Source organism: Mustelus asterias, chromosome 19, assembly GCF_964213995.1.
Source record: "Mustelus asterias chromosome 19, sMusAst1.hap1.1, whole genome shotgun sequence".
In the NCBI taxonomy this organism is placed as follows: domain Eukaryota; kingdom Metazoa; phylum Chordata; class Chondrichthyes; order Carcharhiniformes; family Triakidae; genus Mustelus; species Mustelus asterias.
In genome coordinates, this window is record NC_135819.1 from 23,719,710 (window position 1) to 23,791,463 (window position 71,754).

The 71,754-nt window shown below is 49.4% G+C and overlaps 2 protein-coding genes across 4 annotated transcripts in view; both read right to left on the reverse strand.

Moving 5' to 3' along the window:
- Positions 1-24,798: 24,798 nt before the first annotated feature.
- On the reverse strand, positions 24,799-57,452 carry LOC144507814 (volume-regulated anion channel subunit LRRC8D-like). Of its 2 annotated transcripts, XM_078235140.1 has the most exons (3): positions 57,028-57,406; positions 36,846-36,918; positions 24,799-29,363 (listed from the first exon to the last, which is right to left on the reverse strand). In XM_078235140.1, exon 3 carries the CDS (start codon positions 29,359-29,361, stop codon positions 26,851-26,853), a length of 2,511 nt encoding a protein of 836 aa, XP_078091266.1. In that variant the 5' UTR covers positions 29,362-29,363; positions 36,846-36,918; positions 57,028-57,406; the 3' UTR covers positions 24,799-26,850. The 2 variants fall into 2 exon arrangements, with proteins under 2 accessions (XP_078091266.1, XP_078091265.1); XM_078235139.1 differs by lacking the exon at positions 36,846-36,918 and having other exon boundaries at positions 57,028-57,452.
- Positions 57,453-66,122: 8,670 nt separating this feature from the next.
- The window catches only part of LOC144507815 (volume-regulated anion channel subunit LRRC8C-like), a 55,243-nt gene continuing 49,611 nt past the window's right edge, over positions 66,123-71,754 (reverse strand). Inside the window, exons 3-4 of one of the 2 annotated variants that reach the window (XM_078235142.1) lie at positions 66,889-69,170; positions 66,123-66,603 (exon numbers count right to left, since the gene is read on the reverse strand). In XM_078235142.1, coding sequence (XP_078091268.1) covers positions 66,909-69,170 — 2,262 coding nt within the window. In that variant the 3' untranslated portion in view covers positions 66,123-66,603; positions 66,889-66,908. Of the gene's footprint in view, positions 69,171-71,754 lie in introns of both variants that reach the window. The other variant, XM_078235141.1, reaches the window with a different exon arrangement.

Genomic DNA, 71,754 nt, shown 5'->3' on the forward strand with positions numbered 1-71,754 from the left:
GTTTAGATTCTCAGTGGGAGAGTCAATGCAGACTCGATGGGCCAAATGGCCTTCTTTTGCAGTGTAGGGATTCTATGATCATTGAATATGAAAAGCCATTAGGCAGATTCAGGCCCACGACTGGTGGTCATTCCACCACATTCCCGTCGGAGTTTCTCTCGGAAGTTGGGAATCTGAAGTAATCCTGGATTGCTCTAGATGAACATGTTTCAGTCGATGCCCTTTGGAATCACAGGATGACCCATAGTGCTTCATGACCAGTGAGTGCATCATCACAGTTGCAAAGCTGGGAGCATGGAAGTCACTATGTACACAGCAAGATCCCACAAAGCGAATGAGGTAATGATCAGATAATCTGTTTTTCGTAAAGTTCACTGAAGGATGAATATTGACTAGGATCCCAAGGGAAACCCCCTCCCTGCCCGATCTTCTTCAAAAGGGTGGCACGGTGGCACAGTGGTTAGCACTGCTGCCTCACAGCACCAGGCACCCGGGTTCGATTCCAGCCTTGGGTCACTCTCTGTGGCGGAGTTTGCACATTCTCCTCATGTCTGCATGGGTTTCTGCCGGTTGCTCCAGTTTCCTCTCACAGTTCAAAGATGTGCAGGTTAGGTGGATTGGCCATGCCAAATTGACCCTAGTGTCAGGGGAATTAGCAGTGTAAATATGTGGGGTTATGGAAATAGGGCCTGGGTGGGATTGTGGTTGGTGCGGACTGGATGAGCCAAATGGCCTCCTTCTGCACTGTAGGGATTCTCTGGGATTCTATGAAAAGATTGCCGGGGGTTCTTCTACGTCCACCTGAGAGGGAAGGCACAGGAACTTTGTTTCTCTCCTCGGGGAAAGACAGCACCGCTGACACTGCAGCATTCCCTAACTAAGGCTGTCAGCCTAGATTAAGGCCTCAAGCTTCTGGAGTGGGACCTGGATACATGGCCTCCCATCCCAGAGAGGAAAGGAACGTTATTCCTGTTTCCTGTGCCAGAATCCGCCTTGCGAATGTTGAACGATGCGAATCCAAAGACGCATATCTGCAGCATATTCCAGCGCTGCCAACTTCTGTCTGGAGAATTCTCATGGCTTGACATAACCAACGTCGTTCCTGACATTTGGAACATAAATAAACACGCCAGCTATCTGCAAATTATTGATACCTGACACTTTGAGGAGTGCTCAGATTCTCGTCCAGTCCATGTCTGCTGCACAAAGGATAGATCGAGATGATCTTGGCTGAACCTTTGAAAGGTGAGAGGTGAAAGGTGAGCATGTACGCCATTGCATCTAGACCAGGGTGAAGCATTGAGACTACTCAGAGAAGGCCTACAGCCTGCTTGCCTTCATCGGGCAGGGCTTGGAGTATAAAAATTGGCACATCATTTGCAGCTGCATAGAACTTAAAATTTTTTAAAATTTACTTATTAGTGTCACAAGTCGGCTTACATTAACACTGCAATGAAGTTACTGTGAAAATCCCCAGTCGCCACATTCCGGCGTCTGTTGGGGTACACTGAGGGAGAATTTAGCACGGCCAATGCACCAAACCAGAATGTCTTTCAGATATGGGAGGAAACCGGAGCACCCGGCATTCAGCATGTTTGGTTTCATCGGTCAGAACATTGAATACAGGAGTTGGGACGTCTTGTTGAAGTTGTACAAGACATTGGTAAGGCCACACTTAGAATACTGTGTACAGTTCTCGTCACCCTATTACAGAAAGGATATTATTAAACTAGAAAGAGTGCAGAAAAGATTTACTGGGATGCTACTGGGACTTGATGGTTTGAGTTAGAAGGAGAGGTTGGATAGACTGGGAATTTTTTCTCTGGAGCGTAGAAGGCTGAAGGGTGATCTTTTAGAGGTCTATAAAATAATGAAGGGCACAGATCAGCTAGATAGTCAATATCTTTTCCCAAAGGTAGGGGAGTCTAAAACTAGAGGGCATAGGTTTAAGGTAAGAGGGGAGAGATAAAAAAGTGTCCAGAGGGGCAATTTTTTCACACAGAGGGTGGTGAGTGTTTGGAGCAAGTTGCCAGAGGTAGTAGTAGAGGCGGGTACAATTTTGTTTTTTAAAAAGCATTTAGATAGTTACATGGGTAAAAGAGGTATAGAGGGAACTGGGCCAAATGCGGGCAATTGGGACTAGCTTCGGGGTTTAAAAAAAAGGACAGCATGGACAAGTTGGGCCGATGGGCCTGTTTCCATGCTGTAAACCTCTATGATTCTATGACCCGGAGGAAACTCACACAGACACAGGGAGAACGTGCAAACTCCACACAGACAGTGACCCAAGCCAGGAATTGAACCTGGATCCCTGGAGCTGTTAGCAGTGCTAACCACTGTGCCACCGTGCCGCCCCAATGTGGCCTTTAGTTAGGCCACATTTTGTGTGTAATTCCGGTCGCCACAATACATGAAGGATGTGAAGATTTTGGATAGGGTACAGAAAAGGTTTACCAGGATATTGGAGGGTATTAGCTATGAGGAGATATTGGACAAACTTGGTTTGTTCTCACTTACACGTGGGAGGTTGAGGGGCGACCTGATAGAGTTTATAAAATAATGAGAGGCAGGGATAAAATGGATTTTTGATTTGATTTGTTATTGTCACATTTGGCTAATGTACTCCTTATATACGTATGACTCTGTGGCTAACTTCCCCTCCAATTCGATTTTTAAGTTTGCTGACGACACCACCATAGTGGGTCGGATCTCAAACAATGATGAGACAGGGTATAGGAATGAGATAGAGAATCTGGTGAACTGGTGCGGCAACAATAATCTCTCCCTCAAAGTCAACAAAACGAAGGAGATTGTCATCAACTTCAGGAAGTGTAAAGGAGAACATGCCCCTGTCTACATCAATGGGGACAAAGTAGAAGTGGATGAGAGCTTCAAGTTCTTAGGTGTCCAAATCACCAACAACTTGTCCCGGTCCCCCCCATGCCGACACTATAGTTAAGAAAGCTCCACCAAAGCCTCTACTTTCTCAGAAGACTAAGGAAATTTGGCATGTCAGCTACAACTCTCACCAACTTTTACAGATGCCCCATAGAAAGCATTCTTTCTGGTTTTATCACAGCTTGGTATGGCTCCTGCTCTGCCCAAGACCACAAGGAACTACAAAAGATCATGAATGTAGCCCAATCCATCACGCAAACCAGCCTCCCATCCATTGACTCTGTCTACACTTCCCGCTGCCTCAGCAAAGCAGCCAGCATAATTAAGGACCCCACACACCCCGGACATTCTCTCTTCCACCTTCTTCCATCGGGAAAAAGATATAAAAGTCTGAGGTCACGTACCAACCGACTCAAGAACAGCTTCTTCCCTGCTGCCATCAGATTTTTGAATGGACCTACCTTGCATTAAGTTGATCTTTCTCGACACCCTAGCTATGACTGTAACACTACATTCTGCACTCTCTCCTTTCCTTTTCTATGAACGGTATGCTCTGTCTGTATAGCGCGCAAGGAACAATACTTTTCACTGTATGCTAATATATGTGACAATAATAAGTTGAATCAAATCAAAAACAATCCACAACAACACAAACAATTTTATATATTAGTGGATTTATTGGAGGTTTTGGGGGAGTATTAGGGGATTTCAGGAGGGTTGGGGGTGTATTAGGGGATTTATGGGAGAGCTTATATTAAGGGACAAAAGCAAATTACTGCGGATGCTGGAATCTGAAACCTAAAGAGAAAATGCTGGAAAATCTCAGCAGGTCTGGCAGCATCTGGAAGGAGAGAAAAGAGCTGACGTTTCGAGTCCAGATGACCCTTTGTCAAAACTAAAAGGCAGAGAAAGTGGGAGATATTTATACTGCAGGGGGAGGGAATGAAAGATGAATCACAGCCACAGAAACCAGGGAAACCAGTTAATCGCTGTCCACAGAGAGAATAAAGGGTGTGAATGGCCAAGTGGCAGAGAAGCTAAAATGAAGATGTTGCGGGAGGAGGAGGGGGAGGAAAATAGATGGGACAGCGGTAAGATTTAGAAAAGGAGAAGCAAAGGGGGAGAAAAGGTAAAGGAATGGGCGTAAAGTTGGGGAAAAGAGTGGGAAGAAAAATGAAGAAAGACCATAAAAAAAAAAGGTAAAATAAATAAACAGTAAAAAATTAAATAAAATAGAATGAAAACAAAGGGGTGGAGGTGGGGTAGAGCGAATCATCTGAAGTTGTTGAATTTGATGTTGAGACCGAAAGGTTGTAAAGTGCCAAGCCGGAAGATGAGATGCTGTTCCTCCAGTTTGCGTTGAGCTTCACTGGAACATTGCAGCAGGGCCAAGGACAGACATGTGGGCATGGGAGCGGGATCGTGTGTTAAAATTGCAAGCAACCGGAAGGTCAGTGTCCTGACTGCGCACAGACCGAAGGTGCTCAGCAAAGCGATCACCCAGTCTATGCTTGGTCTCTCCGATATAGAGGAGACCACATTGGGAGCAGCGAATGTAATGGACCAAATTGAAAGAGGTGCAAGTGAAACGCTGCTTAGCCTGGAATGAGTGTTTTGGGCCTTGGATGGTGGACATGGAAGAGGTAAAGGGGCAGGTGCGATTGCATGGGAAGGTGCCATGGGTGACGGGAGAGGTGTTGGGTATAGTGGAGGAGTGGTCTGGAGGGAACGGTCTCTGTGGAATGCTGACAGAGGGAGCGAAGGGAAGATGTGTTTGGTGGTGACATCACGCTGGAGTTGGTGAAAATGGCGGAGGTTTGTGCTTTGCATGCGGAGGCTGGTGGGGTGAAATGTGAGAACAAGGGGGACTCTATCCTTGTTCTGGGAGGGAGGGGAGGAGGTGAGGGTCGTGGCACATGACTTGGGCTGCACGCTGTTGAGGGCCCTGTCAACAACTGTAGATGGGAAGCCATGGTTAAGGAAAAAGGAGCACATATTAGAAGCACCACTTTGGAAGGTGACACCATTGGAACAAATGCAATGAAGGTGAAGGAGCTGAGAGAAAGGGATGGAGTCCTGACAGGATGTGGGGTGTGAAGAGCTGTAGTCCAGATAGCTGTGGGAGTCAGTGGGCTTGTAGTGGATATTGGTAGATAGTCTATTGCCAGAAATGGAGACAGGAAGGTCAAAGAAGGGAAGGGAAGTGTCTGAGATGGACCAGGTGAAGGCAATGGAGGAAACTGGAAGCGAAGTTGATGAATTTTTCGAGGTCTGGACGAGAGCATGAAGCGGCACCAAAATAGCCATAGGAAGTATTAAAGGAATTGCAGGAGGGTTTGTGGTAGTATTAGGGGATTTACAGGAGGGTTTGCGGTGTATCAGCGGATTTACACAAGGATTGGGGGCAGTATTCGGGGATTTCCCAGAGGGTTTTGGGGAATATTAGTGGATTTATGGAAAGATTTGGGGGAGCATTAGAGGAATAATGGGAGTGTTTGTGGGGAGTATTAGGGGATTTATAGGAGGTTTTGGGGTAGCATTAGGGAATTTGCAGGAGGATTTCGTGTTGCATTAGGTGACTTATGGAGGGTTTTTAGGAGTATGAAGGGATTTACAGGAGGGTTTGGGAAGTATGAGGGGATTTATGGGAGTATTTGTGGGTAGTTTTAGGGGATTTATGGGAAGGTTTGGGGGAGTATTAGGGGATTTATGGGAGGGTTTGGGGGCGTATTAGGAGTTTTACAGGAAGGTTGGGGGGAGTTTTAGGGGAGCTATGGAAGGATTTGGGGAGTATTAGAGGATTTACGGGATGGTTTGGGGGGAGGATTAATGGATTTATGGGAGCGTTTGGGGGAGTATTAGAGGATTTACGGGAAGGTTTATAGAAGTATTAGGGATTTACGGGAGGGTTTGGGGAGTATTAGTGAATTTACGTGAGGGTTTGTGGGAGTAATAGGGGATTTATGGGAAAGTTTGGGGGAGTAATAGGGGATTTACAGTAGGGTTTGTTGGAGTAATAGGGAATTTACGGGAGGGTTTGTAGGAGTAATAGGGGATTTACGGGAGGGTTGTAGGAGTAATAGGCGATTTATGGGAGGGCTTGTGGGAGTAATAGGGGATTTACGGGAGGGTTTGTAGGAGTAATAGGGGATTTATGGGAGGGTTTGTGGGAGTAATAGGGGATTTACGGGAGGGTTTGTAGGAGTAATAGGGGATTTATGGGAGAGTTTGAGAGAGTATTCATGGATAAATGGAAGGGAAAGGGAGTATTAGGGGATTTACGGGAGGGAAGGGGCTATATTGTTCGAGATTCTCTGGTCAATATCTGGCTACCCGGGAGGGTCAGTCTGTCAAAGGGTGTTGGGAGTGTAGGCGGGCATAAATTTTGTGGGTATTAGGATTAGAATATTTCTTAAACTATAACTCGATAAATGAAGCAAAACAGGACAGCATTCAGCCAGAAAGGTGTGAGTAAGGCAAGCAGGCATCTTTTAAACACAGAAACCAGGTTGACAAAGACTCAGGAACTCGCATCAATATGCTATTCAGAAAATATCTTGAGACCTGGAAAACTTCCTGACATCCCATCAAACACCCATTGTCCAAAGGAATTCAGAGACATAAAGCAATTATCACACTCTTAAACCAAACTTTACATATTAAAACTCTAGACCAGAAAACCCATTAACGGGATAACTATAAAAGAAAACCATTTACACATCAAACTCCACACCCACAAACCTATTGAAACAGGATGATTATATCAGGAAACCACTCACAAACCATTTACATATCAAAACAGATCGTTACTATAACTATACTCCGTTTTGGCAGGCAGGCAGAGTACTTTGCGGGACTGTCTTGTCTGTGTCCTGATTGTACCTCCGTCGACGTAAAAAACTATAATAAACTGTGCTGTTATCGATCTTGGCTCTGGGTGCGAGTGGTGTGGTATCTGTTCACTCGCGCTAACAATTGGGGGCTCGTCCGGGATGGTGACCGCCGCTGGAACATCGCCTCTCAAACACTGGGTGAGTATCTTTACTCATTTAAAGTCCGCGGGAATTCCCAGTGCCAGCGGTGTTCCACGGCTGCCGCGATCTGAACTTGTGAACAGAGCCCGATCGAGAGCTGCACAGCGGGGTAGGTTCTTCTTTGGGCGGGTGAGCGGGGTCGCGAATTGTAATTGATTGTGTACTGTTGCATTCCGTGTATCCCTGACAGCGGACCCGACCAGACATTAGCTGACCCAAAAGGTACCTAAGGAAGACAAGGGTTAAGTGGCCGGGAGGCCGGGAGGACGTCCAGGGTTAGGGCCAATGAACGCGGACTCACGAAGTTCGGTTTAAGTCCGGGCGCTGCAAGTCGGGTAGGACCTCTGCAGGCGCGAAAGTCTGGGCCACTGGAAACAGATCCGCGAGGAGTCTGCTACATGTCCGGGCGCTACTAAGTCTGGAGCCTCTGTGAGTGCTTCGGGCACTACAAGCAGGAGACCTCTGGTAGCGCGAAAGAACGGCTACACGCCGGGGGAACTCCTACCTGCGGTCAATCCCACGCTTGTCCGCACCCAGGTCAGGGTGATTCCCGGGGAGATAGGGAAACGGCGAGCCTCTGTGGATTGATTTAGCGGTAGGATTTGGTCAGGAAAGAGTGGCCCCCGGCCCCTGTAGTCGTGGTCAGAGCCCCCCCCCCTGTCTCTGTGAGCGGTGATCTCCCCGTTACATGCAGGACGGGCTCTGCGTGTTACTGCTGAAGGTTTAAAGGTACTGACAGTGGAAACACCAAACCAGGAACCCCAGGGATACCTACACAAGTATCTGTGGGAAGCACCAAACCAGGATTAGTACACCACTGATCTTAGCTAAGAGATTCGACATGGATAGCATTGAGACCATTTTTGAATGGGGGCCGGAAGGGTCCCTCACCCGCTATCTAGCAGATAAAAACAAGAACCTAATTAAAAGCATGATTAAAACAGGGTGGAAACCCCAAGACCCCCTTGAGAGCCAACGGGAATGGTGGGCAACGGAAAAGAGGAACAAGGATGATAAGGCTTGGATCCTCATACTGAAGGCACACCTCACCCTAGCAGGGCGAGTCCATAAATACGTTCAGGATAAACAAGAAAAGGCTGAACAGAAAAAGCATGCTGCTGTGATGGCTATTAACCCCGTGTTGCCGGCACTGACCGACTTCTCCCGTGAAGCCCCATACGAGGAATGTCCCGATTGGGAGTGCTTAATAGACGAGACAAGTCCTCGGTGCCCAACAGGGGGGAGTCCCCCGGTAACCACCGATCCCCCAAACGCCAAAGCAGCACCTCTTAAGATCGAATGTATCCCAGGGGGACAAGGGAGAGACGGGCGAGGAAGGCAGGCCCAAATTAAAATGACTTATGTGTCACTCTCGCCAGGGGACACTATGAAATTACTAGAAAAGCTCCCAACCCTGCAGCCCAGGCACAGTAACGCAATTTTTTGGCAAAAGATGAAAGAGATGCAACTGTGCCACAACTTACACAACCGAGATATAGCAGGGTTAGTAAGAGCCAAGATGCCCGAGAATCACTGGGCTCGGCTCCGGGCAGAACACCAGAATGGGACTTGGTGTGCAGACCTAGACGGGAGCCGCCGGGAGCAGGAACAGGCTCTGACAGGCTTTAAAAACGATATCATCCTGACCATGGGGGAGGTCCCCGTGAGTTGGAGTGTAATAGTAGGAGTAACGCAGAAAAAGGAGGAAGGGGCTCAGGAATACGGGCGACGAAAATTCGATGCCTTTGTAGCCCACGGAGGAATGCCAGATGCAGATAGACAGAACCCGGCATTCCTCCAGTTATATAGGGATGGGCTGAGCCCAGCACACCAAGCTATCCTAAAGACAGGATTGGTAAACTTTAACACCTTCGATGAATTAGAAAACTGGGCTGTCACTGTAGACAACCAGCAAAGGAAAACACAGGGCGCCAGAGCAGGGATATCAGCGGTAGGAACTGAAGGAGGAAATTGCTACAGGTGCGGGGAATTAGGCCATTTCAAAAGGGAATGCCGAGCTATAATCCCGCACCCTCCTAATACATGTAATAAGTGCGGCAGAATCGGACACACCGAATCTACCTGCAAAGACAGAAGGATCCCAAGGAGAAAGGGAGCGCCCCCGAAGAGACTGGAGAAAACCCCGGCAAGCGCCCCAGATATAAGGGAGAATGAGGTGGTTTCGGACCCAGCGCACCTCAGCCACCAGCAGCTGCTGGACATTATACAAACCTTGGCGGCACAAAAATCTGCATGAGTGGCATCGGCCCCCGCCCCGGGAACGGACCCCCGTATCTGGGTGAATGCATCGTTAGGGGGCCGGCGATGCAAAATATTAATAGATACGGGGGCTTCGATATCCCTCACCAACATGGCACTACCCACCACCCACCGTTCCATAGTAGTAGTAGGAATAGGGGGGGATAGGACTATAGCATATCAGAGCGAAGCAGTGTTACTTGAGGTAGAGGGGATCATACTCCCCGTACACTTCTGGGTGGGCCCAAATGAAGAAGGGACAATTTTGGGAATAGACCTCCTGGGAGAGTTAGGAGCAGTGGTGGACGCTTTCAATAAGCGCCTGCTGTGGACGGCAAGGAAAGAACACAAGAGCGGGATCCAAGGATACTGGGTCCCTAATAAGAACGTAGCAGCCATAGGCATGGGGGCTCCGGCTCCGACGGCCCGAGACTGGAAGAAGGAGGGACTAGTGGGACTCTTATGTCAAGCACTACCCCGGGTCTGGGCTACAGGCAAGCAAGACTGTGGTCTCGTCACAATCCTTCCTTTACAAATACAAGGACCAGCCCATGCCCCTCATAAACAATATCCCATAAAACCCGAGGCGTTACAGGCAACCGAAACAATCGTCCAGGCTTTGGTTAAACGGGGCATCCTGAGACCCACCGTGTCCCACACAAATTCCCCGATGTGGCCCGTCCGTAAGCCAGACGGGAACTACCGACTAACCATCGACTATACCGCCCTGAATAAGGTCACCCCAAAGGAACACCCTATCGTTGCGAGCCCGGCCACTATATTTAACGGACTGCGACCTGAATATTGTATCTTCTCCGTGCTAGACATAGCAAACGGATTCTGGTCAATTCCACTCCACCCAGACTCCCAGGAGAAGTTTGCCTTCACCTGTGGAGGTAGACAGTACACCTGGACCCGTCTCCCCCAGGGATTCCACAATAGCCCCAACATATTCCACCGGGTTATGAGCAAAGCCCTCGAAAATTGTAACTTATCCCCCTATGAGAGCGCTTTTCTCCAATATGTGGATGACATCTTGATCGCCTCCACTAACCCGACGGGGCATTTGGGAGCCCTGTCAGTAATCCTGCGGGGCTTACAAACAGCAGGATTTAAGGTTAACCCAACCAAAGCACAACTCGCAAAACCAGAGGTCCGATATCTGGGGCATTACATAAGTCAGGGAAAGAAAACCCTTCCCACGGACCGAAAAACAGCAATTGCCAACATGACCCGTCCGAACACAGTTAGGGGGGTGCGTAGGGTAATGGGACTCTTTAATTACTGTCGGAATTTCATCGATCAGTTTGCATCCATAGCAGAACCTATCCAGCGATTGGTAAAAGGGGGGAGGCCGGGGGCAGAAATCATTGAATGGGGACCCGAACAAGAAACAGCATACTCCCACCTGAAATCAGAATTATTAGCGGCCCCAGCCTTATGCCTGCCCAACATAGCGAAACCGTTCCATCTTTTTTATAATGCGGAGGACGGATTCTATAGCTCCGTTGTGACTCAAGAAAGTGGGGGCACCATGAGACCTGTAGCATATTATTCGGTGCGGCAGTCCCCGATAGCCAAAGGACTACACAAATGTGTGGCAGCCCTGGACTGTGCCGCATGGGCAGTCAGGGTGTGCGAACCCATTACTATGTTAGGACAGATCATCCTGCACACAAAACATACAATAGTAGAATTATTAAACACAGGTCGACTCCGAACTGTTTCAGATGCTCGAAGGGCAACTTGGGAGGCAGTGCTCCTTCCTCAGGACCAATCTATTAAAATCGTACGAGATACCGGAAGAAACCCAGCAGAGGGGTTCCTTCCAGACGGCAGTCCACATCACTGTCCGATTAACCCAGACATGGATACAGAGGATGGGATTAGTGATCAGCCACTGGAGAACCCCGATATAATACTATACGTAGACGGGTCCCGAAGGCAGGTGGAGGGACAGTACCGCACAGGATGGGCAGTGGTAGATCAGGAAGGAACACTAATAGCAAAGGGCACCATGGGGGGGGAGACCTCTGCTCAAGTGGCCGAGCTTATAGCATTAACAAAGGCCCTTAGCGCAGGAAGGGACAAAAGGGTAAACATATACACGGACAGTCAATATGCGTTCGGGGTGGTTCACGACTATATGATAGCATGGAATAGGCGCGGATTCATTACCGCAGCGGGGGGACACATAAAACATGAAAATATAATTCGAGACCTGGCCACAGCATCCAGACTACCCTCAGAAGCAGCCGTAATTAAAATAAAAGCCCATCAAAAGACAAGGACTGTAGAGCAGAAGGGGAACCAACTAGCAGATGCCGCTGCTAAAGCTGCAGCAGGGGAAGCCCTCCCACAGGTAGCTGCCATCACCTCTTCCCCCATGGAAGAGATGGATGTTCATAAACTACAGGGTAGCGCTGACCCAGACGAGGTGGCGCGGTGGAAACAGACCGGGGCGTCTTTAGACGAAGATGGTATATGGAGGAAAGGACATCAAGTAGTCGCCCCCTCATTCATACAGGCGGAACTACTTCGACTCCACCACGAACCAAACCACTCCGGACGGGATGGGACCCTAGCTCGTTTATCAGGAGATTGGTGGTGGCCAGGGATGGGGCGGGATGTAGCTAAGCACTGCCAAAGATGCATCATATGCGCACAGCATAACCCTGGCCGGCCCCTGAAGGTTAAACTAGCAAACCAACCCAGGCCAAAGGGACCTTGGGAAAACCTCCAAATTGACTTCATCGGCCCTCTACCCACCAGTCGTGGGAAGAAGTACTGCCTGGTCCTCATTGACCAGTTCACCCGATGGGTAGAAGCCTTCCCAACCCGGGATTGCGGGGCAACCACTGTAGCCCACATCTTAGCATATGAGATAATACCCAGATGGGGAGTCCCGTTACAACTGGACTCCGACCAGGGGACACACTTCACAGGCAAGGTAATGAAACACGCATGTAAAACCTTAGGGATCCGACAGCGGTTCCATATACCATACCACCCCCAGAGTGCTGGAATGGTAGAGAGAATGAATCGCACCCTCAAGAACACGATAGCAAAAACTATCGCAGAAACAGGTCAGGGGTGGGTAGATGTCCTTCCCTGTATCCTGATGCGCCTACGGGCCACCCCAGGTCGAACCATAGGGCTCACCCCGTTCGAACTAATGACCGGGAGAGCAATGCGACTCCCCGAAAACATCGCCGTGGGAGGGGAAGAAATGACACCCCTCCGGGACAAGCTCAAACGATATGTGCAACACTTAGATTCACAACTCCGAGACCTGCACCACACAGCCAGGGACCAGCAAGCCATTAGAGACCAGGCTAAAAAGGAAAATGTCAGTCATACCCCCACCCTCCCTCGAGTAGGGGATAGGGTTTTGATTCGGATTGCCCCAGACCGACCCGGGTTTGCACCGAAATGGATGGGACCCCACGAGGTTATCCTTACCAGCGATACATGTGCGTGTGTCGATGTGAAAGGAAAAGGCCGATGGAAACATTGGTCGCAATTAAAATCCTATCACCACGGGGAAAGAGGACAGAGCAGACTGACTGAAAGGACAGAGGATGCTCCGTCCACTCCACGTATTGGCCCTTAACCATCTTTGTCCTTACAGCGGAAATCGAAATAACAACCTTTATTTTCCAACACTAAAGGAACTATATGCCAACCGAGGCATGAATGTATATATGTAGATAGAAATAAGAATAAGATAAGTAAGACAAGTTCATCACCTAATATGAACCTAACGACTGGCGGCCACCAGGTTTTATATATCCTCCCCCAACCCCTCTCCAGAACCATGTGGACCACTTGGAGGATGATCCTCGCGGTGACCTTCCTGACGAGTGTGGCACCCGAAGAACACCCCATCTACCCGCGATTCCACGGGATAGCCTTCAACACATCCGAGGCACTATGTGTGCCAGCTGGACCGGACCCTATGAACAGTAGAACTTATCTTAACGCATGGCTACAAGTTTACCCGGGTATCAACGAGATCTGCTTCACTTGCACTTTAGAAGGACTCCGAACATGCATTCAACAGCGGGACCTCCAGAACAGAGACCAGTGCGTTTTTGGGACTCTCTGCGCCCTCCCCGACAACCCACAAGAGGCCCGACCACAGGACACTTTGAATTCAAACATGGACATTTGCGGCTATTACGGACTTGTTGAGGCTCCCGCAGTCTCATTGTATGTATGTTTTGCACCGCTTCCAACGCGGGCCCCCACGACCACAAGGCCCGAAATCTTACCCTGTCCCTTGCAAAGCAGGGGACCGGAGGGAGGACTGGTGTTGTGGAACGAGGGGGAAATTGTGTACGACAACGTAAAACATGAGGTGGTACCTGTCCTGATCGACATTTCAGGAATCCAGGTACCCAGGCATTGCTCAGAACAGGTACAGAACTTGTATCAGATGTTAGAGAGAGAGACCATAAAACGGGCCATTGACGCAATGGGGGCCACACACTACAGGGGAAACATAAACACCAACACATACCGAAGCAAACGGGGTATTATCAATGATATGCTCACAGGGCTGAATACAGGAGACACAATGATTAACTCCATTGACATCCAGGGCCTCAACAGTAAAATTGAACAGCTGAAAGGGGTAATGAAAAACATATTACAGCGGTCATTAGACCAGCAGGCGGAACAAGCATTCTTAGGGGAAGCGGGCGCCCATATCCAACTAGATGGGATTGCAGTGTTAGAAGCACATGCCCGAACTATCAATCGCCTCATAGACAGGGAAAGGGAAGACACTGCCCGGGTACAACAGGGACAGTTATGCCATGCATATGGTCAGTGGATGGTGGCACAAATACGACACAATTTGGACCAGGTACACAGGGGGGAAGTGCCCGATTGGATCGACAGCGCCCAACTAGCGCAACTCGCAGATCAGAAGGGGGTGCTGGATGACCGGACCCTGAAGGGGATGACACGAGTATATCCAGTAATCCCCGACTGCGAGGTTAGTGAGGGCACCGGGATAGGAATGGTTCTGCTAATTCCAACGGTCACACAGGACGCTGGACCATTCCCCATCTTCCGAATTGAAAATATTGGTGTTGTTAGGGGCAATGCTTCCCTCCGCTACCACATAACCGAAAACATGGCCATCTCCAAACATGGCATAATGTCCAGTGTTTCTCTCGCAGGGTGCAAGCAGAGGGGAGAGGTCACCATCTGTCCTCACCCACTGAGACAAGGAGAGGCAGCAGAATGTGGGTTTAACCGAACACAGGACTGCACCTTAGAGATTATACCCGTAGACCCACATTTCGCCCGGGCAGGATACGGGGGGCGGGGTAGATACTGTGTAGCCACCACACGTACATCATTCACATATAACGGATTAACATGCCCAATCCCCGACCCTAACTTCTGTTTTACCCCTCGCAAGCCAGTCACTATAGGTCAAGCTCACATCACCAATATTCGAAATAGGCAGACCATAGCCTTTAATGCCACAGACCCCCTAAAAGACAACCTAAGAGACTACCAAGAACCCGAGCAAGCCCCCATCCCACGCCTGACCGAAGTCCTAAGGGAGCTCCGACTTAAAGTAGGACACTCCGTCCGATTATACCACCGGTTACAGTCACACATCAAAACCTTGGAACAAGATACCGAGACGGCGTTACGAAGTCAAACATGGGTACAGAAGGTGTGGGACTGGGGTCTAAATGTAAACATCCACCCCTGGGTCCGAATTACATCGCACACACTGGTGGTCATCCAACTCATCTTAGCCCTTTCCTGGGGATTGGCTACATGTTATACCTACCGCCAGCGGAAGAGAATGAAAGCACATAAGAACTTAGTTAGAACAATTGGTATGATGGGGCAGGTAGCCAAGCGGGATGATTACTCCCGCCTACACATGATTTGACAAACTCCGGGACTCCCCTAAACTGTACGACTGCATCGTACGGAGGCAGGAAGCACCGGACACAAAATATAATAAAGGGGAGAAAGATCGGTTAGAAAAGTGAAAAGGAAATAAACAACAAAAATTCACTTTTGACCGACAGGGGGGACTGTAGGCGGGCATAAATTTTGTGGGTATTAGGATTAGAATATTTCTTAAACTATAACTCGATAAATGAAGCAAAACAGGACAGCATTCAGCCAGAAAGGTGTGAGTAAGGCAAGCAGGCATCTTTTAAACACAGAAACCAGGTTGACAAAGACTCAGGAACTCGCATCAATATGCTATTCAGAAAATATCTTGAGACCTGGAAAACTTCCTGACATCCCAACAAACACCCATTGTCCAAAGGAATTCAGAGACATAAAGCAATTATCACACTCTTAAACCAAACTTTACATATTAAAACTCTAGACCAGAAAACCCATTAACGGGATAACTATAAAAGAAAACCATTTACACATCAAACTCCACACCCACAAACCTATTGAAACAGGATGATTATATCAGGAAACCACTCACAAACCATTTACATATCAAAACAGATCGTTACTATAACTATACTCCGTTTTGGCAGGCAGGCAGAGTACTTTGCGGGACTGTCTTGTCTGTGTCCTGATTGTACCTCCGTCGACGTAAAAAACTATAATAAACTGTGCTGTTATCGATCTTGGCTCTGGGTGCGAGTGGTGTGGTATCTGTTCACTCGCGCTAACAGGAGTGTTGGGGTTGGTTGTGTGATGGGTGTGTGGGCAATGGGTGAGGATCAAAGCAAAGGGTCGAAGGTCAAAGGTCAGTTATTTTTGTGACATGGGTGTGAAGGGACTGGAGGGAAGGTATTGATGAAGTTATTGATTTGGAATACATTGCTCGTGTATGGCTGTCACTCATCAAGGATGAGGCGAACATGGTGGTGATTAAACAATGGGAGGAAAGGAGGCAGCTTGAGGAGGGAACAGGAATACTCGGCCTGGTATTTGGGAATATGGTGACACAAGTTGAGGATGGAAGACTTGGAAATGGGTCACGGGAAGGACAATTAATTATAAACAATAAAATCATACTTGGGATTTGGACGTCACCAGCATTTGTTACCCATCATTTATTACCCTTCCAAAGATACTCGTACACTGTTACTATCTGACGCAGTGCTGTTAAGGCAGGTTTGATAGGAGCTGGACACATGGGGGAGGGGGCTATGAGTGAGTTATGGGGATATGAGAGGTGCCACAGTGGCTAGCAGTGTTTCCTCACAGCACCAGGGACCCAGGTTCAATTCCAGCCTTGGGTCACTGCCTGTGTGGAGTCTGCACATTCTCCCCGTGTCTGCGTGGGTTTCCTCCGGGCGCTCTGGTTTCCTCCCACAGTCCGAAAGTCGTGCGGGTTAGATGGATTGGCCATGCTACGTTGCCCCTTAATGTCCCAAGATGTGTAGATTAGGAGAATTGGTGGGGTAAATGTGTGGGGTTAAAGTGATGGGGCCTGAGTAAGATGCTCTGTTGCTGCAGACTCAATGGGCTGAATCACCTCCTTACGCACTGTAGGGATTCTATGATGATTCAATGAGTGAGCTATAGGGGGTTTGAGTGATCTATAGGGGGCTTGAACGAGCTATAGGGGGCTTGAGTGAGCTATAGGGGTATGAGTGGTCTATAGGGGGTACGGGTGAGCGATAGGGGGCTTGAGTGATCTATAGGGGGCTTGAGTGAGCTATAGGGGGCTTGAGTGAGCTATAGGGGGCTTGAGTGATCTATAGGGGGCTTGAGTGAGCTATAGGGGGCTTGAGTGAGCTATAGGGGGCTTGAGTGATCTATAGGGGGCTTGAATGCGCTATAGGGGTATGAGTGAGCCATAGGGGGTATGCGTAAGCTATAGGCAGTATGACTGAGCTTTAAGGGGGTCTGGCTGTAGAATGTCTGAGCTACAGGTGCCACACACATCAGAGTAGAAATGACAGGATATGTCAGATGAATACATGGCTGAAGAGATGGTAAGAGTTTTAACAACATCAGGTTAAAGTCCAACAGGTTTATTTGGTAGCAAATAAACCTGTTGGACTTTAACCTGGTGTTGTTAAAACTCTTACTGTGTTCACCCCAGTCCAACGCCGGCATCTCCACATCATGAAGAGATGGTGTCAGGGGGAGGGTTTCAGATTCCTGGGGCATTGGGATCGGTTCTGGGGGGGGGGGGGTGGGACCCGTACAAATTGGGTGGGTTATACCTGGGCAGGACTGGGACTGATGTCCGAGGAGGAATGTTTGCTCGAGCGGTTGGGGAGGGTTTAAACTAATATTCCAGAGGGATGGGAACCTATGTAAGGAGTCAGAGAAGGAGGGAGCAAGGACAAAAACAAGAGGTAGAAAAGGGAATAAGAAAAGTGATAGGCAGAGAAACCAAGGACAAAGTTCAAACAGGGCTATAGAGAAAACTATTGGGAGCGAGACAAACAATGTTAAAAAGAGAAGCTTAAAGGCTCTGAGCCTTAATGCACGGAGCATTTGCAGTAAAGGCGATGAACTAATCACGCAGATAGATATAAACGGGATAATTGGGATTACAGAGACATAGCTGCAGGGTGACCAGGGATGGGAACTGAATGTCCCAGGGTATTCAGTATTTAGGAAGGACAGGCATAAAGGACAAGATGGTGGAGTGGCACTGCTGGTTAAAGAGAAAATTAACTCAATAGTGAGAAAGGATATTAGCTCTGACAATGTGGAGTCTGTATGGGTAGAGTTGAGAAATACCAAGGGGCAAAAAACATTAGTGGGTGTCATATATAGACACCCAAACTGCAGTGATGATGTTGGGAATGGCATTAAACACGAAATTAGAGATGCATTTGATCAGGGAATATCGGTGGTCATGGGTGATTTTAATCTGCACATTGAACAAAGAACAAAGAACAGGAACAGGCCCTTCGGCCCTCCAAGCCTGCACCGACCATGCTGCCCGACTTAACTAAAACCTCCTATCCTCCCGGGGACCGTATCCTGCCATTTCCATCCTATTCATGTATTTGTCAAGACGCCCCTTAAAAGCCACTACCGTATCCGCTTCCACTACCTCCCCCGGCAACAAGTTCCAGGTACCCACCACCCTCTGTGTAAAAAATCTGCCTCATACATCTCCTTCAAACCTTGCCCCTCGCAGCTTAAACCTGTGCCCCCTAGTATTTGACTCTTCCACCTTGGGAAAAAGCTTCTGACAACCATTCTGTCCATGCCCCTCATAATCTTGTAGACTTCTATCAGGTCGCCCCTCAACCTCTGTCGTTCCGGTGAGAACAAACCAAGTTTCTCCAACCTCTCCTCATAGCTAATGCTCTCCATACCAGGCAACATCCTGGTAAATCTTTTCTGTACCCTCTCTAAAGCCTCCACATCCTTCCGGTAGTGTGGCGCCCAGAATTGAACACTATATTCCAACTGCGGCCTAACTAAGGTTCTATAAAGCTGCAACATAACTTGCCAATTGTTAAACTCAATGCCCCGGCCGATGAAGGCAAGCATGCCGTATGCCTTCTTGACTACCTTCTCCACCTGCGTTGCCACTTTCAGTGACCTGTGTACCTGTACACCCAGATCCCTTTGCCTATCAATACTCTTAAGGGTTCTGCCATTTACTGTATATTTCCTATCTGTATTAGGCCTTCCAAAATGCATTACCTCACATTTGTCCAGATTAAACGCCATCTGCCATCTCTCCGCCCAAGTCTCCAACCGATTTATGTCCTGCTGTATCCTCTGATCGTCCTCATCGCTATCCACAAATCCACCAGCCTTTGTGCCATCCGCAAACTTACCAATCAAACCAGTTACATTTTCCTCCAAACCATTTATATATATATTACAAACAGTAAAGGTCCCAGCACTGATCCCTGAGGAACGCCACTTGTCACAGCCCTCCATTCAGAAACGCACCCTTCCACTGCTACCCTCTGTCTTCTTTGACCGAGCCAGTTTTGTATCCACCTTGCCATCTCACCTCTGATCCCATGCGACTTCACCTTCTGCACCAGTCTGCAATGAGGGACCTTGTCAAAGGCCTTACTGAAGTCCATGTAGACAACATCCACTGCCCTACTCTCATCAATCATCTTCGTCACTTCCTCGAAAAACTCGATCAAGTTCGTGAGACACGACCTCCCCTTCACACAACCATGTTGCCTCTCACTAACACGTCCACTTACTTCCAAATGGGAATAAATCCTGTCTTGAAGAATCCTCTCCAATAGTTTCCCTACACTGATGTAAGGCTCACCAGCCTGTAATTACCTGGATTATTCTTGCTACCCTTCTTAAACAAAAGAGCAATGTTTGCCCATTGATTGGGCAAATCAAATTAGCCACAATGCCATAGCGGAGGAATTCCTGGAGTGTATACGGGATGGTTTTCTTAACCAATATGTGGAGGAACCAACAAGGCCATCTTACACTGGGTACTGTGTGACGAGAAGAGAATCATTGCCAATCTAGCTGTACCAGATCCCTTGGGGATGAGTGACCATAACATGATAGAATTTTTTTATCAAGGTGGAGAGTGAAGTAGTTGATTCGGAGACTCGGGTGCTTAATCTTAATGACGGAAACTATGAAGATATGAGGCGTGAGTTGGCCTTGATAATCCATTAGAAGCATTTAGAAAGCAGTGGCAGGATCAGACAGAGTCGGCGTGGGTTTATGAAGGGGAAATCATGCTTGACAAATCTGTTGGTATTCTTTCAAGATGTAACTAGTAGAGTTGACAAGGGGGAGCCAGTGGATGTGGTATATTTGGACTTTCAGAAAGCATTTGCCAAAGTCACGCAAAAGAGATTATCGTGCAAGATTAAAGCACATGGGATTGGGGGAAGTGTATTGATGTGGATAGAAAACTGGTTGGCAGATAGGAAACAAAGAGTAAGAATGAATGGGTCCTTTTCAAATTGGCAGGCAGTAACTAGTGGATGCCACAGGGATCGGTGCTGGGACCCCAGCTATTCACAATATATATTAATGATTTGGACGAGGGAACAAAATGTAACATCTCAAAGTTTGCAGATGATATCAAGTTGGGTGGGAGGGTGAACTATGATGAGGATGCAGAGATCCTTCAGCATGTTTTGGACAGGTTGGGTGAGTGGGCAAATCAATGGCAGATGAAGTATAATTTGGATAAATGTGAGGTTATTCACGTTGGAAGCAGAAACAAGAAGGCAGATTACTACCTGAATGGCTGTAAATTGGGAGAGGGGAGTGTGCAGTGGGACCTGGGTGTCCTTGTGCACCAGTCGCTGAAGGTAAGCATGCAGGTGCAGCAGGCGGTAAAGAAGGCAAATGGCATGTTGGCCTTCATTGGGAGAGGTTTCGAGTACAGGAGCAGGGATGTGTTGTTGCAATTATACAGGGCCTTGGTGAGGCCACACCCAGAATATTGTGTGCAGTTTTGGTCTCCTTTTCTGAGGAAGGATGTTCTTGCTCTCGAGGGAATGTAGCAAAGGTCCACCAGGCTGATTCCGGGGATGGCAGGACTGATATGTGAGGAAAGATTGACTTGGTTAGGATTGTTTACTCTGGAGTTCGGATGAATGAGGGGGGATCTCATAGAGACTCATAAAATTCAAACAGGACTAGACAGTGTAGATGCAGGAAGGATGTTCCTGATGGTGAGGCATCAGGGGTCACAGTCTGAGGATTCAGGGTAGACCATTTAGGATGGAGATGAGGAGATATTTCTTCACCCAAAGAGTGGTGAGCCTGTGGAATTCACTAACACAGGAAGTAGTTGATGCCAAAACATTGAATGTATTCAAGAGGCGGCTGGATATAGCACTTGGGGCAAAAGGGATCAAAGGTTCTGAGGACAAAGCAGGATTAGGCTACTGAGTTGGACAATCAGCCATGGTCGTGATGAATAACGGAGCAGGCTTGAAGGACCAAATGGCCTCCTCCTGCTCCTATCTGCTATGTGCCTGTAGGAGGTGTGAGTGTTCTATAGGGTGGGGGGGGGGTATGAGGGAGCTATAGGGGTGTGAGTGAGCTATAAGGGGGAATGAGTGAGCTATAGGAGTATGAGTGAACTATAAGGAGGTGTGAGTGAGCTATAGGGGGTGTGAGTGAGCTATAGGGATGAGTGAACTATAAGGGGCTTTGAGTGAGCTATAAGGGGGTATGAGTGGGCTATAGGGAGTGTGAGAGAGCTATAGGGAAATTAGTGAGCTATAAGGGGCTGTGAGTGAGCTATAGAGGGTGAGAGTGAGCTATAGGGGGTGTGAGTGAGCTATAGGGGGTGTGAGTGAGCTATAGGGGGTGTGAGTGAGCTATAGGGGGTGTGAGTGAGCTATAGAGGGCGTGAGTGAGCTATAGGGGGTGTGAGTGAGCTATAGAGGGCGTGAGTGAGCTATAGGGGGTGTGAGTGAGCTATAGGGGGTGTGAGTGAGCTATAGAGGGCGAGTGAGCTATAGGGGGTGTGAGTGAGCTATAGAGAGCGTGAGTGAGCTATAGGGGGCGTGAGTGAGCTATAGAGGGCGTGTGTGAGCTATAGGGAGTGTGAGAGAGCTATAGAGGGTGTGAGTGAGCTATAGGGGGCGTGAGTGAGCTATAGGGGGCGTGAGTGAGCTATAGGGGGCGTGAGTGAGCTATAGGGGGCGTGAGTGAGCTATAGGGAGTGTGAGAGAGCTATAGGGGTCTGTGTGAGCTATAGGGAGTGTGAGAGAGCTATAGGGAAATGAGTGAGCTATAAGGGGCTTTGAGTGAGCTATAGAGGGCGTGAGTGAGCTATAGGGGGCGTGAGTGAGCTATAGAGGGTGTGAGTGAGCCATAGGGGGTGTGAGAGAGCTATAGGGAAATGAGTGAACTAGAAGGGGCTTTGAGTGAGCTATAGAGGGTGTGAGTGAGCTATAGGGGGTGTGAGTGAGCTATAGGGGGTGTGAGTGAGCTATCGGGGGTGTGAGTGAGCTATTGGGTTATGAGAGAGCTATAGGGGGTGTGAGTGAGCTATAGGGGGTCTGAGTGAGCTATAGGGGGTGTGTGTGAGCTATAGGGAGTGTGAGTGAGCTATAGGGAGTGTGGGTGAGCTATAGGTGGTGTGAGTGAGCTATAAGTGGTGTGAGTGAGCTATAGGGGGTGTGTGTGAGCTATAGGGGGTGTGTGAGCTATAGGGGGTATGAATGAGCTATAGAGGGGTGTGAGTGAGCTATAGGGGGTATGGGTGAGCTATAGAGTGTATAGGAGAGCGATAGGGGGTCTGAGTGATCTGTAGGGGTATGAGAGAGCTATAGAGGGTATAGGAGAGCTATAGGGGGTGTGAGTGAGCTATAGGGAGTGTGAGTGAGCTATAGGGGGTGTGAGTGATCTATAGGTGGTGTGAGTGAGCTATAGGGGGTGTGAGTGAGCTATAGGGGCATGAGAGAGCTATAGGGGGTGTGAGTGAGCTATAGGGGGCGTGAGTGAGCTATAGGGGGTGTGAGTGATCTATAGGGGTGTGAGTGATCTATAGGTGGTGTGAGTGAGCTATAGGGGGCGTGAGTGAGCTATAGGGGGCGTGAGTGAGCTATAGGTGGTGTGAGTGAGCTATAGGGGCGTGAGAGAGCTATAGAGGGTGTGAGTGAGTTATAGGGGGTGTGAGTGAGCTACAGGGGATGTGAGTGGGCTATAGGGGGTGTGAGTGAGCTATAGGGGTGTGAGTGAGCTACAGGGGGTGTGAGTGGGCTACAGGGGATGTGTGTGAGTTATAGGGAGTGTGAGTGATCTATTGGGGATATGATCCGTAGGGGGGTATGTGAGCTATAGGGGTATGAGCGAGCTGTGAGTGAGTTATGAGTGAGTTACGGGCGAGTATGGGTGAGTTACGGTGGTGTGTTATGGGTGAAACACTGTTAAGAGGGTACTCAGCCCTGATCTCACGGCAGCCCAGCTGTGGGCAGCTTCAGCAGAACAGGCTGGGCCTTGCACTGGGACCCAGTGACAATGAAAAAATGGCCAATATTGTCCCAAATAATCCTTGTCTCCAGTGGCATTGAACCTGGAGTCCTGCCTTGGTTCCGGAGAGTTGCAAACCGTGCTCACATGCAACATTTGAAGTTGATTAGCTTACTCCTTGGTCACCTGTGGGTTTTGTAGCGTGCAGGACTTTGTTATTTTAAAAAATTCATTCATGTGATGGTGGCATCAGTGTCTGGGCCAGTATTCATTACCACCTTAAATACCCTTCAACCACTGCAGTCCATGTGGTGTGGGTACACCCAGAGTGCTGTTAGTTTCCAGGTTTTGATGCAGCGACAGTGAAGGAACGGTGATATATTTCCAGGTCAGGATGGTGAGTTTCATATTCAGTGCGAGCTGACAGCCCCTGTTGCATTGTCAAAGTGGGGCCGCTCCCCTATCTCGAGCTACATTTGAGCATCACGCTCTGGATCTGTGAGCACCCAGTGAGGGAGAGGGGGAGGGGGGGGGGGGAGCGGGGGCGGGGGCTGGGGGTTGGGGGGGCAGGAATGACATTTGAATTTTGGTTACGTTTCCTTTAAAGTTTCAGCTTGTTTGTGTTTTGTTTGGTTTTGTTTTGGTGGGTGCAGTCACGCCCATTCAACGCTACTAAACAGATATGTAGAGAGAAAGACTGAAACCAGTTGTTGGGTTGGGAGGTATATGCCAGCAATGTGTAATTCTGTAAATAAATATATAAGTGTGTAAAGATTGGCCCCAGTTCTATATTTCACCAACTGTCTTCATAGAGGGTAACATTGTCCAATGTTGCAGTTGCCATGTGATATCCCATGTCTAATATCTGATGCCCCTTTCTCTGTGTGGTAGAGTTCAGTGGGTTTGGAAGGTACTGTTCAGGGAGCCCTGATGCGTTGCTGTGGTGCATCTTGTAGATGGTACACACGGCTGGCACTGTGCATCGATATTGGAGGGATTGAATGTTGAAGGTGGTGGACGGGGTGCCAACAAACGGACTGCTTTGTCCTGGATGGTGTCGAGCTTCTTGAGTGTTGTTGGAGCTGCACCCATCCAGGCAAGTGGGGAGTATTCCATCACACTCCTGACTTGTGCCTTGTAGATGGTGGACAGGCTTTGGGGAGTCAGGAGATGAGTTACTTTCCACAGGGTTCCTAGCCCTTGACCTGCTCTGGTAGCCGCAGTATTTCTATGGCTAGTCCAGTTCAGCTTCTGGTGAATGGTAACCCTCGGGATGTTGATGGTGGGAGATTCAGTGATGGCAATGCCATTGAATGTTATGGGGCAGTGGTTAGTGTCTCATATTGGTAATGGTCATTGCCTGGCATTTGTCTGGGGTGAATGTTACTTGCCGCTTGTCAACCCCAAGCCTGGATATTGTCCAGATCTTTTTGCATTTGAACATGGACTGCTTCAGTATCTGAGGAGTTGCGAATGGTGCTGAACATTGTGCAATCATTGGCGAACAGCCCAACTTCTGACCTTATGATGGAGGGAAGGTCATTGATGAAGATTGTTGGGCCCAGGACACTAACCCTGAGGGACTCCTGCAGAGACGTCCTGGAGCTGAGATGACTGACCCTCCACAACCACCACAGGCTGAAGTGTGGAATGAGTTGGGCAGGGATAGGGAAACAATGATGGTCGTGACTCCAGGCACTGTACTGACCACAGGGAATAATGATCTTTCAGGAGCCTCGGGTCAAATTACTCCTTTCAGTTTATTTCCATTTAAAATCACAGAGCGTGACAACCTGCGTGCAACACTCAAATTGTCCAATATACCCTGGTTATGAGTGGTTAGCTGGTTAGCGACCCCGGTTACGAGCCATTAGCTAGCTAATCCGTTTCTTAGTTTGTTTTGTGAATTGCTGAAATTAACCATGACCTCATTGGTTGACATTTGAATCATTTAAACCGATGGGTTAAAGATACTGAACGCCTCCACATGGATTAGATTTCTCTTTCGAGTTCAAACAGATTGGAAACACTTGAGCTGCCGTGTGTGGCCTCCTCACTGTTCAACCTGACCTTTCGTTGCTCGCTCTTTGTTCAGGGGGCCCCATTAAAGGACATTCCCACCATCCTGGCTCATTCTCGTCCTGTGGGACTCATTCCTTTTGCTTACAGTTTAATCAGCGTCGAGTGACAATGAGAGTTCACTGAATACTCACCCCCACCTGGCTTATTAATTTCAGACACATCATTGGTAGGTTATCTGTACAGTTACACAGCCCAATGTCATTATTACAGGGCACCATCTCAATGATACAGTGCTCACCCGCCACTGATAACCCTTTCACTAACCCAAGCTGAGTACAACCTCATCCCAATCTGCTCTCTTAACTCACATCATTCATCATCCCTACAGTGATGCAACCCTTCACCAGGAATGACGCACCCCCCCCCCCCCAACCCCCATTAGCCCCCCTCCCCCGTTCCACAAACAATGGAACGGCACAAGGTCAGTCAATCAGCAGCAAATGGAAACATTGCCAGTTCAGGCTGTGCGTTAAGTTTTTAGACATTTGTTCAGTTTCTTCGTGTCTGTCACCAGTACCTTCCAGTTCTGAGACAAGGATCCAAGACAAGTTCTTAACTTGTCCACTCTCTCCACACAGGCTGAGTCTCCCCAACAGTTTCTGATCTTACTGTTTTAGGTTTGAGGTTTCTATAAGTTTAAGAGAGACATGGAGCAGGGTCAGTGAGAGAGAGAGAGAGAGAGTAGCAGAATGTGAGAGAGAGAGAGAGAGGGGAGCAGAGTGAGGGTGGGGAGAGGGAGAGAGAAATGGAGAAGAGAGAAAGGATCGCAAAATGAGAGAGAGCCGGAGAGAGAAAGAGGGAAGTGGGGGGCGGGGGGGGGGGGGGGGGAGAGACGAGGACAAGAGAGAGGGGAAGACGAGGACAAGAGAGAGGGTATCCGAATAAGAGAGAGCAAGAGAGAGCGAGAGAGAGGGAGCAGGGAGGGAGGGAGGGAGAGAGAGAGAGGGAGGGAGGGAGGGAGGGAGGGAGGGAGAGAGAGAGAGGGAGCAGTGAGGGAGGGAGAGAGGAGGGAGCAGTGAGGGAGCAATGAGGGAGGGAGAGAGAGTGAGAGCAGTGAAGGAGGGAGGGAGAGAGAGGGAACAGTGGGGGGGAGGGGAGAGAACAGTAACAGAGAGAGGGGGGCATTGAGGGAGAGAAAGCAGAGAGGGCAATGGGTACTAGAGGATCTAAAGTTGCAGGGTTATGAAGCTAGAGGGGCTGTCCTGTTCTACAAAGAATCTCCCCTGGTCTTTCTCACTGTCTCTTGCAGACTCAGACACATTTTACAGTGCACAGAATGCAGCCCTCAGACTGAGTATTGTCTGTTACACTAATGTACAGGGGCCTCTGCTAACTCCTAGAATTAGGCCTCTTAGTAACGTCTGTGTAGATATGTTGGTTCTAGTTTATAACAGCTATTGTCCAGTATAAACCCACACGAGTGAACTTTAGCAGATTTAAAACTCTAAGTAATAACATTCAGATTCTAACTCCACCTGGAAACAAGAGATACCTTCCCAGTGAGAGTATACTGTATAACCCTGGGTATACCTTCCCAATGAGAGAGTATACTGTAGAGTTCTGAGTATACCTTCCCAATGAGAGAGTATATTATATAACTCTGGGTATACCTTCCCAATGAGAGAGTATACTGTAGAGCTCTGGGTATACCTTCCCAATGAGTCAGACTCCAGTGTGTAATTCTGGGAGGTAAGTGTTCCAACAATTCAGGTTAAACAATAGAAATAAAGTCTTGTTCTGTGAGGTTTTCTTTGATGTCAGTCGGAAGGTGATCGAACAGAAGATCTTCAATGATGAGATTGCTCCTCTTCAGTAAGAGACAATTGGCAATCTCGAGCGGAATCCTCTCCAAATGGTTTCCTTTCAGTTCGAGGTAAGTGAGTTGGGTCAACTGTCCGATCTCGGGGGGGATGTGGGTGATACAGTTCTGCCCCAGGTGTAAAGTCTTCAGCTTGAGACAGTGAAAGAGCTGCAGACACAGCACCTCCACCTTGTTCTTGGTGATGGAGAAGTGTTGGAGGTTCTGGAGGAGGTGGACTTCCACCGGGATTGCCGTCAGCAGGTTGTGGCTGAGGTCGAGATACCGCAGTTTGCGCAGGGTGAAGAGGGCAGCAGGCAGACTCTCCAGCTTGTTGTTGGAGAGGTACAGCTGCTCGAGGCTTTTGATGAGGCTGATGGTGGTGGGGATGGAAACGATGGAGTTGTACCAAAGCCTGAGGCAGGACAGCCTCTTGAGGTGCTGGAAGCTAATGATCTCCTCGATGGTCTGGATGTTATTGGATTTCAAGTCTAGTTTCTGTAGGTTGGCGAGGCTGAAGATGGCGTGTGGAATCCTCTCCAGCTCGCAGTTCTGCAGCTCCAGCTCAGTCAGGTTGCCCAATTTCTTCAAATTATTAAGGACCAGCAATCTGGTGCCGTCATTCTGAATGACCAACTTGGACAGGTGGGTGGCCACCTCCATGACATTGGAAGGGATCTTGGAGAGGTTGCTCTTCATGATGAGGATCTTGAGATGCCTCAACTCCTTCAGGGATTCCAGGCCGATGGCCTTGTTGGTCTCGGAGTTCAGGTTGCCCGAGAGGTGGAGCTCGGCCAGGTTTTTCAGCGAGTATATCCAGAGGGGGATCTCGCCAATGTCGGTGAACTTGATGTGCAGAATGTGAAGATGATCCCTGAGGAAGTTGAAGGCTATCTGGTCAACCTTGGCAGGGCAGTGGTAAAGGTAGAGCTCCTTCAGCGCCAACATCTGGGAGATCTTTGCGGGCAGTCGGACGTCGGGGATGAGCTCCAGTTTCAGCACCTCCAGGTCGCTCATGTCGAAGACAGCTTTGGGAATCCCGGACAGCATGAAGAGCTGCAGCTCCAGCTTCCCCTGCAGGTTCTTCGATACGTGCTGTCTCAGCTTCTCGTAGGTCCACTCGTGGTTGAGGTTCATCTCCAGCAGTTTGCTCTCACAGCCTTCAGACAGGAAGATGGCAAACCTCTTGGAATAGAGCTGGTCGTACTGGTCCACCATGTGCAGGAGGAAGGCAAAGTCATTCTTCACATCAGGGATGTCACTGAAGTTACTCTCCTCGCGCACTTTCTCAAAGGAGTATTCCTTCAAGGAGCCTCGGAAGAGCCAGAACAACGTGTAGAGGCACACGATTCCGTACAGTGCAATCAGAATGATGTAACTGATCAGTAACTTCTTCAGCATGTAGGCCATGCTGTGAGTGCAGAAGAAGACAGAGTAACCAGTGACGTATTTAATCTTCGGCTCACAGATGTGTTCAAAGGTGATGGAGTTGACAAAGGTGAAGGTGTAGCACAGGATGATGATGAACTTGAGTGCCTTCACCACCGTCTGACCCACGTAGAACTTGTAGATCAGGTCTCCGTCCTCGGTGTGCGCCCGGAACCTGCGCACCTTCTCGAAGAGCGCCTTGGCCTGCTCGCCATCCTGCTTGTCCAGGATGTTCATCGACGGCGAGCCGCTGACCGGCGGCTCGAAGGTCACCTCGGGGCAGGAGGTCAGCGAGGTGCTGGTGTCCGAGCTCTCGCCGGGCTCCAGAGTCACTGACTTGAACATCTTGGTCCGGATGTGGCTGTTCTCCGAGTCCTCGTTGGCAGTCTCCGACACTGCTTTGGTGGTCCAGGGAGACTCAAAACACTTGCCCAGGATGGAGACAAAATGCTCCACTTTGGAGGAGGTCTTTGGGAATTTGAACCAGAAGTTCCCACTGACCAGCAGGATAATGGTGTGAACCAGGGCTATATAAGGGAAGTACTTTGAGTACCAGGGCAGCGCCTTCTGGTAACACACTTGGCTAATGTAGACATACTGCTGAAAGTCCAGGTTTGTCTTGTAGCCTCCGGCCTTTGGTACTCTGGCTGGAGGTGATGATTTGGGTTGGGTTGGGCCTGAGGGCTTTCTCTCTGTCCCTGACAAAGTGTGACTTCCTCCTTCCACACCCTGAGGGCTTTGTGTCGGAGATTCAGCGCGGTGAGACTGAGGCACAGCTACTGGCGCCACAGGCTGGGAACTCCTGTTTAGGCCCCGCACGTGGTCACACGGCAGACACACCACCTTATCCTTTGAAATGAGCAGTGTTGCAGACAGGAGGGACACCATCAGCATAATGACAACCAGGTAGTCCATCAAAACATCCCACCAGGGTTTGAGGAGGCGGTGAGTGGGCTGGCTATCGGAGAGAGTTGCGAGTTCCGTCAGAGTGATCATATCTGCAAGGAAAAACAGGCACATTAGCGGTAAGAATTTAAAAACAAATTCTTATTTTCTCCCCCACCCGAGAGGGAACACTCACCATCTCCTCTCCACCCTTACCCCTCTGAGACCCTCACCTCCCACCTCCCTGGCAGGACACTTACCTATACACCCCCAGCATCCCCCATGTCGGTGCCCTGTGGAACTCAGCCCCATCTCTGGTACCCTCTGGAATTGGGCCCTCTCCTTCTGGTACCCTCTGGGGCTGGGCCCTCTCCCTCTGGGGCTGGGCCCTCTCCCTCTGGTACCCTCTGGGATTGAGCCCTCTCCCTCTGGCACCATCTAGGATTGAGCCCTCTCCCTCTGGTACCCTCTGGGGCTGGGCCCTCTCCCTCTGGTACCCTCTGGGATTGGGCCCTCTCCCTCTGGTACCAGGCCCTCTCCCTCTGGTACCCTCTGGGGTTGGGCCCTCTCCCTCTGGTACCGGGCCCTCTCCCTCTGGCACCCTCTGGGATTGGGCCCTCTCCCTCTGATATCCTCTGGGATTGGGCCCTCTCTCTCTGGTACACTCTGGGATTGGGCCTTCTCCCTCTGATATCCTCTGGGATTGGGCCCTCTCCCTCTGGTACCCTCTGGGATTGGGCCCTCTCCCTCTGGTCCCTCTGGTACCGGGCCCTCTCCCTCTGGCACCCTCTGGGATTGGGCCCTCTCCCTCTGGTACCGGGCCCTCTCCTTCTGGTACCCTCTGGGATTGGGCCCTCTCCCTCTGGTCCCTCTGGTATTGGGCCCTCTCCCTCTGGCACTGGGCCCTCTCCCTCTGGTACCGGGCCCTCTCCCTCTGGTACCATCTGGGATTGGGCCCTCTCCCTCTGGTACCATCTGGGACTGAGCCCTCTCTCTTTGGTACCCTCAGGTATTTAGCTCTCTCGCTTTGGCACCCTCAGGGATTGGGCCCTTACCCCATCCACTCACCCCCACCAACCGTCTCCCCAGTGCCCTGTGAGGCTGGGTCCTCTCCCTGATTTTAATCATGATGCAAGGCCTGTGAGACCCTAGTCCATTTCCAATACAATCCCGAGTTGATGTTACCATGGAGACAGCCTTTAAAGCATTTTAATTGATAATGAATCAAACTAACGAAATGTAATTTATTTAAAGCCAGTTCCCCAGAGTTGTGGGCCCTGTAATGAACGCAAGAAGCATTTCCTTCAGCCGCTCACTTCAGAATTAGCCAAGATTTCCTGATTCAGACTGAATCTCTTCATCTCAAATACTGGGTCAGAACACCACAGGAGACTCAGAGAGAGTTATCCAGGTGCTTGCTGCACTACCAAGCTGCTGGAAGGTTCCAGATTAAATCTCCAGTCCAGCTCAGGTTGGACTTCCTGATTGCTGCTTAGGAGATCAGCGCAAGGGGTCAGAGTTTAATGTTCTGCATCCAATCAGCCTGCAATGGCCCTGAGGTCAAACACCCACTGGCCTGTCTCAGACCAGGGTGAGTGAGGAACCTTGCACCGTGGTGATGACTCACAAACAGGGATAGGGCTTGAGTTTATTTCCTCTTGGGAAGCCTTGTTGAAGATTGCAATCCACCCCGCAGTCCCTCTCCGCCCCCCTCAATATCTCAACTCTATTCTGTCACCATGCGGGATTCTCAGGGTCTTGACAGGGTAAAGCTGAGAGGATGTTTCCCCTCATGGGAAAGTCTGCAACCAGAGAGTATAGTCTCAGAATAAAGAGGCATCAATTTAATACTGAGATGAGAAGGAATTTCTTCTCTCAGAGGGTTGAGTGTCTTTGGAACTCCTTGCCACACAGAGCTTTGGGCCAGAGTAATAGAATCACAGGATCCCTACAGCGCAGGAGGAGACCATTCAGCCCATCGAGCCTGTACTGACAATCCCACCCAGCCCCTAACCCCATAACCCCATGTATTTTACCATAGAACATAGAAAAGCTACGGCATAAACAGGCCCTTCGGCCCACAAGTTGCGCCGAACATGTCCCTACCTAATAGGCTTACCTATAACCCTCTATCTTACTAACTTCCATGAACTTATCCAAAAGTTCTGTCCCTGAGATAACCAAGTCTCTGTAATTGCCACCACATCACACTTCCAAGTAGTGATCCATGCTCTAAGCTCATCCATTTTGTTCACTACACTCCTTGCGTTAAAATACACACATCTCAACCCTTCGGTCTGAGCGCTCCCCTTCTCCGTCACCTGCGCATCCTCCCTCTCACACTGTCTACAAGCCCCTTTTATTTTTAAGCTAACCTCCTCTCTCCCAGTCACCTCATTTTGATTCCCACCCCCCAACCATTCTAGTTTAAACACTCCCCAGTAGCCTTAGCAAACCTTCCCGCCAGGATATTGGTCCCCCTGGGATTTAAGTGAAACCTGTCCTTTTTGTACAGGTCGCACCTGCCCCTAAAGAGGTCCCAATGATCCAGGAACCTGAATCCCTGCCCCCTGCTCCAATCCCTCAGCCACGCATTTATCCTCCACCTCATTCCGTTCCTTCCCTCACTGTCTCGTGGCACAGGCAGCAATCCCGAGATTACTACCTTTGCGTTCCTTCTTCTTAACTCCCTACCTAACTTCCTATATTCTCCTTTCATAACCCCTTCCCCTTTCCTGCCTATGTCAGTGGTACCGTATGCACCATGCTAGTGTCACGAATACGAAGGGGCAATTCAGCGTGCCCAATCCACCTTGGATTGTGGGAGAAAACCGGAGCACCTGGAGGAAACCCACGCAGACACGGGGAGAACGTGCAAACTCTGCATAGACAGTGACCCAAGCAAAGAATCAAACCCGGGTCCCTGGAGCTGTGAGGCAGCAGTGCTAACCACTGTGCCACCCGAACCCTTGTGTATATCTAAGGCTGAGATGGACAGATCTTTGATCAGTAAGGGAATCAAGGGTGAAGGGGAAAGGGCAGGAAAGTGGACGTGAGGAATGTGGGATCAGCCATGATCCTATTGAATGGTGAAGCAGGCTCGAGGGGCCGAATGGCCTATTCCTGTTCCTATTTCTTATGGTCTGATGGTTGTTGTTGTCCACGCACAAAATAAAGTCTCTCAACAGAGCTTTGTGGGTGGAAAGTCATGTCTCACAAATTTGATTGAGTTTTTTGAAGGGGTAACCAAGAAGGTGGATGAGGGCAGTGCAGTTGATGTTGTCTACATGGACTTTAACAAGGCCTTTGACAAGGTACCGCATGGTAGGTTGTTGCATAAGGTTAAATCTCACGGGATCCAGGGTGAGGTATCTAAATGGAGACAAAATTGGCTTCTTGACAAAAGCCAGAGGGTGGTTGTAGAAGGTTGTTTTTCACACTGGAGGCCTGTGATCAGCGGTGTGCCTCAGGGATCGGTGCTGGGTCCACTGTTATTTGTCATTTATATTAATGATTTGGATGAGAATATAGGGGGCATGATTAGTAAGTTTGCAGATGACACCAAGGTTGGTGGCGTAGTGGATAGTGAAGAAAGTTATCTCCGATTGCAACGGGATCTTGATCAATTGGGCCAGTGGGCTAACGAATGGCAGAAGGAGTTTAATTTAGATAAATACGAGGTGATGCATTTTGGTAGATTGAACCAGGGCAGGACTTACTCAGTTAATGGTAGGGTGCTGGGGAGAGTTACAGTCTTGTTGAAGTTGTACAAAACATTGGTAAGGCCACACTTGGAGTATTGTATGCAATTCTGGTCATCCTATTGTAGAAAGGATATTATTAAACTGGAAAGAGTGCAGTGGCCTGGTGGTATTATCACCAGATTCATCTGGAAATGCAGCTAATGTTCTGGGGATTCTGGGTTCGAATCCCGCCACGGCAGAAGATGGAATCTGAATTCAATGGGGGATAGATAGAGTGTACGTTCAAAGACTATTTCCTCGGGTGGATGGAGCTATTACAAGGGGGCATAACTATAGGGTTTGTGGTGGTAGATACAGGAAGGATGTCAGAGGTAGGTTCTTTACGCAGAGAGTGGTTGGGGTGTGGAATGGACTGCCTGCAGTGATAGTGGAGTCAGACACTTTAGGAACACTTAAGCGGTTATTGGATAGGCACATGGAGCACACCAGGATGATAGGGAGTGGGATAGCTTGATCTTGGTTTCAGATAAAGCTCGGCACAACATCGTGGGCCGAAGGGCCTGTTCTGTGCTGTACTGTTCTATGTTCTATGTTCTATGTTAAAGAGTGCAGAAAAGATTTACTAGGATGCTACCGGGACTTGATGGTTTGGGTTATAAGGAGAGGCTGGATAGACTGGGACTTTTTTCTCTGGAGCGCAGGAGGCTGAGGGGTGATCTTATAGAGGTCTATAAAATAATGAGGGGCACAGATCAGTTAGATAGTCAATATCTTTTCCCAAAGGTAGGGGAATCTAAAACTAGAGGGCATAGGTTTACGGTGAGAGGGGAGAGATACAAAAGTGTGCAGAGGGGCAATCTTTTCACACAGAGGGTGGTGAGTGTCTGGAACAAGCTGCCTGAGGTCGTTGTAGAGGCGGGTACAATTTTGTTTTTTAAAAAGCATTTAGATAGTTACATGGGTAAGATGGGTATAGAGGGATATGGGCCAAATGTGGACTATTGAGATTAGCTTAGGGCTTTAAAAAAAAAGGCGGCATGGACAAGTTGGGCTGAAGGGCCTGTTTCCATGCTGTAAACCTCTATGACTCCATGAACAGAGAGAGAAACACACAGATTGAACATTTCTGATCAATTGTCTTTCTGGTTGAGGTGGAAATTCCAGAGGTTTTGAACAATTGGAAAAGTTAAATCTGTTTCTCGCTCCACAGAATGTTGTCAGACCTGCCGAGAACATTTCCTGTTTTATCCATGTTTAGCTATTCGAGTTCCGGCAGCTGCAGTATTTCTGTGAAAATCTGTCCATCTCATTCCTGAAGACTCTGATTTGGTCTCTGCCTGTATCCACAGCCTTTCAAAGGGAGACTGGGTCCTGGAATTTAATCAGTAATGCTCTGAATTATCTCCCGACACGGCAGAGCTTTCATTTGAACTGTCTGCCCCCTTTGCTCTCTATCGACCACATACACCATCAGACCCAGGAGGTCATTTAGCCCATTTAATGAGATCATGACTGATCCAATGTGATAATCCTCAACTCCACTTTCCCACCTTATCCCCATAACCCTCAATTCCCTTACTGTTTAAAAATCTATCTATCTCAGCCTGGGACAAACTTAGCGGTGCCACAGTGGTGGGATGGCACGGTGGCAAAATGGTTAGCATTGCTGCCTCATAGCGTCATGGACCTGGGTTCGATTCCTGGCTTGGGTCACTGTCTGTGCAGAGTCTACACATTCTGCCCGTGTCTGCGTGGGTTTCCTCTGGGTGCTCCAGTTTCTTCCCAAAAACTCCAAAGATGTGCGGGTTAGGTTGATTGGCCATGCTAAATTGCCCTTTAGTGTCAGGGGGACTAGGAGGGTAAATATGTGGGGTTATGGGGATAGGACCTGGGTGGGATTGTTGTCGATGCAGGTTCGATGGGCCAAATAGCATCTATCTGCACGGTAGATTCTATGATTCTACGGCCCGCTGCGGTAAAGAATTCCACAGATTCACTCCCCTCTGAGAGAAGAAATTCCTCCTCATCTCTGCCTTAAAAGGGTGACCCCATTACTCTGAGATGATGCCCTCTGGTCCTAGACTCTCCCACAAGGAGAAACAACCTCTCAGCATCCCCTGAGAATCCGATATGTCTCAATAAGTTTGCCTCTCATTCTTCGAAACTCCAATGAGTACAGGTCTTACCTACTCAACCTCTCCTCATAAGAAAATCCCTCCATACCCAGGATCAACCGAGTGAACCTTCTCTGGACTGCCTCCAACATACTCCTTTGATTGTGTGGGACATCCCCATCAGCTCCACACGCAGAGGAACACAAGCTTAATGCACGGACAGTCCTTGGTAATGAACCCCTGTGAGTTGTCCTGGTGAATCTGTGCTGCATCCACTCTGATAACCATGTATCCTTCCTGAGGTCAGATACTCCGGACTGAATGAGTTCTCCAGGAATTCCGGGAGACTGAACAAAGAACAAAGAACAATACAGCACAGGAACAGGCCCTTTGGCCCTCCAAGCCCGCACCGCTCCCTGGTCCAAACTAGACCATTCTTTTGTATCCCTCCATTCCCACTCCGTTCATGTGGCTATCTAGATAAGTCTTAAACGTTCCCAGTGTGTCCGCCTCCACCACCTTGCCCGGCAGCGCATTCCAGGCCCCCACCACCCTCTGTGTAAAATATGTCCTTCTGATATCCGTGTTAATCTTCCCCTCCCCTCACCTTGAACCTATGACCCCTCGTGAACGTCACCACCGACCTGGGAAAAAGCTTCCCACCGTTCACCCTATCTATGCCTTTCATAATTTTATACACCTCTATTAGGTCACCCCTCATCCTCCGTCTTTCCAGTGAGAACAACCCCAGTTTACCCAATCTCTCCTCATAACTAAGCCCTTCCATACCAGGCAGCATCCTGGTAAACCTCCTCTGCACTCTCTCTAAAGCCTCCACGTCCTTCTGGTAGTGTGGCGACCAGAACTGGGCGCAGTATTCCAAATGCGGCCAAACCAACGTTCTATACAACCGCAATATCAGACCCCAACTTTTATACTTTATGCCCCGTCCTATAAAGGCAAGCATGCCATATGCCTTCTTCACTACCTTCTCCACCTGTGCCGTCACCTTCAAGGATCTGTGGACTTGCACACCCTTGTCCCTCTGCGTATCTACACCCTTTATCGTTCTGCCATTTATCGTATAGCTCCCCCCTACGTTAGTTCTACCAAAATGCATCACTTCGCATTTATCTGGATTGAACTCCATCTGCCATTTCTTTGCCCAAATTTCCAGCCTATCTATATCCTTCTGTAGCCTCTGACAATGCTCCTCACTATCTGCAAGTCCAGCCATTTTCGTGTCGTCCGCAAACTTACTGATCACCCCAGTTACACCTTCTTCCAGATCGTTTATATAAATCACAAACAGCAGAGGTCCCAATACAGAGCCCTGCGGAACACCACTAGTCACAGGCCTCCAGCCGGAAAAAGACCCTTCCACTACCACCCTCTGTCTTCTGTGACCAAGCCAGTTCTCCATCCATCTAGCCACCTCCCCCTTTATCCCATTAGATCCAACCTTTTGCACCAACCTACCATGAGGGACTTTGTCAAACTGGATAAGTATCCAGCTATTCTGGATAAGTGTCCAGCTATTCTGTCCCCATGGACTGATTTCTCTGAAGTGGTGTTAAACTGATGGGTAAATGGTGCAGTTCTGTTCTGCATTGATAGCACCATAGAAATTATGTGGATATGTAACCAGACAGATCACTTAAAGTTCCTTTCAGGAAAGGGATCGATTCCTACTTCTGGACAAGCCAACAGGGCTCCACATCAGAAAGGAGCCTCCGCCAACCCCCCCAGACACTGGGGTCCGGCAATGAGAGATCACCTCATTAACAGCCACTACATTCGACAGGAGATTTGAGATAGAGACGATTGAGTCACCAAACAAAGTTTGAAACCTGGAACAACAGGAATAGATGTGGGTCAAACTGTGAGTGGCTAAAACCATAGGTGAGGAGCGCAAGCTCTTCAGTGAAGTATGTGCTACAAGGATATTTAGTGAACCAGGTAACCTGCATTTTGCTAACACCTAACTGAGTAAAATACACCTTGGAAGCGATGATCAAACAAAATTGGACATTGAACCACAGGGGAGATGTTAGGACAACAAGGAAAAAAGAACAGCACAGGAACAGGCCTTTCAAGCTTGTGCCGGTCACGATGCCTGAACTAAACTAAAAAACACCTTCTGCCCTTACTCGGTCCGTATCCCTCTATTCCCTCCCTATTCACGTACCCATCCAGATCCCTCTTAAATGTTGCTAATGTGCCTGTTTCCACCACCTCCTCTGGTAGCACGTCACAGGCGCCCGCGACTGTGTGTGAGAAAAACTCCCCCCCCCGCACATCTCCCTTAAACTTTCCCCCCTCACCTTGAACCTGTGCCCCCCTTGTAATTGACATTTCCACCCTGGGAAAAAGCCTCTGACTCTCCACCCTGTCTACGCCTCTCATAATTTTGTAGACCTCTATCTGGTCTCCCCTCAGCCTCTGTCTTTCCAGTGAAAACAATCCTAGTTTATTCAACCTCTCCTCATAGTCAACACCCTCGAGACCCGGCAACATCCTGGTGAACCTTCTTTGCACCCTCTCCAAAGCTTCCATGTCCTTCTGGTAGTGTGGCGACCAGAACTGCACGCAATATTCCAAATGTGGCGTAAGCAAGGTTTTATATAGCTGCAACATGGTTTCCCATCTCTTGTACTCAATGCTCTGGCCAATGAAGGCAAATATGCCATATGCCTTCTTAATCATCTTGGCCACCTGTGTTCCCACTATTAGGGAACTGTGGACCTGCACGCCCAGATCCCTCTGGATGTTAGTTTTCCTAAGGGTTCTGCCATTTACAGTATAATTCACACCTAAATTTGATCCTCCAAAATGCATCACTTTGCATTTGTCCAGATTAAACTTAATCTGCCCTAGTCTCCAATCTATCTATATCCTGTTGCATCCTCTGCACTGTCAGCAACTCCACCCATCTTCGTGTCATCTGCAAATGTACTAATCAGACCACCCACATTTTCCTCCAGATCATTTATATACACTACAAACAACAGAGATCCCAGCACTGATCCCTGTGGAACACCACTAGCTTCAGATCTCCATTCTGAAAAACACCCTTCCCCGCTACACTCTGTCTTCTATAACCAAGCAAGTTCTGTATCCATCTCGCCAACATACCATCAATCCCCATGTGATTTTTGTATTTGTACCAGTCTGACATGTGGGACTTGTCAGACATCTTTCTAAAGTCCATATAAACTACATCCACAGCACGTCCCTCATCAATCATCTTAACTTTGTCACCTCTTCAAAAAACTCAATTAAGTTGGTGAGACATGACTTTCCCCATACAAAACCATGCTGCCTCTCACTAACTAGTTCATTTTCTTCCAAATGTGCATATATCCTGTCCCTCCATATCTTCCCCACCACTGACGTCAGGCTCACCGCCCTATAATTTCTGGATTACCCCTGCTGTCTTTCTCCAACAAGGGAACAACACTGGCTATTCTCCAATCCTCTGGAACTTCGCCTATGGTCAAAGATATCTGTTAAAGCCCCAACCATTTCTCCTCTTGCTTCCCGCAGTAACCTGGGATAGATCCCATCCGGCCCTGGGGACTCGTCTACCTTAATGCAATTTAGGAAACTCAAAGGACAAGGTTGACCAAACGTTTAAAGGTGGAAAGAGAGGTGGAGGGAGGGAATTCCAGAGCTTGGGATCCTGGGCAGCTGAAGACGTGTCTGCCAAAGGTGCAATGGTTAAACTCGGGAACGTACAAGAGGCCGGAGTGCAGAAACCTCGGAGGGTTCGAGGCTACAGGAGGTTGAAGATAGGGAGGGGGGATTGGAAAACATTGCTGGGAATTTTAAAATCAAGGTGTTGCTTAGCAATAGAGGAATAGGATACCTCTGCTCACAAAGGTTGAATCAAATTGGACTGCAATGGATTATTTAACTGGGTCCAGTTTCAATAAGATCACCTCTCATCCTCCGAAACTCCAGAGAGTTTGTTTACTCAGCCTTTCACAGAGCAAGCCCTTCATCCCAGGGACACTCCAGTGACCCCTCAATGTACTGCCTACAGTGCCAGTATATCCTTCCATAAAGGTGACACGAGTATCCAGAGAGTAACAAAGGGAAAATGGAGACAGTTAAAGGAAAGAAGCCTGCAGCAGGAATGCTCCCCAAGTTTGAAGCCTGGAGGGTGGGTGTACCCAACCTGAGCAGTGCCCAATCCCCACGCCCCAATCTGTCACTCACTGCGCAGGGTTATGGGATAGGGTGGGGAGAGGGCCTGGGTAAGACACTCCGTCAGAACGGTACAGACTCGATGGGCCAAATGGCCTCTTTCTGTTGTGTAGGGATGAGACAGAGTACAGGAATGAGATAGAGAATCTGGCAACAATAATCTCTCCCTCAATGTCAGTAAAACGAAGGAGATTGTCATCGACTTCAGGAAGCGTAAAGGAGAACATGCCCCTGTCTACATTCAATGGGGATGAAGTAGAAAGGGACGAAAGCTTCAAGTTTTTAGGTGTCCAGATCACCATCAACCTGTCCTGGTCCCCCCATGCCGACACTATAGTTAAGAAAGCCCACCAACACCTCTACTTTCTCAGGAGGCAAAGGAAATTGGGCATGTCAGCTACGACTCTCACCAACTTTTACAGATGCACCATAGAAAGCATTCTTTCTGGTTGTATCACAGCTTGGTATGGGCTCCTGCTCTGCCCAAGACCACAAGAAACTACAAAAGGTTGTGAATGTAGCCCCGTCCATCACGCAAACCAACCTCCCAACCATTGACTCTGTCTACACTTCCCGCTGCCTCGGGAAAGCAGACAGCATAATTAAGGACCCCATGCACCCCGGACATTCTCTCATCCACCTTCTTCCTTCGGGAAAAAGATCCAAAAGTCTGAGGTCACGTACCAACTGACTCAAGAACAGCTTCTTACCTGTTGCCACCAGACCTTTGAATGAACCTCCCTCGCATTAAGTTGATCTTTCTCTACACCCTAGCTATGACTGTAACACTACATTCTGCACTCTCTCCTTTCCTTCTCTATGAATGGTATGCTTTGCCTGTGCAGCGTGCAAGAAACAATACTTTTCACTGTATACTAATACATGTGACAATAATAAATCAAATCAAATTTGCTGATTCTAGGATTGTGCAGCCTGTAGTAGTTTATCATCTTGGACAGTCTCCTCACACACTATCTCATTGGCCTACCCAACCCTCACACTGTTACATCCTGCCTTATCTCATTCCCATTGACAGAATGGCTGACAGGGAGGGAGGGAGGGATGCACGCAAAATCCCTCAGCACTGACCCTCTGACAGTGCGGCACTCCCTCAGTACGGACCCCCTGACAGTGCAGCACTCCCTCAGTACTGACCCCCTGACAGTGCAGCACTCCCTCAGCACTGACCCTCTGACAGTGCAGCACTGCCTCAGTACTGACCGTCTGATAGTGCAGCACTCCCTCAGTACTAACCCTCTGACAGTGCGGCACTCCCTCAGTACTAACCCTCTGACAGTGCGGCACTCCCTCAGCACTGACCCTCTGACAGTGCAGCACTCCCTCAGTACTGACCCTCTGACAGTGCAGACCTCCCTCAGTACTGACCCTCTGGCAGTGTGGCACTCCCTCAGTGCTGACTCTCTGACAGTACAGCACTCCCTCAGTACTGACCCCCTGACAGTGCAGCACTCCCTCAGCACTGACCCTCTGACAGTGCAGCACTGCCTCAGTACTGACCGTCTGATAGTGCAGCACTCCCTCAGTACTAACCCTCTGACAGTGCGGCACTCCCTCAGTACTAACCCTCTGACAGTGCGGCACTCCCTCAGTACTAACCCTCTGACAGTGCGGCACTCCCTCAGCACTGACCCTCTGACAGTGCAGCACTCCCTCAGTACTGACCCTCTGACAGTGCAGACCTCCCTCAGTACTGACCCTCTGGCAGTGTGGCACTCCCTCAGTGCTGACTCTCTGACAGTACAGCACTCCCTCAGTACTGACCCGCTGACAGTGCGACGCTCCCTCAGTACTGACCCTCTGACAGTGCAGCACTCCCTCAGTACTGACCCTCTGACAGAGCAGCACTCCCTCAGTATTGACCCTCTGACAGTGCGGCACTCTCTCAGTACTGACCCTCTGACAGTGCAGCACTCCCTCAGTACTGACCTGCTGACAGTGCAACACTCCCTCAGTACTGACCCTCTGACAGTACAGCACTCCCTCAGTACTGACCCTCTGACAGTGCAGCACTCCCACAGCACTGACCCTCTGACAGTCCAGCACTGCCTCAGTACTGACCTGCTGACAGTGCGACACTCCCTCAGTACTGACCCGCTGACAGTGTGACACTCCCTCAGTACTGACCCTCTGACAGTGCAGCACTCCCTCAGTACTGACCCTCTGACAGTGCAGACCTCCCTCAGTACTGACCACTCTGGCAGTGTGGCACTCACTCAGTACTGACCCTCTGACAGTGTGGCACTCCCTCAGTGCTGACTCTCTGACAGTACAGCACTCCCTCAGTACTGACCCGCTGACAGTGCGACGCTCCCTCAGTACTGACCCTCTGACAGTGCAGCACTCCCTCAGTACTGACCCTCTGACAGTGCGGCACTCTCTCAGTACTGACCCTCTGACAGTGCGGCACTCTCTCAGTACTGACCCTCTGACAGTGCGGCACTCTCTCAGTACTGACCCTCTGACAGAGCAGCACTCCCTCAGTACTGACCCTCTGACAGTGCGGCACTCTCTCAGTACTGACCCTCTGACAGTGCAGCACTGCCTCAGTACTGACCTGCTGACAGTGCGACACTCCCTCAGTACTGACCCGCTGACAGTGTGACACTCCCTCAGTACTGACCCTCTGACAGTGCAGCACTCCCTCAGTACTGACCCTCTGACAGTGCAGCACTCCCTCAGTACTGACCCTCTGACAGTGTGGCACTCCCTCAGTGCTGACCCTCTGACCGTGTGGCACTCCCTCAGTACTGACCCTCTGACAGTGCAGCACTCCCTCAGCACTGACCCTCTGACAGTGCAGACCTCCCTCAGTACTGACCCTCTGGCAGTGTGGCACTCACTCAGTACTGACCCTCTGACAGTGTGGCACTCCCTCAGTGCTGACTCTCTGACAGTACAGCACTCCCTCAGTACTGACCCGCTGACAGTGCGACGCTCCCTCAGTACTGACCCTCTGACAGTGCGGCACTCTCTCAGTACTGACCCTCTGACAGTGCACCACTCCCTCAGTACTGACCTGCTGACAGTGCGACACTCCCTCAGTACTGACCCACTGACAGTGTGACACTCCCTCAGTACTGACCCTCTGACAGTACAGCACTCCCTCAGTACTGACCCTCTGACAGTGCAGCACTCCCTCAGCACTGACCCTCTGACAGTGCAGCACTGCCTCAGTACTGACCTGCTGACAGTGCGACACTCCCTCAGTACTGACCCTCTGACAGTACAGCACTCCCTCAGTACTGACCCTTTGACAGTGCAGCACTCCCTCAGCACTGACCCTCTGACAGTCCAGCACTGCCTCAGTACTGACCTGCTGACAGTGCGACACTCCCTCAGTACTGACCCGCTGACAGTGTGACACTCCCTCAGTACTGACCCTCTGACAGTGCAGCACTCCCTCAGTACTGACCCTCTGACAGTGCAGACCTCCCTCAGTACTGACCACTCTGGCAGTGTGGCACTCACTCAGTACTGACCCTCTGACAGTGTGGCACTCCCTCAGTGCTGACTCTCTGACAGTACAGCACTCCCTCAGTACTGACCCGCTGACAGTGCGACGCTCCCTCAGTACTGACCCTCTGACAGTGCAGCACTCCCTCAGTACTGACCCTCTGACAGAGCAGCACTCCCTCAGTACTGACCCTCTGACAGTGCGGCACTCTCTCAGTACTGACCCTCTGACAGTGCAGCACTCCCTCAGTACTGACCTGCTGACAGTGCGACACTCCCTCAGTACTGACCCTCTGACAGTACAGCACTCCCTCAGTACTGAACCTCTAACAGTGCAGCACTCCCTCAGCACTGACCCTCTGACAGTGCAGCACTGCCTCAGTACTGACCTGCTGACAGTGCGACACTCCCTCAGTACTGACCCTCTGACAGTACAGCACTCCCTCAGTACTGACCCTTTGACAGTGCAGCACTCCCTCAGCACTGACCCTCTGACAGTCCAGCACTGCCTCAGTACTGACCTGCTGACAGTGCGACACTCCCTCAGTACTGACCCGCTGACAGTGTGACACTCCCTCAGTACTGACCCTCTGACAGTGCAGCACTCCCTCAGTACTGACCCTCTATCAGTGCAGACCTCCCTCAGTACTGACCACTCTGGCAGTGTGGCACTCACTCAGTACTGACCCTCTGACAGTGTGGCACTCCCTCAGTGCTGACTCTCTGACAGTACAGCACTCCCTCAGTACTGACCCGCTGACAGTGCGACGCTCCCTCAGTACTGACCCTCTGACAGTGCAGCACTCCCTCAGTACTGACCCTCTGACAGAGCAGCACTCCCTCAGTACTGACCCTCTGACAGTGCGGCACTCTCTCAGTACTGACCCTCTGACAGTGCAGCACTCCCTCAGTACTGACCTGCTGACAGTGCGACACTCCCTCAGTACTGACCCTCTGACAGTACAGCACTCCCTCAGTACTGACCCTCTAACAGTGCAGCACTCCCTCAGCACTGACCCTCTGACAGTGCAGCACTGCCTCAGTACTGACCTGCTGACAGTGCGACACTCCCTCAGTACTGACCCGCTGACAGTGTGACACTCCCTCAGTACTGACCCTCTGACAGTGCAGCACTCCCTCAGTACTGACCCTCTGACAGTGCAGCACTCCCTCAGTACTGACCCTCTGACAGTGTGGCACTCCCTCAGTGCTGACCCTCTGACCGTGTGGCACTCCCTCAGTACTGACCCTCTGACAGTGCAGCACTCCCTCAGCACTGACCCTCTGACAGTGCAGATCTCCCTCAGTACTGACCCTCTGGCAGTGTGGCACTCACTCAGTACTGACCCTCTGACAGTGTGGCACTCCCTCAGTGCTGACTCTCTGACAGTACAGCACTCCCTCAGTACTGACCCGCTGACAGTGCGACGCTCCCTCAGTACTGACCCTCTGACAGTGCAGCACTCTCTCAGTACTGACCCTCTGACAGTGCACCACTCCCTCAGTACTGACCTGCTGACAGTGCGACACTCCCTCAGTACTGACCCACTGACAGTGTGACACTCCCTCAGTACTGACCCTCTGACAGTACAGCACTCCCTCAGTACTGACCCTCTGACAGTGCAGCACTCCCTCAGCACTGACCCTCCGACAGTGCAGCACTGCCTCAGTACTGACCTGCTGACAGTGCGACACTCCCTCAGTACTGACCCTCTGACAGTGCAGCACTCCCTCAGTACTGACCCTCTGACAGTGCAGCACTCCCTCAGCACTGACCCTCTGACAGTGCAGCACTCCCTCAGTACTGACCCTCTGACAGTGTGGCACTCCCTCAGTGCTGACCCTCTGACCGTGTGGCACTCCCTCAGTACTGACCCTCTGACAGTGCAGCACTCCCTCAGCACTGACCCTCTGACAGAGCAGCATTTGCGGTGTCAGCCATGTCTATGGCTGGAGCCTGGGTCTCAGTGGGTGAGAATGCAAAAACAGTTGGATGCATGGTGTTGCTATTTAAAAAACAGTTGAGATTCCTGGCTGGGATGTTTAACTCACTGTTGACTGGAGTTACAAACAGGGCAGTCTGCATTGGCAGGCTCTCCCCTCACACAGTGTGTGACTGGGACAGTACAATGTACCAATGGCAGGATTGGGCACATCCTGTCCGCTGCTTCTTACAGGAAATGCACTGACTGTCCCTGACACTCCAGCACCATCCCTAACCACTACCTCTGCTGCTGTACCTGTTGCGAGCTCCTCCACTGTGCGCGGCTTGTGACTGGGAGCAGGCTAAATGATGGGCTGTCACTCAAACTGAATTGAGACAGCCTCACCATGCCATTGGCTTCACAGTGACCCTGGCACATGCTCAGTCAATGGGAAGGGAGTGGCTATGGGAGGTGGGCAGGTCCTGGGGAACTCAGGGGGAGGGCCAGATAGGCTGGTTCAATGGAAGGGCCACTGGTTTTCTGTAAACTCTTCAAGTGAAGCTTGAGGTTGTGTCTGGGTGGTTCAAAGAGATTCTCCAATCACACAATTCACCACCTAAAAAACAGGTCCAATAATTTAAATGAACTTTCTGAGAACTTATCCAGAAACTTCTTCATCTTGTCCAATAGAAACACAGAGCTCTGCACCATCCTGTCCAATAGAAACACAGGACTCTGCACCACCCTGTCCAATAGAAACACAGGGCTCTGCACCACCCTGTCCAATAGAAACACAGGACTCTGCACCATCCTGTCCAATAGAAACACAGGACTCTGCACCACCCTGTCCAATAGAAACACAGGACTCTGCACCATCCTGTCCAATAGAAACAAGGTGGCACAGTGGTTGGCACTGCTGCCTCACAACGCCAGGGATCCAGGTTCGATTCCCAGCCTCGGGTCACTGTCTGTGCGGAGTTTGCGCATTCTCCCCGTGTCTATGTGGGTTTCCTCCGGATGCTCCGGTTTCTTCCCACATTCCAAAGACGTGCTGGTTAGGTGCATTGACCATGCTAAATTCTCCCTCAGTGTTACCTGATACCTGAACAGACACCAGAGTGTGGCCTCTAAGGAATTTTCACAGCAACTTCATTGTGCTGGTAATATAAGCCTACTTACAACATTAGAAATTACAACATGCTGCTGTGCAGAGGGACCTGGGGGTCCTTGTGCATGAGACGCAAAAACCCAGTCTGCAGGTGCAACAGGGGTGATCAAGAAGGCAAATGGGATGTTGGCCTATATCGCAAGGGGGATAGAATATAAAAGCAGAGATGTCTTGCTGCATCTGTACAGGGCATTGGTGAGGCCGCAGCTGGAATACTGTGTGCAGTATTGGTCCCCTTATTTGCGGAAGGATATATTGGCCTTGGAGGGAGTGCAGAGAAGGTTCACCAGGTTGATACCAGAGATGAGGGGTGTTGATTCTGAGGAGAGACTGAGCAGATTGGGTTTGTATTCGTTGGAATTTAGAAGGCTGAGGGGGGATCTTACAGAGACCTATAAGATAATGAAGGGGCTGGATAAGGTAGAGATGGAGAGATTCTTTCTACTTAGAAAGGAAACCAGAACTAGAGGGCACAGCCTCAAAATAAAGGGGGGTCAGTTTAGGACAGAGTTGAGGAGGAACTTCTTCTCTCAGAGGGTGGTGAATCTCTGGAATTCTCTGCCCACTGAAGTGGTGGAGGCTACCTCGTTGAATATGTTTAAATCACGGATAGATGGATTCCTGATCGGTAAGGGAATTAGGGGTTATAGGGATCAGGCGGGTAAGTGGAACTGATCCACTTCAGATAGGCCATGATCTTATTGAATGGCGGGGCAGGTTCGAGGGGCTAGATGGCCTACTCCTGCTCCTATTTCTTATGTTCTCATGTTCTTATGTACTTGTGACTAATAAATAAAATTTATTTTAATTTGCCTCGTCCACGATCATCCTCAACACCGGTGCCCCACAAGGCTGTGTTCTCAGCCCCATACTATACTCCTTATACACCTATGACTGTGTGGCCAAATTCCCCTCCAATTCGATGTTCAACTTTGCTGACGACACCACCATAGTGGGTCGGATCTCAGACAATGATGAGACAGAGTACAGGAATGGGATAGAGAATCTGGTGAACTGGTGCGGCAACAATAATCTCTCCCTCAATGTCAACAAAACGAAGGAGATTGTCATCGACTTCAGGAAGCATAAAGGAGAAAATGCCCCTGTCTACATCAATGGGGACGAAGTAGAAAGGGTCGAAAGCTTCAAGTTTTTAGGTGTCCAGATCACCAACAACCTGTCCTGGTCTCCCCATGTCGACACTATAGTTAAGAAAGCTCCACCAACGCCTCTACTTTCTCAGAAGACTAAGGAAATTTGGCATGTCAGCTACGACTCTCACCAACTTTTACAGATGCACCATAGAAAGCATTCTTTCTGGTTGTATCACAGCTTGGTATGGCTCCTGGCTCTGCCCAAGAAACTACAAAGGGTCGTGAATGTAACCCAATCCATCACGCAAACCAGCCTCCCATCCATTGACTCTGTTTACACTTCCTACCGCCTCAGAAAAGCAGCCAGCATAATTAAGGACACCACGCATACCAGACATTCTCTCTTCCACCTTCTTCCTTCGGGAAAAAGGTACAAAAGCCTGAGGGCACGTACCAACCGACTCAAGAACAGCTTCTTCCCTGCTGCCGTAGGATGTTTGAATGGACCTACCTTGCATTAAGTTGATCTTTCTCTACACTCTAGCTATGACTGTAACACGACATTCTGCACTCTCTCCTTTCCTTCTCTATGAACGGTATGCTTTGTCTGTACAGCATGCAAGAAACAATACTTTTCACTGTATCCCAATACATGTGACAATAATAAATCAAATCAAATAGAAACACAGGACTCTGCACCACCCTGTCCAATAGAAACACAGGACTCTGCACCATCTGGTCCAATAGAAACACAGGGCTCTGCACCATCCTGTCCAATAGAAACACAGGACTCTGCACCATCCTGTCCAATAGAAACACAGGGCTCTGCACCATCCTGTCCAATAGAAACACAGGACTCTGCACCATCCTGTCCAGTAGAAACACAGGGCTCTGCACAATCCTGTCCAATAGAAACACAGGGCTCTGCACCATCCTGTCCAATAGAAACACAGGACTCTGCACCATCCGGCCAATAGAAAGCAGTGAGCCTGCACACGCCAGTGGGAGATTTCAGCCAGAGTGAGGGTATCGGAAATTTGGAGCTGAGTGGGAACTCGGTGCTTCAGGAGGAGTGCGAGGGGGACTCGAGGGCAAGTGAGAGGTGGAAGGAAATTGAACCATGCCGTGACAGCCAAAAGGTAAGTGATTGGTTGGTGACTGGTAAATAGTTTTTTCTTTTCTTTTTTCTCTTGGCATTGTAGTTGTTGTTGTACACGACAATAGTGTTTCCGTGTAATCGCTGTGGTTTATAGTTTGTTAAGGTTATATTCAGTTGTAATGAGGAGCAGGGAAGAAGGGCCCGAGAGAATTGGATATAATCTGAAACAAAACACCTTTCAAAAGTTTAATTTAAAGGGGTAAGACGTGACAGGAGAGCTCCAAGTCAGGGTTTGCTCCTCTTGCTCCATGTGGGAGGCTGGGAACAGTTCCGGTCCCCTGGGTCAGCATGTGTGCAGGAAGTGTCTCCAGCTACAGCTCCTGGAAGCTCGGGTTTCAGAGCTGGAGCAGCGGCTGGAGACACTGTGGGGCACCCGCGAGTCAGAGAGTTGGTCACACCGCAGGTTCAGACCCCGCAGGCAGGAAGGGAATGGGTGACCAGACAGAGCAAGAGAGATAGCAGGTAGTGCAGGAATCTCCTGTGACCATTCCCCCGCAGAACAGATATACAGCTTTGGATGCTGTTGAGGGGAACGATCTCTCTGAGGAAAGCAGCAGCAGCCAAACTCCTTGCACCACGGTTGTACCCCTCCCCTCTGCAGTAGAACCAAAGTGTGCCAGTGCAATAGTTATATGGGGTTTCAATTGTAAGCGGAATAGACAGGCGTTTCTGTGGGTGCAAACGAGACTCCAGGATGGTATCTTGCCTCCCTGGTGCTTGAGTCAAGGATGTCTTGGAGAGGGTACAGGGCATTCTGGAGGGGAAGGGTGAACAGCCAGAGGTCGTGGTACACATCGGTACAAACGACATAGGTAAAAAAAGAGATGAAGTCCTAAAAGCAGAATACAGGAAGCTAGGAAGAAAGTTAAGAAATCGGACCTCAAAGGTAGTGATCTCAGGATTACTACAGGTGCCACATGCTAGTCAGAGTAGAAATGTCAGGATAGGTCGAATAAATACGTGGCTGAAGAGATGGTGTCAGGGGCAGGATTTCAGATTCCTGGGGCATTGGGATCGGTTCTGGGGGAGGTGGGATCTCTACAAATTGGGCGGGTTATACCTGGGCAGGACTGGGACTGATGTCTGAGGAGGACTGTTTGTTAGAGCATTTGGGGAGGGTTTAAACTAATACGCCAGGGGGATGGGAACCTATGTAAGGAGTCAGAGAAGGAGGGAGCAAAGACAAAAACAAAAGGTAGAAAAGGGAATAAGAAAAGTGATAGGCAGAGAAACCAAGGACAAAGTTCAAACAGGGCTATAGAGAAAAATATTGGAAGAAAGACAAACAATGTTAAAAAGACAAGCTTAAAGGCTCTGAGCCTTAATGCACGGAGCATTTGCAGTAAAGGCGATGAACTAATCACGCAGATAGGTGTAAACGGGTACGATATAATTGGCATTACAGAGACATGGCTGCAGGGTGACCAGGGATGGGAACTGAATGTCCCAGGGTATTCAGTATTTAGGAAGGACAGGCATAAAGGAAAAGGTGGTGGAGTGGCACTGCTGGTTAAAGAGGAAATTAACACAATAGTGAGAAAGGATATTAGCTCTGACAATGTGGAGTCTGTATGGGTAGAGTTGAAAATACAAAGGGGCAAAAAACATTAGTGGGTGTCATATACAGACCCCCAAACTGCAGTGGTGATGTTGGGAATGGCATTAAACAGGAAATTAATGATGCATTTGATCAGGGAATATCGGTGATCATGGGTGATTTTAATCTGCACATTGATTGGGCAAATCAAATTAGCCACAATGCCGTAGAGAAGGAATTCCTGGAGTGTATACGGGATGGTTTTCCTGATCAATATGTGGAGGAACCAACTAGAGAGCAGGCCATCTTAGACTGAGTACTGTGTAATGAGAAGGGAATCATTGCTAATCCAGCTGCGTGAGACCCCTTGGGGATGAGCGACAATAACATGATAGAATTTTTTATCAAGATGGAGGGTGAAGTAGTTCATTTGGAGACTAAGATGCTGAATCTTAATGATGGAAACTATGAGGACATGAGGTGTGAGTTGGCCTTGATAGATTGGGGAGAGTTACTTAAAGGGATGACAGTGGATTGGCAATGGCAAACATTCAAGGAACACATGGGGGAACTGCAGCAACTGTTTATTCCTGTCTGGCACAAAAGCAAAATGGGTAAGAGGGCCAATCCACGGCTTACAAAGGAAATTAGAGAGAGTATCCAATCCAAGGAAGAAGCATACAGATTGGTCAAAAAAAATAATAGGTCTGAGGATTGGGAGCAGTTTAGAATTCAGCAAAGAAGGACCAAGGGATTGATTAAGAAGATGAAAATACAGTGCGGAAGTAAGCTTACAGGGAACATAAAGACTGACACTGAGAGTTTCCATAGATGCGTGAAAAGAAAGAGGTTGGTGAAGACAAATATAGGTCCCCTCCAAATAGAAACAGGGGAATGTATAAGAGGGGACAAAGAAATGGCTAAGCAACTGAATACATACTTTGGTTCTGTCTTCACAAAAGAGGACACAAATCAGATACCAGAAATGTTAGAGAATGCAAGATTTAGTGAGAGGGAAGAACTGCGGGAGATCAATATTAATAGAGAAATGGTGCTGGGAAAATTGGTGGGATTGAAGGCGGATAAATCCACAGGGCCTGATAATCTACATCCCAGAGTACTTAAGGAAGTGACTCTAGAAATAGTGGATGCACTGGTAGTCATCTTCCAGGATCCTATCGACTCTGGAACAGTCCCTGCAGATTGGAGGGTAGCTAATGTTTCAATAATCCAATAATGATCCAATATTCAAAAAGAGAGGCAGAGAGAAAAGGGAATTATAGACCAGTAAACTTAACATCGGTAGTGGAGAAAATTCTCGAATTCATTGTCAAGGACATTATAGCGGAGCATAGGAAGCAGTGGCAGGATCAGACAGAGTCAGCATGGATTTATGAAGGGGAAATCATGCTTGGCAAATCTGTTGAAATTCTTTGAAGATGTGACTAGTAGAGTTGGCAAGGGGGAGCCAGTCGATGTAGTATGTTTGGACTTTCAGAAAGTGTTTGACAAAGTCCCACATAAGAGATTATCGTGCAAGATTAAAGTGCATGGGATTGGGGGAAGTGTATTGAGATGGATAGAAAACTAGTTGGCAGAGAGGAAACAAAGAGTAGTAATGAATGGGTCCTTTTCAAATTGGCAGGCAGTAACTAGTGGGGTGCCACAGGGATCGGCGCTGGGACCCCAGCTATTCACAATATATATTATTGATTTGGATGAGGGAACAAAATGTCACATCTCAAAGTTTGCAAATGATACTGTGGCGACGAGGGGAATTTCACAGTAACTTCATTGAAGTGTTAATGTAAGCCTTGAGACTAATAATAAATAAACTTTAAACAAGTTGGGTGGGAGGGTGAACTGTGACGAGGATGCAGAGATCCTTCAGAATGATCTGGACAGGTTGGGCAAATCAATGGCAGATGCAGTGTAATTTGGATAAATGTGAGGTTATTCACTTTGGAATCAAAAACAAGAGGCAAATTATTACATGAATGGCTGTAAATTGGGAGAGGGGAGTGTGCAGCGGGACCTGGGTGACCTTGTGCACCAGTCGCTGAATTTGATTTGATTTATTATTGTCACATGTATTAACATACAGTGAAAAGCATTGTTTCTTTCGAGCTATACAGACAAAGCATACCGTTCATAGAGAAGGAAACGAGAGAGTGCTGAATGTAGTGTTACTGTCATAGCTAGGGTGTACCAGGTGCAACAGGCGATAACGGCACGGTAATGGCAGATGCAGTGTAATTTGGATAAATGTGAGGTTATTCACTTTGGCGGCACGGTAGCACAGTGGTTAGCACTGCTGCTTCACAGCTCCAGGGACCTGGGTTCGATTCCCGGCTTGGGTCACTGTCTGTGTGGAGTTTGCACATTCTCCTCGTGTCTGCGTGTGTTTCCTCCGGGTGCTCCGGTTTCCTCCCACAGTCCAAAGATGTGCGGGTTAGGTTGATTGGCCATGCTAAAATTGCCCCTTAGAGTCCTGAGATGCATAGGTTAGAGGGATTAGCCGGTAAATATGTAGGGATATGGGGGTAGGGCCTGGGTGGGATTGTGGTCGGTGCAGACTCGATGGGCCAAATGGCCTCTTTCTGCACTGTAGGATTTCTATGATTCTTTCTTCTATGATTTCTATAAAGAAGGCAAATGGTATGTTGGCCTTCATTGCGAGGTTTGGTGATGCCGGTGTTGGACTGGGGTGGCGACTCGTCTGATGAAGGAGCGGCCCTCCGAAAGCTTGTGCTACCAAATAAACCGGTTGGACTTTAACCTGGTGTTGTGGGACTTCTTACTGTTCATTGCCAGAGGTTTTGAGTACAGGAGCAGGGATGTGTTGTTGCAGTTATACAGGGCCTTGGTGAGGCCACACCTAGGCCACACCTAGAATATTGTGTAGAATTTTCTGAGGAAGAATGTTCTTGCTCTTGAGGGAGTGCAGTGAAGGTTTACCAGTCTGATTCTGGGTATGGTGGGACTGATGTATGAGGAGAGATTGACGAGGTTAGGATTGTTTTCGCTGGAGTTCGGATGAATGAGGGGAGGATCTCATGGAGACTTATAAAATTCAAACAGGACTGGACAGGGAGGATATTCCCGATGGTGGGGGTGTCCAGAACCAGGGGTCACAGTCTGAGGATTCAGGGTAGACCATTTAGGACGGAAATGAGGAGACATTTCTTCACCCAAAGGGTGGTTAAGCCTGTGGAATTCATTACCACAGGAAGGAGTTGATGCCAAAACATTGAATGTATTCAAGAGGCACTTGGGTCAAAGGTTATGGGAGAAAGCAGGATTAGGCTATTGAGTTGGACGATCGGCTATGATCGTGATGAATGTTGGAGCAGGCTCGAAGGGCCAAATGGCCTCCTCCTATCTTAAATATTTCTATTTTTTAAACACAGGACTCATCACCACCTTGTCCAATAGAAAAACAGGACTCTGCACCATCCTGTCCAATAGAAACAAAAGAATTAGGAGCAGGAGTGGGCCATCTGGCCCCTCGAGCCTGCTCCGCCATTCAATAAGATCATGGCTGATCTTTTTGTGGACTCAGCTCCACTTACCCGCCCGCTCACCTTAACCCTTAATTCCTTCACTGTTCAAAAATTTATCTATCCTTGTCTTAAAAACATTCAATGAGGTAGCCTCAACTGCTTCACTGGGCAGGGAATTCCACAGATTCACAACCCTTTGTGTGAAGAGGTTCCTCCTCAACTCAGTCCTAAATCTGCTTCCCCTTATTTTGAGGCTATGCCCCCTAGTTCTGGTTTCACCCATCAGTGGAAACAACTTCCCTGCTTCTATCTTATCATATCTTATATGTTTCGATAAGATCTCCCCTCATTCTTCTAAATTCCAATGAGTATAGCCCCAGTCTACTCAGTCTCTCCTCATAAGCCAACCCTCTCAACTCCGGAATCAACTGAGTGAATCTCCTCTGCACCCCCTCCAGTGCCAGTATAGCCTTTCATAGAAACCCTACAGTGCAGAAAGAGGCCATTTGGCCCATCGAGTCTGCACCAACCACAATCCCACCCAGGCCCTACTCCCATATCCACCCACTAATTCTTCTAACCGACACATCTCAGGACACTAAGGGGCAATTTTAGCATGGCCAGTCAACTTGACCTGCACATCTTTGGACTGTGGGAGGAAACCGGAGCACCCGGAGGAAACCCACGCAGACACGAGGAGAATGTGCAAACTCCACACAGACAGTGACCCAAGCCGAGAATCGAACCCAGGTCCCTGGAGCTGTGAAGCAGCAGTGCTAACCACTGTGCCACCATGCCGTCTCCTTTCTCAAGTAAGGAGACCAAAACTGTACACAGTACTCCAGGTGTGGCCTCGCCAGCACATTATATACAGGACTCTGCACCACACTGTCCAATGGAAACACAGGGCTCTGCAACATCCTGTCCAATCGAAACACAGGACTCTGCATCACCCTGTCCAATAGAAACACAGGACTCTGCACCATCCTGTCCAATAGAAACATAGGACTCTGCACCACCCTGTCCAATAGAAACACAGAGCTCTGCACCACCCTGTCCAATAGAAACACAAGGCTCTGCACCACCCTGTCCAATAAAAACACAGAGCTCTGCACCACCCTGTCCAATAGAAACACAAGGCTCTGCACCACCCTGTCCAATAAAAACACAGGACTCTGTACCACCCTGTCCAATAGAAACACAGGACTCTGCACGACCCTGTCCAATAGAAACACAGGACTCTGCACCACCCTGTCCAATAAAAACACAGGACTCTGTACCACCCTGTCCAATAGAAACACAAGACTCTGCACCACCCTGTCCAATAGAAACACAGAGCTCTGCACCACCCTGTCCAATAGAAACACAAGGCTCTGCACCACCCTGTCCAATAAAAACACAGGACTCTGTACCACCCTGTCCAATAGAAACACAGGACTCTGCACGACCCTGTCCAATAGAAACACAGGACTCTGCACCTCCCTGTCCAATAGAAACACAGGACTCTGCACCTTCCAGTCCAATAGAAACACAGGACTCTGCACCACCCTGTCCAATTGAAACACAGGACTCTGCACCTTCCAGTCCAATAGAAACACAGGACTCTGCACCTTCCAGTCCAATAGAAACACTGGATCCATTTATAACAACAACTTGTATTTCCTTAGCTCCCTTGTCATCGATTATCCCAAGCTGCTTCACTGGCGTCTAATCAACATTTAACAGTGAGACACGTGAGGATAGATCAGGGTCAGGTGACCAATAGCTTGATCAGAGGAGCAATTTGTAAGGAGTGTGATAAGCAGGGGAACTGAGACTGAGAGACAGCAAGATTGAGAGAGGCAATTCCAGAGCTGGGAGCCCAGCTATTGGCCTAACAGCCACTAATATTGGGGCAATTCAATCTGGGGGTGTTCGGGAGAGCTGGCGTCACGCTGGGAGGGGGTTAAAGTGAGAGGTGGAGGATTTGAAAATGGGGCTGGGTGTTTCAGGCAAGGCCTGCGAGCAGAGTGGCTCACAGCCGAATGCGACTCGGTGTGGTAAGGACACGGCTTTTGAAGGACCTCAAGCTTTATTCAGGGTTCTTGATGAGGGGGTATCTGGGTGAGGGGGCAATTGGGTGAGGGGGTAATTGGGTGAGGGGGTAATTGGGTGGGGGGGCAATTGGGTGAGGGGGATATTAGTTGCAAGAGGCTACCTGAAGGTAAACGAGTGTGCTTGGGGTGGTTTCTATTGGGTGCAGTGTGACTGTGGCAGCGTCTGAGGGGGTGAGGTTATTTTTTTTTAATTAGTGTGACAAGTAAGGCTTACATTAACACTGCAATGAAGTTGCTGTGAAAATCCCCTAGTCGCCACACTCCGGCACCTATTCGGGTTACACTGGGGGAGAATGCACCTAACCAGCCCATCTTTGAACTGTGGGAGGAAAGCGGAGCACCCGGAGGAAACCCACGCAGACACGGGGAGAACGTGCAGACTCCACACAGACAGGAATCGGACCCGGGTCCCTGGCGCTGTGAGGCAGCAGTGCCAACCACTGTGCTATCGTGCTGTGGGAACAGACAGAGGATCCCTGTGGGAGTGAGGAGCCTCTCTTCCTCCTCCTCCATTACAGCTTCCTTCCTTTTCCTAATCCCGGCTCTGATATTCTCTGTCTGTGTCAGGGAATTAATTTTGGGGAATGATTGGAATGCAGGGAGAGGGATCAGCGCTGATTTCCTGTTCAGGGAGATGTTCCCTGCCGTGACCCTAATGGAGTTGATCCCGTGACTGAGTGATCACGAGGCCTGGACCTAATTCCGTTACCAGGCAACAGGGTCCCGGGGGGGGGACGGGAAAGTCCACCAGCCCAGGGGCCGTCCTGCTTGTTGTCTGGTTACCAACACATGCTGAGAACAAACAGACTTAACATGGATGAATATTTATCCTTACAGCTGGAGCCTGTGTGTGTGTGTTTGTGTGTATATTTGTGTGTGTGTGTGCGTGTGTATATATTTCTGTTTGTGTGTATGTGTTTGTGTATATGTCGCTGTATGTTTGTGTGTGTATTTCTGTGTGTGCGTATGTGAGTGTGTGTGTGTGTATTTCTGTGTGTGTGTTGGTGTATATTTATGTGTGTCAGTGTATATTTGTTTGTGTGTGTGTGTTTGCCTATATATTTCTGTGTATGTGTGTCTGTGTATATTTCTGTGTGTGTCTATGTTTGTGTACCTGTATATTTCTGTCTATGTGTGCATGTTTCTGTGTGTGTGTGTATGTGTGAGTGTGTGTGTGGCTCTGTATATTTCTGTGAGTGTGTGGGTGAGTGTGTGGCTGCTCAGGTAGTGGCAGATTTCCACTCTCCGAGTGTCAACATGAGAGAGTCGGGACTTGCCTCAGTGAATAGAGTGTGTGCCCTGTGTAACTGCCCCAAAGAGAGAGACCAGACACTATTACACCCCTCCATTAGCACTAGGATTAGAGACTGGGATTGAGAGAGGGGGTCTCTCCCCGAGGGTTCTTGAGGGAGGCTTTCTCCCACAATCCCTCTCTCCCCGGGGTTATGGATGGGGAGAGTGGTTTGTGAGGGGTTATTGCCCTCTCCCCAGGGTTTTGGAAGGGTAGAGTGGTGTTCGGGAGGGTCATTGCCTCTCCCTGGGGTTACGGATTGGGAGAGTGGTATTCGGGGGAATTATTGCCCCTCTCCTGGAGTTATGGAAGGGGAGAGTGGTGTTTGGGAGGGTTATTGCCCCTCTCTGCTGGGGTATTGAGCAGCGAGTGAGGGCTGCACACACACTGGAGAACACTCAGTCCCTTTGCTCTCTGGCCGAGGGCTGCACACACAGACAGACTGGGGAATCTGTGGAGAGATGTCACTTAGTTAAAGTGTGAGAATGGAATGGTGTACTCACTGCGAATGTCAAAAGCAGCAACAAATCCACGGCCCGGCTACTCACAACATTGCCTGGGCCGGCCTCACTGCTCTTTGATCTCTCTCCCTCGCCCTCTTAACTCCCTCCCCCACTGCCGTGCCCTCCGCAACCCCCCTCCCCCCCCCACCCCCCCCGTCTCTCTCTCTCTGTCTGTCTTTCTTTATCTCTTGCTTCTTGTCGTTCTTTGTATTTCTCTCGCTTTCTATCTGTCCCTCTCTCCCCCCCGCTTTTCCTCTCTCTCTCCCCCCCCCTTCCTTTCTCTCTCTCCCTCTGTCTCTTCCTGTCTGACCCCTTTCCCTCTTTCTCTTTCCTTCTCTCTCTCTCCCTCTTGCCCCCTTCCCCTTCCCCCCACTCCCCCTCTCCCTCCCTCCCTCTATCTGAAGTTAGCCGCTGAACTCCATTTTGCTCTGAGTTGTCAGTCGGGTTCCTGCTGCTTCGTGTTGTTAAAGCCTCACGTGACCTGACTTTTCTGTGGCAAGTTGCTATAGCAACTGGAGTTTGCCTTGAGCGAGTTTGCCAGTACTCAGGAAAAGAGCAATTATTTTTCGGTGTAATCTGTCACTGCTGGTTAAGGCACAAGAGGGAGGGGAGGGAAACAAATGAGGGAGGAGAGGAGAGGAGGGGGAGGGACAGGAAGAGAGGAGGGGACAAGGGGAGGAGTGGACAAGGGTAGAGTGGGGGGAGGGAATGAAAGGGGGAGGGTGTCACGGGGAGTGGGGGCAAGAGAGGAGGGGCCAAGGGGAGGGGAGAGGAGTGGTGGGAAGAGGAGGGGAAGAGTGAGGGAGGAGGAGGTTGGCTGGGGAAGAGTAGAGAGAAGGGGAGAAGGAGTTGGTAGGAAGAGTAGGTGGGGAGGACAGAGGGGGAGGGATGAGGGGAAGTCAGATAGACTCAGGGAAAGGATTGTTGACAAGATGTTGATAGGGAAAAGACTGTAGAGGAAGGAGAATAGGGTTTGAGTTGCAGCAGAGAAGAGGCAGAAGGCAGAATAGAGAGTCGAACAAAAGAGAAGGTGCGATATGATACAGTGCGATGTGATGTTAGGAATGGGTTAACTGCAACCTTTCACTTTAGACCTAATTTTTATATGTTATTTGTTTAATAGTGCTGCCCGGGATATATAAAGGGGTTACAGGTGGCACTGGCTGCTGGCTGTGTGTATGGAGTTGTAAAACAGAATAAAATGAGGTTGTGAAGAAGCTGGACTTGCATCATCTTTTATTACTGGGACTGCAACTGAGGGGCTTAACATGTGACGCAATGCAATGTGACACGGTGCATTGTGACACGATTTAGTATTCTCACATGTATTATATACTGTGAAAAGTATCCTTTATTGCGTGCTATATAGACAAAGCATACCATACATCGGGAAGGAAGTGAGAGAGTGCAGAATGTAGTGTTACAGTCATAGCTAGAGCCTACAGAAAGACCAACTTAATGCGAGGTAGGTCCATTCGAAAGCCTGATGGCAGCAGGGAAAAATCTGTTCTTGAGTCAGTTGATACGTGTCCTCAGATTTTTGTATCTTTTTCCCGACGGAAGAAGGTAAAAGAGAGAATGTCCGGGGTGCGTGGGGTCCTTGATTATGCTGACTGCCTTTCCAAGGCAGCGGGAAGTGTAGACAGACTCAACGGATGGGAGGCTGGTTTGCGTGATGGATTGGGCTACATTCACGACCCTTCGTAGTTTCTTGCGGTCTTGGGCAGAGCAGGAGCCACAGGCCAAGCTGTGATACAACCAGAAAGAATACTTTCTATGGTGCATTTGGAAAAGTTGGTGATACGGTGTGAGGTGGTTATAAAGAACAATATAGCACAGGAACAGGCCCTTCGGCCCACCAAGTCTGTATTGATACAGATACTTCTCTAATCTAATATTTCCTTGCCTCTACATGGTCCATATCCCTCTACTCTCTGCCTATTCATGTATCTATCCAGATACTTCTTGAACGTTGTTATAGAATCTGCTTCCACCACCTCCTCCGGCATGGCGTTCCAGGCATTCACCACCCTCTGTATGAAAAACTTGCCCCTTACATCTCTTTTAAACTTTCCCCCTCTCACTTTCAACCCATGCCCCCGAGTAATTGACCCTTTGACCCTGGGAAAAAGACCCTGACTATCCACTCTATCCAAGCCTGTCATAATCTTGTAAACCTCTATCAGGTCTCCCCTCATTCTCTGACGCCCCAATGAAAACAATCCAAGTTTGTTCAACCTTTCTTCATTGTCCATATCCTCCAAACCAGGCAACATCCTGATAAATCTCTTCTGCACCCTTTCCAATGCATCAGCATCCTTCCGGTAGTGTGGCAGCCAGAATTGTACACAGTACTCCAAATGCGGCCTAACCAAAATCTTATACAGCTGCAACATGATTTTCCAATTCCTATACTCAACATTCCAACCGATGAAGGCCAGCATGCTATATGCCTTTTTGACCACCTTGTCCACCTGAGTTGCCACCTTCAGAGAACTGTGGATCTGCATTCCGAGATCCCTCTGTATGCTAAGATTTCTGAGGACTGTACCATTTACTGTATACTTTCCTTTTGTAGTAGACCTTCCAAATCGCATCACCTCACATTTATCCGGGTTAAATTCCAGCTGCCATCTTTCGGCCCAGGTCTCCAGCCGATTTATATCCTGCTGTATCCTCTGACAATCCTCCTCACTGTCTGCTACTCCCCAAATTTTTGTATCATCTGCAAATTTACTAATCAGACCACCTACATTTTCTTCCAAATCATTTATATATTTTACAAACAACAGAGGCCCCAGCACTGATCCTTGTGGAACACCTCTTGTCACAGACCTCCAGTTTAGAAAAGTACCTTTTCCACTGCTACTCTCTGCTTTCTGTGCCCAAGCAGGTGGAGGTGGATAAATATTGGGTATTGGAGCTATGGGGAAAAGGGACAGAAAAGGAACTGAGGCCGGCATAGATCAGCCATGATCGCATTGAGTGATGGGACAGGCTTGAAGGGCCGAATGGCCTATTTCTGCTTCTATTTCTTGTGTTCTTTGAAGCAGTTTAATAAGATCTTTTACATCTGCCAGAAAAGGGCAGACGTGACCTGTTTTAATGTGTCCAACAGCGCCGCGCTCCTTCAACACGACTGTCAGCCTGGATCATGCGCTCACGTCTCTGAACTGGGCAAGCGTAAGTCACCAGGCTCACTCTGCATCAGTCTTGAAAGTTTCATACCCAGATGAGCTGGGAGGAGACGGGACGGGTGATGTGCCTGGGAGCGGAGGTCACTGCAGGCCCTGAAAGGATACGGACTGAAAGTGAACTGCCTGTTTGAGTGGCAGGGCAGTTGAACCCTTAACAAAGCATCATTTCAAAATCCCTTCGATTCCCTCAAGGAGGGGATGACGGGAGGAAACTCCACCTTTGCCCTTCAGACCATGTTAACCACAGCGTGGTCAACCAACACACTCTATCCCACAGAGTGAAGACACACTTGATGGGCTCCTCAAAAGGGTAGAAGGGTGGAGACCACCCTCTGCTTATTAAAGACATCCACGGAAATTGATGTTAGACCAGAATTTAAAGGAGATGTAAGGGGTAAGTTTTTCACACAGATGGTGGTAGCCTTGGGCGGGATCATATGAACCTTGGGTGGACATGCCAGTAAAATTCCGCTCATAAAGTCATTGAAGTTTACAGCATGGAAAAAGGCCCTTCCGCCCTATTTGTCCATGCTGTCCTCCTTTTGTTTGAACCATTAAGCTAGTGCCAATTGCCCACATTTGCCCCAGATCCCTCTATACCCATCTTAACATTTAAGGGGCGTCTGGACAAATAGATGAATAGGATAGAAATAGAGGGATATGGTCCCCGGAAGGGTAGGGGGTTTTAGTTCAGTCGGGCAGCATGGTCAGTGCAAGCTTGGAGGGCCGAAGGGCCTGTTCCTGTGCTGTAATTTTCTTTCTGCTTTGTTCTTTGTATCAATGTAACTGTCTAAATGTTTTTTAAAAGACAAAATTGTACCCGCCTCTACTACTACCTCTGGCAGCTTGTTCCAGACACTCACCACCCTCTGTGTGAAAAAATTACCCCTCTGGACCCTTTTGTATCTCTCCCCTCTCACCTTAAACCTATGTACTGATACTGAACAAAAAACAAAGAACAGTACTGTACAGGAACAGGCCATTCGGCCCACCAAGTCTGTGCCGACACAGATGCCTCTCTAATATTGTCTTGCCTCTACATGGTCCATATCCCTCTATTCACTGCCTATTCATGTATCTATCCAGATGCCTCTTGAACATTGTTATAGAATCTGCTTCCACCTCCTCCTCCGGCAGCGCGTTCCAGGCATTCACCACCCTCTGTGTGAAAAACTTACCCCTTACATCTCTTTTAAACTTTTCCCCTCTCACTCTTAACCTATGCCCTCCGAGTAATTAACCCTTCAACCCTGGGAAAAAGACTCTGACTATCCCTGGACAGCCTGAACCTACTCCAACATCCTACATTGGACTGTCGGGTGGCACAGTGGTTAGCACTGCTGCCTCTCAGCACCAGGGTTCGATTCCCGGCTTGGGTCACTGTCTGTGCGAAGTCTGCATGTTCTCTCTGTGTCTGCGTGGGTTTCCTCCGGGTGCTCCGGTTTCCTCCCACAGTCTAAAGATGTGCGGGTTAGGTTGATTGACCATGCTAAAATTGCCCCTTAGTGTCCTGAGATGCGTAGGTTAGAGGGATTAGCGGGTAAATATGTAGGGATGTGGGGGGTAGGGCCTGGGTGGGATTGTGGTCGGTGCAGACTCGATGGGCCAAATGGCCTCTTTCTGCATTGTAGGGTTTTTATGATTTTATGAACCGTTCTTCATAAATCTCTTCTGCACCCTTTCCAATGCATCAACATCCTTCCGGTAGTGTGGTGACCAGAATTGTACACAATACTCCAAACGCAGCCTAACCAAAATCTTATACAGCTGCAAGATGATTTTCCAATTCCTGAACTCAGTGCCCCGATCGATGAAGGCCAGCATGCCACACACCTTCTTGACCACCTTGGAAACCTGAATTGCCACTTTCAGGGAACTGCGGATCCGCACGCCTAGTTCCCTCTGTATACTAAGATTTCTAAGGGCTCTACCATTTACTGAATGCTTTCCTTCTGCAGTAGACCTTTCCAATTATATCACCTCACATTTATCCAGGTTAAATTCCATCTGCCACCTTGCTGCCCAGATCTCACGCCGATTTATATCCTGCTATATCCTCTGACAATCCTCCTCACTATCCGCTACTCCCCTTATATTATATAGTGGACAGTGAAGAAGGTTATCTCCGATTGCAAAGGGATCTTGATCAATTGGGCCAGTGGACTGACGAATGGCAGATGGAGTTTAATTTAGATAAATGCGAGGTGATGCATTTTGGTCGATTGAATCAGAGCAGGACTTACTCAGTTAATGGTAGGACATTGGGGAGGGTTATAGAACAAAGAGACCTAGGGGTACATGTTCATAGCTCCTTTAAAGTGGAGTCACAGGTGGACAGAGTGGTGAAAAAGGCATTCGGCATGCTTGGTTTCATTGGTCAGAACATTGAATACAGGAGTTGGGACGTCTTGTTGAAGTTGTACAAGACATTGATAAGGCCACACTTGGAATATTGTGTACAGTTCTGGTCACCCTATTGTAGAAAGGATATTATTAAACTAGAAAGAGTGCAGAAAATATTTACTAGGATGCTGCCAGAAGTTGATGGTTTGAGTTATAAGGAGAGGCTGGATAGACTGGGACTTTTTTCTCTGGAGCGAAGGAGGCTGAGGGGTGATTTTATAGAGGTCTATAAAATAATGAGGGGCATGGATCAGCTAGATAGTCAATATCTTTTCCCAAAGGTAGGGGAGTCTAAAACTAGAGGGCATAGGTTTAAGGTGAGAGGGGAGAGATACAAAAGGTTCCGGGAGGGCACTTTTTTCACACAGAGGGTGGTGAGTGTCTGGAACAAGCTGCCAGAGGTAGTAGTAGAGGCAGGTACAATTTTGTCTTTTAAAAAGCATTTAGACAGTTACATGAGTAAGATGGCTATCGAGGGATATGGCCAAGCGCGGGCAATTGGGACTAGATTAGTCGTTAAAAAAAGGGCAGCATAGGCAAGTTGGGCCGAAGGGCCTGTTTCCATGCTGTAAACCTCTATGACTCGATCTGCAAATTTACTAATCAGACCACCTATGTTTTCCTCCAAATCATTGGATACTGTTGAGGGGAATGGCCTTTCAGGGGAAAACAGTAACGGCCAAATCTGTCACACCATGATTGGTTCTGCTGCAGAGGAGTAGAAAGTGTGGGAATGCAATAGTTATAGGGGATTCAATTGTAAGTGGTCACAAACGAGACTCCAGTCTTGGTATGCTGGGGCCAAAACGTTGTCTGATTTCAAGAAAAAATTAGATATAGCTCTTGGGGCTAAAGGGATCAAGGGATATAGGAGGAAGTGGGGGGAATCAGGATATTGAATTCGATGATCAGCCTAGATCGAAATGAATGGTGGAGCAGGCTCGAGGGGCCGAATGGCCTCCGCCTGCTTCTAGTTTCTATGTTTCTATGATTATAGTTTAAAGACGGTGACGTTCAGAGAGATGTCGCAAACAATAGTTTTAAAGACAAAAGTGGAGGAAATACATTTCAGGGAAAGGTTGGGAGGTGTATTGAGGGGTGTGGCAGTGTGTGACCCTGGAGCTTACACTGTGCTGGAACAGAACTGTAAAAAGAAGCAGTCTTCAACCAACCCAAAGACTGACTGTTGTTTTCAGAAGGCAGGGTTTTGTTCGAAAGCTTTTGTAATTCTCCAGGGTAGAGTGAGAGCGAGAGTGAGAATCCCTGTATCATATCTTCCCTATAACAACAGCAGATGTCTTTTACTGGAGTTCCTATAGATTAACTATCTATAGGAACTGATGCCTAAAGAAGTGTGAGTGTAAATCAAATGGAAATCCTTTTGATGGAACTGTTCCATAAATCCAATTTTAACTGTGTAAATGTAATCCTGTGTGTTAGTTTTCTTTCCTTCTGTTAATTAAGGATTTAATTTATTATTTCAAATATCCAAAATTATTATTGAAAATTTTGACTCTTGGCTTCTTGTAGCAACATACAAATTAAAATTTGTTGTGATTGCTTACTAAGTTTCCCATCAGGATTTGGTCAACATGCAAGTACCACATGGCAGCTCATATCACAAGGTAAGGATGGCAGATTTCCCGCACTAAAGGGGTATTAGTGAACCAGGTGTGTTTTTGTCACAACAATGATAGTTTTGTGGTCAACATATACAGAGTTCAATTCCAGACTGAGTTTCAATTCCACCAACTGTGATGGGGTTTGAACCCAATTCCCACAAAGTATTAGTCCTGGGCCTTGGATGATTAGTCCAGTGACATTACCACAACACCACCATCATCCACCAAATAAAGGCATTAATGTGCGGCACGGTAACACAGTGGTTAGCACTGCTGCCTCAGAGCGGCAGGGACCAGGGTTCGATTCCGGTCTTGGGTGGCTGTCTGTGTGGAATTGCACATTCTCCCTGTGTCTGCATGGATTTCCTCCAAGTGCTTTGGTTTCCTCCCACTGTTCAAAGATGTGTAGGTAAGTGGATTGGCCATGTTAAATTGCCCCTTAGTGTCAAAAGATGTGCAGGTTAGATGGATTGGCCATGTTAAATTGCCCCTTAGTGACCAAATATGTGCAGGTTAGGTGGATTGGCCATGCTAAATTGCCCCTTAGTGTCAAAAGATGTGCAGGTTAGATGGATTGGCCATGTTAAATTGCCCCTTAGTGACCAAATATGTGCAGGTTAGATGGATTGGCCATGCTAAATTGCCCCTCAGTGTCCAAATATATGCAGGTTAGATGGATTGGCCATGCTAAATTGCCCCTTAGTGTCCAGTGATGTGCTGGTTAGGTGGATTGGCCATGCTAAATTGCTCCTTAGTGTCCAAGGATGTGGAGGTTAGGTGGATTGGCCATGCTAAATTAACCCTTAGTGTCCAAAGATGTGGAGGTTAGGTGGATTGGCCGTGCTAAACTGCCCCTTAGTGTCCAAAGATATGGAAGTTAGGTGGATTGGCCATGCTAAATTGTCCCTTAGTGTCCAATGGTGTGTAGGTTGGGTTGGTTGGCTATGCTAAATGTATGGCTTATGGGGATACGGCGGAGAGGGGCGGCACGGTAGCACAGTGGTTAGCACTGCTGCTTCACAGCTCCAGGGACCTGGGTTCGATTCCCGACTTGGGTCACTGTCTGTGTGGAGTTTGCACATTCTCCTCGTGTCTGCGTGGGTTTCCTCCGGGTGCTCCGGTTTCCTCCCACAGTCCAAAGATGTGCGGGTTAGGTTGATTGGCCAGGTTAAAAATTGCCCCTTAGAGTCCTGAGATGTGTAGGTTAGAGGGATTAGCGGGTAAATATGTGGGGGTAGGGCCTGGGTGGGATTGTGGCCGGTGCAGACTCGATGGGCCAAATGGCCTCCTTCTGCACTGTAGGGTTTCTATGATTTCTATGAAGCAGATAATAAAGAAAGAGAATGGAATGTTGGCATTTATAGCTAAAGGAATAGAATATAAAGGTAAGGAAGCAGTGTTACAACGATACAAGGCATTGGTGAGGCCGCACCTGGAGTATTGTGCACAGTTTTGGTCCCCTTATTTGAGGAAAGATGTAGTGGCATTGGAGGCAGTTCAGAGGAGGTTCACTAGATTGATTCCAGAGACGAGGGCCTGAGTGGGATCGTGGTCGGTGCAGACTCAATGGACCGAATGGCCTCTTTCTGTACTGTAGGGTTTCTATGATTCTTTCTATGATGTCCTGGATGGGATGCTCTTTCAGAGAGTTGGTGCAGACTCAATGGGCCGAATGGTCTCCTTCTGCACTGTAGGGAGTCGATGGGGTTTCCTTGATTCTGTGTCACATCGACAAATCAATAAACTCCCGAGGACGTTTACCTCAAATGTGTTCTTACTCTGATATCCATCCTAACGCTGCTCCGTCAGTGTAGCTGGAAACAGGCAGCTCATTCACCTCAAACACTGCCTTTCTTCAACAACGAGGGGACAGGATGTCGGCTCCAACATTTTATTATATTAAATAATCATTAAAATCACCAATAAAAGCTGCAAAGTCTCTTACACCGGCCATGCTCCCCAAATGGATGAAACGTTCTGATTGGGTCTGCCCAGTCACATGTCACCCATCCTGCAACCCTCTGAGCCAATGGGCAGACAGTATGGGAGAGAGTGGAGCCAGTCCCAACCAAGGCAGCTTGGCCAGTGTTCAGTAATGGTGGCTGTGGCCGGAGTGAGATAAAACATCGAACCCCTGGTCCAACATCCTCTCTCGGAGGGTCCACCTTGATTGGACTCCCAGTGGTGGAGTGCACAGCCCACTGTTCCGTTTATCTCCCACACCCAGAGTGCTGCTCCTCCCGCTGCATCAGCCCAGATCACCCTCCACTTCACCATGTAGTCCTGCCCCCTTTCCTGCCCTCCAACCTCGGGCCTCCTGGCCGGATTCAGTACTCCCTCACCCACTCTCCGACCTCAAGTTTCCCAGCCGGATTCAGTCCCCCCTCACCCGCTCTCCGACTTCGGCCTTCCTGGCCGGTTCAGTCCTCCCTCACTCGCTCTCCAACCTCGGCCTTCCCAGCCGGATTCAGTCCTCCCTTCCCCTGCTCCCCGACCTCGGGCTTCCCAGCCGGATTCAGTCCTCCCTTCCCCTGCTCTCCGACCTCGGGCTTCCCAGCTGGATTCAGTCCTCCCTCCCCCTGCTCCCCGACTTCGGGCTTCCCAGCTGGATTCAGTCCTCCCTCCCCCTGCTCCCCGACCTCGGGCTTCCCAGCTGGATTCAGTCCTCCCTCATGCGTTCCTGGATGTCCAGAGGAAGTGTTTGAAACAAGTACTCCTCCACAATGAGGCCTCTGCTGCTCAGGTCTCCGCAGCCGCCTACCTCAGGGGGCAGCGCCTCCAGCCGGTTGCCCTTCAGCTCCAGCCTGGTGAGCAGGGTCAGCCCGCCTACCCTGGGCGAGAGGGCAATCAGGCCGTTGTGGGCCACCTTCAGTGTCTTGAGCTTCTTGCAGAAGAATAGCTCGTTGGGCAGGGACCTGATGGAGTTGTTGGAGATGGAGAAATGACGGAGGTTTTGCAGGACTCCGATTTCGGGTGGGATAGCGCTGATACGATTGTGAGAGAGATCGAGGTGTCGGAGTTTGTTGCACAGGAAGAGTTGGGGAGGTATGACCTCCACCTGGTTGTTGTTGAGATAAAGGCTTTCCAAAGAGGCAAGCTTTTTGATGTGTTCAGGAATGTGCTCGATGTGGTTGTAGCAGAGCTTCAGGCACGTTAGCTTTGGACAGTGCTGGAGCTGGAAGATCTCTTCGATGGACTGTAGGTTGTTCTCCTTTAGGTTCAGCTCCTCCAGGTTCAGGAGGTTGAAGACAGCCTGAGGGACATGTTCCAGCTTGCACTGAACCAGCTCCAGCTCTCTGAGTTGCTGCAGCTTCTTCAAGCTGCTCTGAGTCACCAGCTTGCTGCCCCCGTTGTAGATGGTCAGTTTCTGAAGGTGGTAGGACACTTCCCCCAGGCTGGCAGGAAGCTTGGCCAAGTTTCCGCTCAGAGAGAGGACCCTGAGACGCCGGAGCTCGCACAGGGAATCGGGGAAGAGGCACTTTGCGGCATCGGGAGTCAGAGTTCCCGTCAGATACAGTTCCTCGAGACGCCTCAGGCTGTGCAGCCAGGCAGGGAGCACCTGAGGGTTGTCGAAGCGAACTCGGAGAACTTTGAGATGCTCCCTGAGGAAGCCCAGCGCAGCCCCGTGCAGTTTGAGCGGGCAGTTTAACAGCGACAGCTCCTGCAGTTTCACCAGCTGCGCGACCTTGGCCGGCACCTCCAGGTCACTGATCAGTTCCAGTTTGAGGGACTCTATCTCCAGCACCTCAAAGGTGACGCTGGGGAGAGCCGGGAGCATGAGCAGGTGCAGCTCCAGGCGGTCCTCACTGTTCCTCTGCAGCCGCTGCCTCACCTTCTCCTCAGTCCACTCATAGTCCAGGTTGAGCTGTGTCAGCCTGTTCTCGCTGACCTCAGACAGAAAGACAGCGAACCTCTTGGAATACAGGGAGTCGTACTGGTCTATCAGGTGAAGCATGAAGGCAAAATCATTCCTGACATCGGGAATGTCGCTGATCCCTGATTCCTGCCGCACGTACTCGAAGGAATACTCCTTGAGAGGTCGGTAGAACAGCCAGTAGAGGGTGTAGAGGCAGGTACAGCCGTACACTGACACAAAGCAGAGGTAACAGACAGCGAGCTTGAAGAAGAGGTGGGCCTTGGTGTGATTGCAGCAGAATTGGTTGTAGCCGGTCACATCCTCAATGTTAACTGTGCAGGGGACCACCACGTGGATGCGGAGCACTAGCCAGGCATTGTAGAGAAGGATCAGGACAAACTTGACAACCCGGATGACGGCCTGGCGCGTGTACATGATGTACAGGATGTCTCCTTGCTCCACGTGCAACCGGAACTTCTTCACCTTTTCAAACAGGGCCTTGGCTTGCTCACCCTCCTTCTTATCCAGCGCGCTCAAGTTGCCCGCGTCCAGTACCAGCAGCTCCGGACCCGGCTGGCCGCTGGGATAGGCGGCCGATACGAGCCCCTCGGAGGCCGCCCTGCCCTCAGGCTGGGAGCCGGGACCCGGCGGGGGGTCCACCGGGGGACCCTGCTGCCCCACTCCCTGGTTCTCGGTGGAAACCTCACTCAGCGCCTGGGTCGTCCACGGGGAGTCGAAGCATTTGCCCAAGATGGAGACAAAGTGTTCGATCTTGGAGCTGGTGCCCGGGAACTTGAACCAGAAGCTGCCGCAGATCATAAAGAGCAGGGTGTGGATCAGCACCAGGTAGGGGAAGTATTTGGCGTACCAGTGGAGGGCCTTCTCATAGCAGATCTGGTTAATGAAGCTGTACTGCTGAAGGTCCAGGTTGGTCTTTAGTCCATTGAGTGCGTGCGCTGAGCTGGTGGAGGGTTTGAACTGCAGCATGAAGTCAGAACAATTGAAGTTGAACACTGAGTGTGGAGACACTGGCCCAGGGAGACAGATAATTTTGTCTTGAGTCACCTAGAGACAAGACGAATACCAACATTAAATGCTGCGGATTCAGGAAATCTGGAATTAGCAACAGGAAATGCTGGGAAAACTAAGCATGTCCGGCAGCATTTGTGGAGATGGAAACACCCCACCGCAGGGATCGTCACGGGCGGGATGTGAAATTTGACAGAAACAGCCACTTGTCCGTCCACTTTAGGCGGGAGTGGGAATTTCCAAACTTGCAGCGGGCGGAATGGGAAAATCCCAGGCAGCATTTAACATTTCAGAACTGGGAAAAGGTTGGGAACAGAATGGGTTCGGAGCAAGGGAGGGAGAGGACCGGCTGGGTAAAGGTGGTGGTCACTGCTGGACAGAGTGATTGATTGGTTAATAAAGTACACTGCATCCTGAGCTTTATCAATATGGGCATCCAACAGAAAAAGGGCGGCATGGTGGCACAGTGGTTAGCACTGCTGCCTCACAGCGCCAGGGACCTGGGTTCGATTCCCAGTTTGGGTCACTGTCTGTGTGGAGTTTGCACGTTGTCCCCGTGTCTGCGTGGGTTTCCTCCGGGTGCTCCGGTTTCCTTCCTCAGTCTAAAGATGTGTGGGTTAGGTTGATTGGCCATGATAAAATTGCCCCTTAGTGTCAGGAGGATTATCATAGAATCATAGAATCCTACAGTGCAGAAGGAGGCCATTCGGCCCATCGAGGCTGCACCGACCACAATCCCACCCAAGCCCTACCACCATAATTCCATGCATTTACCCTAGCTAGACCTCCCCTGTCACTAAGGGGCAATTTAGCATGGCCAATCAACCTAACCCGCACATCTTTGGACTGTGGGAGGAAACCGGAGCACCCGGAGAAATGTGGGAGAATGTGCAGACTCCACACAGACAGTGACCCAAGCCAGGAATCAAACCCGGGTCCCTGGTGCTGTGAGGCAGCAGTGCCAACCACTGTACCACCGTATATGGGGATAGGGCGTGGGTGGGATTGTGGTTGGTGCAGACTCGATGGGCCAAATGGCCTCGTTCTGCACTGGAGGGTTTCTGTGAAAAACAAGGATGTTATGAGTGATTCGTGCAAAACCGTGGTTCAGCCTCTGCTGGAGGATTGTGCCCGGTCCTGGGTATCGCACTTTAGAAAGGATGTGAAGGTATTAGAGAGAGTGCAGGACACATTGAGAGAATGGTTCCGGGGATGAGAAACATCAGTGATATAGATTGGAGAGGTTGGGACTGCAAAAGGAGACTTGGTGGAGGTGGTCAAAATTACAGAGGAGAGAGGCAGGAACAGTTCCCATTGGTGGGAGGATGGAGAACCAGAAGGGACAGACTAAAGGTGATTAACAAAAGAAGCATTGCGACACAAGGGAAAATGTTTTCACACAGTGAGTGGTTAGGGTGGGGATGGCACAGCCTGAGTATGTGGGAGGGAGACTTATTCGAGACTTTCGAAGGGGAATTGGATCATTATCTGAATGGGAAACAGCGCAGGACTGTGGGAAGGTGGGGTGCGGCTCCAGCTGGAATGTTCCTTCAGTGAGCTAGCACATACACGATGGGCTGAATAGCCTCCTTCTGTGCTGTACAACATTCCGTGATGCTAAGTTCAGAAAGAAAAGAGAGGAAGTAAGAGTGGCAAAATGGTAAATAGTTACCATCCAATTGTGAAAGGATGTGAAATACAGAATAAATCCAAAACGGGCAATGAAAAGGAAACAAAATGGGGGCAGAGATTACAATTTGAAATGATTTAATTGAATCCAGAAGGCTGTGTGTGTGGGAACAGGAGGCACTGTTCCTCAGGCTAGCTTTGAGCTTCACTGGAACGCTGCAGCAGATGGAGGACAGAGATATCAGGACCAGATCAAGATGGAGAATCAAAAGCACACACACCGGAAGCTGAGTGTCAGGCCCGGAACTAAACAGAGGAGTTCTCCAAAAGAGGCACCCAGTCTGTGCTAACTCCTCCTGATCCTGCTCACAATGTGAGATCCTCAACATTGTGATCATGTGCCTGTCTACCTATTGATGTGTGAGTGTGAGAGAGTGCGCACGCGAGAGAGTGAGTGAGAGCGCACGCGAGAGAGTGAGTGCGTGCGAGAGAGTGAGTGAGTGAGTGCGTGCGAGAGAGAGTGAGTGAGAGCGCACACGAGAGAGTGAGTGCGCGCGATAGAGTGAGTGAGTGCGCGCGAGAGAGTGTGAGTGCGCGCGAGAGAGTGAGTGAGTGCGCACGAGAGAGAGTGAGTGAGTGCGTGCGAGAGAGAGTGAGTGAGAGCGCGCGCGAGAGAGTGTGTGAGTGAGTGCGCACGAGAGAGTGAGTGAGTGCGCGCGAGAGAGTGAGTGAGAGCGCGCGCGAGAGAGTGAGTGAGTGCGTGCGAGAGAGTGAGTGAGTGCGTGCGAGAGAGTGAGTGAGTGCGTGCGAGAGAGAGTGAGTGAGAGCGCGCGCGAGAGAGTGTGTGAGTGAGTGCGCACGAGAGAGTGAGTGAGTGAGTGCGCACGAGAGAGTGAGTGAGTGAGTGCGCACGAGAGAGTGAGTGAGAGCGCGCGCGAGAGAGTGAGTGAGTGAGTGCGTGCGAGAGAGTGAGTGAGTGAGAGCGCGTGAG

What these genes read in the sequence shown, in the direction of transcription:
- LOC144507814 (XM_078235139.1), bottom strand. Translation starts at nt 29,361, where the DNA reads ATGATCACTCTGACGGAACTCGCAACTCTCTCCGATAGCCAGCCCACT.